The 72089-nt window shown below is 40.3% G+C and overlaps 1 protein-coding gene across 1 annotated transcript; it reads right to left on the bottom strand.

Moving 5' to 3' along the window:
- Positions 1 to 32940: 32940 nt before the first annotated feature.
- Positions 32941 to 56744, bottom strand: NAPG (NSF attachment protein gamma). The gene is made up of 12 exons (XM_019712604.2): positions 56565 to 56744; positions 49186 to 49253; positions 46833 to 46917; positions 46083 to 46100; positions 45413 to 45443; positions 41441 to 41550; positions 41259 to 41325; positions 40893 to 40963; positions 39069 to 39147; positions 37101 to 37180; positions 36397 to 36526; positions 32941 to 35292 (listed from the first exon to the last, which is right to left on the bottom strand). The coding sequence occupies exons 1-12, from the start codon at positions 56618 to 56620 to the stop codon at positions 35149 to 35151; spliced, it is 939 nt and encodes a 312-aa protein (XP_019568163.1). The 5' UTR covers positions 56621 to 56744; the 3' UTR covers positions 32941 to 35148.
- Positions 56745 to 72089: the final 15345 nt, after the last annotated feature.

Raw genomic sequence — 72089 nt, 5'->3', positions numbered from 1 at the left:
CCTTTCCATGTTAGGCCGAGAGCCTGGAAACTGGTCTCTGGGACTCTGTCCCCATACTCCACCCCTACAGGGTCTCGCCTCACAATCTACGCGACAAGCGTCTTCCACGAGGGTCCCTGTGCCATATTAGCGTATCGGCACCTACGGACGAAAAGAAACAGTAGTCTTAGGAACCAACAATGGCAAATCCCTTCCATCTGGGAGGATAAACGCTAGCATTTTGTCCTGGGAAAGGAGGGTCGCTGCCACTGGCACCTTTCTCGGTTTGTGGTACCAGACTTTTATGGCAGTCCTTGGGGTCCCTTGCATAGTTTCAACATGTAACAGAACAGGGGACCCCATAATAGGTCATAGTGAGAGCACATAGGTTCCCCGCAAAATCATCCTGATGTCGGGACCTCCGTGTACTACAGTCACTTGCAGTGGCCACTCAGCCACCACCCCTGGCGTCACTTGCAAATCATGAGTCAAACCGGCCCTCCGTGGGGCTACCAGGCCCAACCATCGACAGCAGGGGCTTTTGACCTGCCAAGGCCAAGTCCATTGCTGTCGTTCCCCTGCTTTCAAGCATGTGGGTGCTGGCAGCAAAATGTTCCCATTTCTGCCGTAGCCTGGCTTTTACAGAGTCGCACTGGTGGTAACTTGTAATTGAATGGGAGCGGCCGTTTGATGTAGCAGAGCTTCTGCTGGTGCAGGCCCTCACTTCTGTGGTCTCTCATTCAGGACTCTCAGGACGTCCCATTGACATGAGGCCCAGTCACGCATCGTGGGAGTGTGTTTTGACACCTAGAGACCTTGCTTCAAAAGGCCATTATAGCGTTCAATCATGCCAGCTGCTTGTGGGTTATACAGAGCATGAAACAACCATTGCATGTCCATCCTGGCAGCCCAGCGCTGCACTTCTTGCCCCGTAAAATGGGTACCCCTGTCACTTTCAATGACTTGGGGGCGCCCATAGAGGGTGCACAGCCATGTAAGAGCGACCACTGTATGCTGCTGATCCGCAGCCAGACACGACCAAGCAAACATCAACCCTGTAGCAGTGTCCACTGCTATAAACGCATATATCGCATTGCGGGCCTTAGGCAGAGGTCCAATGTAATCCACTTGCCAGCGAGTGAGGCGCACCCTCCCTCACGTAATCTGCTGTGTCTCCCAGGGGCGCCTCTGCCTTTGGGGGCTATCCTGGGCACAGACGGCGCAATCATAGCAGACATCTGCTATCTCCTGCCATTTCAAAGACAGATCCCAGCATCTGCTCACCTGCCGCATGGTTCGGCTTCCAGCGTGCTGCAATTTCCTATGCAGCCAGTGGGCCACATCAGTGGCAGGAGCCCGTTCTAACCATCGGACCCGTGCTAGGGCATCTGCTTCATCATTACCTGGGGACACTAAGGGGGAGTGACCTGTGACATGCATTAGGGTCACCTTCTTTCTCTGCCCTAGGTCCCAGAGGTCCTGCCACATGGCTTGACCCCACAGTGGATGGTGTCCTATCAACGAGTTTCGGTGTTTCTATGTAGGGAGCCACAATGTTAGGCCCCGGAACACCACCCAGCTGTCTGTACAAATAACTAGGGGCCCAGGCTCGTGACTGATCACCATCCACACAGCCCGTAATTCAGCCCACTGGCTACTCTGGCCCGTTCCAGTATCAAACCAAATGGTGTCTGTTTTGGGCTGCACACCAATACCATCCAAACACCTGCAGCCCCTCAGCTAGAACCATTGGTAAACCAGGCATCCTCAGGTACTGGGGACTGTCCTTCTTTGTATTCTTTGTAGGGCGAGGGCTCCAAGTCCTCCTCTCTAGGCAGAGTACTTGGCTCAGCCTGGGCTACAAGCTCCACAGGCCCCAGGACCTGTTGTAGCTCTGTGTTCAAAGGGTTTGAACTAAGGGTGCTACGTTTCTCCAAGTAGGCACCCCACTTCGCAAGGGTGGTGGTCTGTGCTACCCCCATTTTGGGTCCCTGGGTCCACATACGGACCCACCCCTGGACTGGATAGGTTGTTCGAACCAACATCCATGCCATTCCTGTGGTGGCTTCTGTGGCCACTAGGGCTGCATACACAGCAGCCAGCTGTTTCTCTATTAGAGAGTAGCGGACCTCTGCTCCTTTCCATAATTGCGACCAAAATTCCACTAGCAACCGGAGACGCTCCAGCCGTTTCCAGAGGCCCCATCGTACCCCTCTTGGATTACATGAACATCAAGTTCAAATGGGCGGCCGGGGTCCACTACTTGCAGAGCCTGTGCCTGCTGCAATGCCCATTTTGTGGCAACAAAGTCTTGCTCTATAGCCTCTGTCCAATCCCATGAGGCCCGCTTTTTTATCATATTATACAAGGGCCTTGCCATTTGTGCTAAATGGGGTACAAATGTCCGCCAATATCCTAGCAGACCCAAATACATCTGCAGTTGGGAGACCTTGGTCGGCCGGGGAAAGGCTTGTATCTGTAAATGATCGCCTCAGGTATGACCTTTGTCTTACCCGACCACACAACACCCAAAAACTTGACAGATAAGCCAGGGCGTAGGACCTTTTCCTCATTCACCGCCCAGCCACGTGACTTCAGGTGGCGGAGAAGAGAGGGAGCTGCTTGCTCTAAATCAGAAAGAGAATCTGAGGTTAACAGAATGTCATCAACATAATGGAACAAGGCCACAGAAGATGGGTGATCCCAATGTGCAAATCCAGGGCCACGAGCCCGTTGCAGATAGTGGGGCTGTGCAAGTATCCTTGCGGGAGGACTTGAAAAGTCCACTGACGCCCATCCCATGTAAAAGCAAACTGCTCTTGACACTCGGGTGCAATGTCAATGGAGAAAAAAGCATCGGCCAAGTCCACTACATAGTGATATGTTCCCAGGCGGACAGTCAGACGATCTATCAAATCGTGAATTGAAGGTATTGCCACGTGCAAGGGTGGCGTCAGCTTATTTAACTCCCTATAGTCCAGAGTCATTCGCCAGGTCCCATCTGGCTTCTTGACAGGCCATACTGGGGAGTTAAAGGGGCTGTGTGATGGCCTCACAATATGTGCCTTCTCCAACTCCAATATTGTACGACCAATCTCCTCCTGCCCTCCTGGCAGGCGGTACTGTCGCACTGCAACCACGCGCTGGGGCTGCGGTCACACTTGAGGAGGGTGGTGAATATGCCCATGTGTCACCACTTTCACCACCCGGATCCTGAGATGGAACTCTTTTACTGACGTCTGTAAGCTGAGGCCATGTAGCACGTCCACCCCTAGAATATACTCCAGAACGGGGGAGACACACACCTTGTAGGTACGAGGGGGAAGCCTTCCTATACGCAGTGGTAAGGAAACAGCTTTTACAGTCACAGTCTTTCCCCCATAGCTATCAATGAAAATTGCTGGCCCGGGGAACAGTTCTGGGTTCCCATAAATGAGACTGCAGTCTGCGCCAGTGTCAACTAGGGCCAAAACCCTCTGCACATTAGAAGGGGACCAATGTATGGACAATTCCACGTGGGGCCTCCAGTCCCTGCTGGTCCACTCTGATCAGGTACCTTGGTCCCACCCCTAATCAAGCTGAAAGGGGTCGGCCTCAAGCAGCTGCATGAAGTCCTGGAGGGACACGGGTCGCACTTTCCCAGACTTCTACTTTAGGCTTCTCCAGAATTGCTGTTCCGGACGCAACTGTTTCCAAAGTTCCAGGAGGAGTGCATTGGGTTGTAGGTCTATTTTCTTCCAATCGACCCTGCTGCCCCGAGATCACGCCACATCTGTGCGCGTGTTACTCTCTGAGGCCCGCGACTTCGCCCCTTTACTTTTGATTTGGGCTTCCAGGTCTCAACTGCGCGGACCTCCTGTCTTAACTTCCTTTGCCTCCGGCTTTCAACATCCCCTAGGGTGGCCATGGCAGTTGTAACTTCATGGATCCGTCGCCCCACATAGGGTGTAAGAATGGCAACCAATGATCTAAAAGCACTCTCAGGTGCAGTATCCAAAACCAGATCTCTCATGCTGGCTGTAAAAAACTTGTCATCCAGACCCTGCATATTAAGGTTGAAAATAGCATGTCTCATACCCATTTCACAGATGATTTGAGTAAGTTCCGTATATGACTGCCATTGACTCACAGTGTCTGGCAGCTCGCCAGCCAGTCCCCATACTGTGCGTACCGCAGCAGTGAGCAACTCCGTTAGAGTGTGGTTGCCCTGGTCATGGGCCAATATATGGCAGTTCTGTAACCTTTGTCGCAGGGACTGATACACTGTCACGAAGGCTAGCTTTTCCATCTCGCCTGGGGAGCAGAGAATGTTGTCTGCTCCCTCATCCCATAAACGTAGTAGCCAAGCCGAGACTGGCTCTCCAGGTCACTGTTGGTACTGCCTCCCCAGCTCCTGCAACTCAGTGGGAGTGTATGGTGTGTAGGCTGTGAACTCAGTCACAGCTGGGTTGCAGGCAGCAACGCCCCTGGGGCCCAAAGATTGCTCACGTTTTATCCTTTGCTTCAAGATTGGCTGGGCTTGTGGGTTGGGAGCTACATTGTCTCCACTTGCTTCCTCTGCGTCTGCCTCAGAGTCTCCACTGTGGGGCCCCTGTTCTAACAGGCAGACCCGGGCTTCCAACACTTCCAACCGGGACACCTGGTCCGGCACCTGGGCCATTACATTAAGCGCATTTTAAGTGTTGAGACTCAAGGCTGTGAGGAGCATCCAGCCCACGCGGCCAGCTGTAGCCTTTTCCTCCTCTGGCAACCTCTCGGCCAGAGCCTGCAGGGCCCTCTCCACGCTGGCCGGAGAGCCGTCCATGTCCTCCCACCCCTCCTTGGGGGTCCAACTCCTGAGAGCAGTTGCCACTGGACACCACATACTGTATGGGGGCCACACATCCTCCTGCCAGACTCCATTCCTACCTGGTTGGAATCTCGCTCACCGTGCCAGGTGTCTGAGTGGGTGGTGACCTCCATGTAAGATGTCCACAACCTTCAGAGCTTAAGGCCGCAGCAGATCACCAAACTGAAGGCAACGCCCTCCATGGCCAAGAGGAAGGTGTGGCAGATGGATGCTTGAGTCTCCCAGGCAGACCGCCCCTCCCGTTCCCAGTGTCGCTCCTCATGGTCCTCCCGAAGCTGGGCTCTCACACGTACAAACCGCTCCACCATGCTTCGGTAGGTTTTGCCGGCACCATACCCTGCTTACGAGACTGAGCTTTTATACATATAAACTGCTCCAGTACATTCCAGAGAGTTTCGGCCGACACCACACCCTGCTCGCTGCGCCATATGTCACACAGGGTGGCCTGCGGGGTCTCTGCTCCTGCTCCTACATAAGAATGAAGGATGTGTCTAGGCCAAAAAGGAACACCCACGGAGCCATAGGTAGGGGAGTCATACAACTATAGTCTCACTGGAGGCTGGATTCACACGACGTGAGACCTGCTGTCCGCTTTTCGCCCAACTGACCGACGACTCTCCTGGACTCAACTCCCCAACGTAACCGTGGTAGTTATATTAGTGGCCAATGGCTCAAGGGTTACAGCTAACGGCCGACTAGCCACAGATGACGGCCAACTACTACCCGAGCCAGTACCTTTCCACGTGAGGCCAAGAGCCTGGAAACTGCTCTCTGGGGCTCTGTCCCCACAACATAATTGAAATTTATAGAGTACTTCATCCTAGAACATCAGATTATACATTTTTTCCCACTGCACATGGAACATTCTCAAGGATAGACCATATATTGGGACATAAAATCAGCCTCAGCAAATTTAAGAAGATTGAAATTATACCAAGCATATTGTCTGATCACAAGGCTTTGAAATTGGATATCAACTTTAGAAAGAAAGCAGGAAAAACCACAAATATGTGGAGATTAAACAACATACTTTTAAAGAACAACTGGGTCCAAGAAGAAATAAGAGAAGAGATCCAAAGATACATAGAAACAAATGAGAATGAGAACAAATCCTACCAAAATGTTTTGAATACAGCAAAAGCAGTTTTTATATCATTACAGGCTTATCTCAAGAAAGAAGAAAAATCCCAGATAAATAACCTCATGTTACACCTTGAAGAACTAGAAAAAGAAGAACAAATGAAACCCAAAGTCAGCAGAAAGAAGGAAATAATAGAGCCGAACTAAATGAAATAGAGAACAAAAGACAATAGAAAAAATTAATGTGACAAAGAGCTGGTTCTTTGAAAAGATTAACAAAATTGACAAACCTTTGGCTAAACTCACTAAAATAAAAAGAGAAAAGACACAAATAAACAAAATCAGAAATAAAAGAGGAGAAGTTATCACAGATGCCCCAGAAATACAAAGGATCATCCAAGAATACTATGAAGGACTATATGCTACCAACTTCAATAACCTAGAAGAAATCAACAAGTTCTTAGAAACATATAGCCTTCCAAGGCTGAACCATGACGAACTGGAAAATCTAAACAGACCGATCACCAGTAACAAAATTGAATCAGTCATCCAAAACCTTCCCAAAAGCAAAAGTCCTGGAACAGATGGCTTCACTAGTAAATTCTACCAAACATTCAAAGAGGACCAAATGCCTGTCCTACTCAAATTATTCCAAGAAATTGAAGAAGAGACAATACTCCCAAAGTCATTTTATGAGGCCAACATTACCCTGATACCAAAATCTGGTAAGGATAACACAAAAACAGAAAATTACAGACCAATATCTCTGATGAATACAGATGCAAAATTCCTAAACAAAATTCTAGCAAATCGAATGCAACAATGCATTAAAAAAAGTATACATCACGACCAAGTACAGAAGGATGGTTCAACATATGCAAATCGGTCAATGTGATATACCACATAAACATAATAAAGGACAAAACTCATATGATTATATCAATAGATGCAGAAAAAGTATTTGACAAGATAAAACGTTGATTTATTATTAAAACAATTGATAAAATATGTATAGAAGAAAAATACCTTAACATAATGAAGGCTATATATGACAAATCCTCAGGTAATATCATAATTAGCACTGAAAAACTGAAACCCTTTGCTCTACGTTAAGGAAAACGACAGGGCTGTCACCTATCACCTCTGCTTTTCAACATAGTATTGGAAGTCCTAACCAGAGCAATGAGGCAAGAGAAAGAAATAAAAGGCATCCAAATTGGGAATGAAGATGTTAAATTGTCACTTTTTGCAGATGACATGATGCCATATAGAGAAAACCCTAAAGACTCCACCAAAAAGCTATTAGAAACAAACAACAAATACAGTAAAGTTGCCGGCTACAAAATCAATATACAAAAGTCCATTGCATTCCTATATACTAACAATAAAATATCAGAAAAAGAAATAAATAAAATAATTCCTTTTGCAATTGCAACAAAAAGAATAAAATACTTAGGAATATTCTTAACCAAGACTGTGGAAGACCTATATACAGAAAACTATAAGATAATTTTCAAAGAAAGTGAAGACGATGCAAAGAAATGGAAAGATTCCATAGATTGGACGAATCAACATAGTTAAAATGGCCGTATTACTAAAAGCAACATACAGATTTAATGCAATCCCCATCAAAATCCCAATGGCATTTTTTTATGAAATAGAACAAAAAATCATCAGATTTGTATGAAACAACAAAAGACCTGGAACAGGCAAAGCAGTCCTAAGAAAAAAAAACAGTGCTGGAAGTATCACACTATCTGATTTCATCTTGTACTACAGGGAAACAGTAATCAAAAAAGTATGCTATTGGCAGAAAAACAGGTGCACAGACCAATGGAATAGAATCAAGAACCCAGAAATAAACACACAAAAATATGGACAGATAATTTTTGACAAAGAAGTAAGAAATATACAGTGGAGAAAATACAGCCTCTTCAAGAAATGGTGCTGGGAGAATAGGAAAGCCACGTGCAAAAGAATGAAACTGGACTGCTATCTGTCACCATGTACCAAAATTAATTCAAAATGGATCAAAGACCTAAACATAAGACATGAAACAATAAACTGCATAGAAGAAAATATAGGTACTAAACTTATGGACCTTGGGTTCAAAGAGCATTTTATGAATTTGACTCCAAAGGCAAGGGAAGTAAAAGCTAAAATTAATGAATGGGACTATATGAAACTTAAAAGCTTCTGCACAGAAAAAGAAACCATTGACAAAGTAAAGAGGCAACTGACCAAATGGGAGAAGAGTTTTGCAAACAATGCCTCTGATAAGGGGCTAATGTCCAAAATACATAAGGAACTCTACAACAAAAACAAACAAACAATCCAGTTAAAAAATGGGCAGAGGACCTGAAGAGACATTTCTCCAAAGAGGACATACAAATGGCAATAGACAAATGAAAAAATGCTCAACATCACTAATCATCAGAGAAATGCAAATAAAAACCAAAATGAGATATCACTTCACACCAGTTAGAATGGCTATCATCAACAAGACAAATAGTAACAAGTGTTGGAGAGGCTGTGGAGAAAAAGGAACCCTCATACACTGTTGGTGGGAATGCAGATTGGTGCAGCTGCTATGGAAGGCAGCAAGGAGTTTCCTCAAAAAAATCAGGAATAGAATTACCATGTGACCCAGCAATCCCTTTCCTGGGTTTCTACCCAAAAATATGAAAATATTTATCCATAAAGACATATGTGCTCCAATGTTCATTGAAGCTTTATTTATGGTGGCCAAGACATGGAAACAACCAAAGTATCGTTCAACAGATGAATGGATAAAGAAGTTGTGGTATGTATACAAAATGGAATACTATTCTACCATATGAAAAGATGAAATTTGTGGCAACATGTATGGATCCTGAGATTATAATACTAAGCAAAATAAGTCAGACAGCAAAAGTAGAGAACAATATGATTTCACTGATATATGGTATATAAAACTGAAAACAACAAAAAAACAAGACAAACAATTGAAGAAACAAAAACAATAGTTTAGTGGTTACCAAAGGGGAAGGGGGGAAGAGGGTGGTAGATGAGGGTAAAGGGGATCAACTATATGGTGATGGAAGGGGAACTGATTCTGGATAGTGAACACACAATGTGATATATAGATGATGTATTACAGAATTGTACACGTGAAATCTATGTAACTTTACTAACAATTGTCACCCCAATAAACTTTAAAGAAAAAATTATCATGTTACGGATGGACCTTGTGGGGACAGAGTCCCAGAATGCAGTTTCCAGGCTCTCGGCCTCACGTGGAAAGGTGCTGGCTCAGGTAGTAGATGGCCATCAGCTGTGACTAGCTGGCCATCAGCTGTAACCAGTTAGCCATTAGTTATTAATATAACTGCTGTGGCTAAGCTAGCTAGAGCGGACTGCAGTTAGCGAGTGGGGTCAGTTTGCAGAGAAGAGGACGGCAGGTTGCGGATAGTGTGGCTCCTGCTTCCTGTGTCTCCAACCCAGCTGTCAGCAAGAATATAGTGGTATGACTCCCCTATATACGGCTTCCTTGGTGTTCCTTTTTGGCCTTCCCGTATCCTGCATTCTTATGCGGAGAGCAGGACCAGAGACCGTACATGACACCCCTCATGACAGACCTGAAAGAAAATCCAGCATGCTCACATTGGCATTCCCAAAGAAACAAGCAAAGCCAACGGAATAGAAAAGACACAGAATTATAAAAGAACTGATGATAAAATATGGTGGGGGTCCATGCTTGCTTATAGCATTACTTCCTTGCAAAAATGTACTAAAAGAAGAGTGAAAGAATAAAGCAGTTAAAACTCGAAACAAAGGAGAACGCTAAATAAATCGTTGAGTGAGGAATGTTAAGGAAGTTTGCAATTTAGAAAATAAGTAGAAGAGAAGCACAGAGAAGGCTGAACCTTAAGAGCCTATGGAAAGTGATAGCCACAAGAGAGCAAGTCCACCCCCACAAGCTCCCAGAAAGTCTTGAGAGCTAGATGCTCTCAAGGAATCACAGCATTGAGGTAACAAGTGGAAAACAAGGAAATGGATCCAAATTCTGGCTAAGGAGCAATTGACCCCAAAATTCCCTGGCCTGGTGTGCTCCACTGGGTGAAACTCTCTCCCTCTCAAGATGGGCTCAGGATTCATGGAGGCAGTTGTGAAAGGTTATCTTGGAAGGCCAAGCGGAAGTCCACAAGCTTCTGTGAGACTCTGGCCCCTTCTTCCATCCTTTCACAGAACACAGGGCTGTCTTCTCTGGGAAGACTGACAGACTCAGAGAAAAACTCCTAAGTTCCTGAACATCTAGGGATTCCGGAAGAAACTTCTGGATACCTGTTTGAAACACCCTCCAGCACAGCCCCTTCATCAATAAGAACCACCCACAAAGACCTCCTCCCATTCACTTTTACTGCCTTCCTCACAAATTTAGCGTTGCAAAGTTATCATCAGATATTAGGGGAGTGCCTTCAACATGCAAGACAGGCCAAAGTGTATGCAAAAATTGAACTCAGGCAGAATTAGAAAAGTATAATAATTAACATCTTCCAAAAGATAATATATAATAGTGCATTCAAGAAGTAAAAAGAGTTTATGTTAGGAGGGTAAAAAGGAACACTAGAAATTGAGGTATGAAGAAAGGGCTCAGTGGAAATTAAAAACATGAGAGTTTAAATTAAAAAATGCATGAAAAGTTTGAAAGATAAAATTGAAAAAATCCTCAATTATGTAAAACAGTAAGACGAAAATAGAAGAAAAAAGATAATAAAATTAGAGGATTAAATCAAACAGTACAAGACCCTACTAATATGAAATCTAAAGGAGGAAAAAGAGTGGAAATTATTTTTTAAAATAGAAGAAAATATTGCACAAATGAAGTTTGCTTTTCCCAGAATGATCAATGGAAAGAACCACTTCAGGGCACAGCACTGGGAAATTTAAGAACAATAGATTAAAGATAATATCTTCAATAATATCAGAGGGAGGGAGAGAGAGGAAAAAATATCAGAATTATCATTCTGGACTTCTCAGCAGCAACATAGGATGACTTCAGATTTCTGAGGGAAGAGGATTTCCAGCCTAGAACTCTAGTCCCAGCCAAATCACAAATATTAAAATAAAAACCGTTCAGACATGCAATAGCTCAAAACAGTACATCTCCCCTCATTTCTCAAGAAATTACTGGAAGATGTGTTCCACTAAAAAGAGAAAATAAACTAAGATGAAGAAGATTGGGAATCAGGAAGAAAGGACCCAGTAGGGAGGGGCACAAAAAGCCTCCATGAGAAGGGGGCTCCTGCACACAGCTGTTCTCAGTTCCAGACACCAGGGAGGCTGTGGGATGAAGGCAGGATTGCCTGATATATTCCAACATAGAGAAACAATATTTAGAGGGGTTACCACTCCTTTGGAAATTTGGGAAAGGATCAATTTAATGATAAATTAAAAGAAACATAAGCATATAAAAAAGTGAGGTGATGATTACTTTCAGGCAATTATTAATTTTGAGAAAGACAGAAAGTTGCACAAGAAAGAATATATTATTATAACCCTCTATTTTCTCAGCATTTATTCATTTAGCAAGGATTTAAGGACCAACAGTTTCAAGACAGGCATTGTTCTAGGCTCTGAAAATGAAGCAGGAACAAAATAGATTAAGTTCCTGTATTGTATTCTTGAGGAGAGGAAAGACAAGAGAAGGTTATGAAGAAGAAAAATCAGAGTAAGGAAGATGGGGAAAGCCTTTGAGTGTTCAGGGAAAACCTCTAAGTTAGTTATGACAACAACTAATAGGCAATAAACACTAATTACATATGTAAAATAATGAAAACACAAGGCACTAATCAATCAAAATTTTGTTACCTGAAGGGAGGTACGAAGAATAAAAGGAAAAATCTCAACTTTCATCACAGGAAGTTTTTCAATAGTTTCTAAAATCTAAAAATGAAGAAACAGCATTATAAGCATCTTATTTAGAAATATGGAAGTAAATATAAAAAGAAACAGAAAACTTGAATTTTGTTGTTTCTGGAAAAAGAATTGGGCTTTGAGGAAGTGTGGGCAGACTATATTTGACACTTAAATTATGTTCATATATGACTTTGGTGAAAATAAAAAACTCATTTAGTAGAATTAAATATTACTGAAATGACATACTCGAGTCTACAACTTAAAAGAATACAACAAGCACCATTCACACACACACACACACACGTGCATATACACACACACACACACACACACACACACACACACACACACATATATATATATATATATATATATATCAACATCAAACTTAGTCCAGAACAGTTACTAAACTCCAAGACACAGAAAGATTCATATGTTCATCCAGGCAGAAAATCTACATTACATACAAGGGGAAAGACTGGGTTGGGCTCAGATTTCTCCAATGCAATATACAATGCCAGAAGTCAATAAAGCAATATTTTACAATGTTCTGAGTAGGGACAGTGTCACCAGAATTTTCCTATTTAGCCAAGTTGTACATAAAGTAAAAATACAAAAGGCAGATGCTGTCATGTAGGAATAATTCAAGAAATTCATGACTTTTTCTTGGAAAAAGAAAAACTTGATGAAATCCAGCCAACCAAAGGATAAATCAAAATACTTTTTTTTTAAAAAATGGAAAAACTCTTTAAAAACTGGTGGTGAGCTCTAAACCTATTTAATATAAAACTAAAATACTGAGGCAATCGTGGTTAAACAACAGAATGTAAATGTTATAAACTTTGAAAATGAAACATTAATAACTAAAAAAATCAAGACATATTAGGAAAAATGATGCAAGGACCCAAGGTTGTGCTAATTTCCCCATATCTCGGAGCAGGGAATCAACAGAAAATGCCTCAAGTTGAAGTTTGGTGTAAATGCATGAACAATCCAATCAGTTTTAAATTTGAGAGAAATCTTACAGAAATGAATCTCTCTTGTGAGAAATATTTATCAAAATTTCAACAACTATAGTTTTTATTCTCTTTCACTGAATTCCATGAAGATTGAGTGTTACAATTTTATTTTAAAACAGTAAGTAGGAGGAGGGAATGGGGAAATTAGATGAAATGGTCAAAAGATACAAACTTCAAGTTATAAGATAAACAAGAACTAGGGGTGTCATGTACAACATGATGACTATACTTAACATTGCTGTATAGTATATTTGAAATTTATTAAGAGAGTAAATCCTAAGAGTTCTCATGCAAGGAAAAAAACATTAAAAATTTTTTTTTTTATGTCTATATGACATATGTTAACCAAACCTACTGTGATACTCATTTCAAAGTATATGTAAGTCAAACCATTGTGCTGTACACCTTAAACTTATGTCAATTAGATCTCAATAAAACTGGACAAAAATGATGTCTTGAAGGTACTTCAAAATTTTTTAAATAAAAAAACTTATTTTGAAAATAAAATAGTAGATAGAATCCCATCCTATAAAATAATATGTATATTGATTGATCGTTTTACCATCATATGAGGTCAGACAATTAAGTTCGCGAACTCATCCTAGAAGAAGTGTTACACACCTCGTTGCTGAATATCATTGTTACGGTCACCTTCAAAGTACTCCCCTTGAGAAGCTATGCACCTATGTCAGTGCCTAGTCCACTCTTCAAAGCAATTTTGGAACTCTTTTTTTGGAATGGCTGTCAGAGCTGTCATAGCATTACACTTGATGTCCTGAATGTCATCAAAATCTGTTCCTTTCCATATTTCCTTTATTTTCAGGTAAAGAAAGAAGTAATTGGGGGCCAGCTCACGTGAGTTGGGAGGGTGTTCCAATACAGTTATTTGTTTACTGACTAAAAACTCCCTCAACAGACAGTGCTGTGTGAGCTGGTGCATTGTCGTGATGCAAGAGCCATGAATTGTTGGAGAAACATTCAGGTCATCTAACACTTTCACGCAACCTTTTCAGCACTTCCAAATAGTAAACTTGGTTAACTGTTTGTCCAATTGGTACAAATGCATAATGAAGACTCCCTCTGATATCAAAAAAAGTTTAGGAACATCGGTCAACAAGTTGGTGAACTTAATTGTCAGACCTCGTATATGCGTATATAGAGGACTAGAGTGATAGTCACAAAGGAAATGTTTATTTCCGAATGATGACATTTAAAAACATTTTGTTGCTGTTTTTTTCTTTGTACCTTTTAGGTTGCTTGGTGTGTTTTGTTTTTTAAACAAAAATTATATATTTTTCATAAAACACAAACCAAAAAGAAGTATTTAGTGACTGGTAGTTATTTTATGTATGACATCAACTGTGCTTAAGCATTCATGGGCGCTTTCTGTGCAGTCTAACCAAAAAGACAAAATTGGTGGTGATGACGGTGATAGAATTATTATATAGAGATAAATAGATGATAAATAATATAGACACATGATGGCAAGAAAGATAGCCAAATAGATACAGAAATATATAATAGCACAGCAACACATAACCAGAACACCTTGCATTTGTTTTGCATCTGAGTTTACATGACCATCATTTGTTCAGCAAGGAAACTAAATGCAGAAAGATTTCCTGGACGTTACGATTGTCTCAGTCAGGAAAAGATAAAATAGCTCTACACAAATGCTGTTATTTATTAAGATATTTTTCTAATTCCTCATTCATAGTAGTATGTTGTATTTGAATAAAATGTTATGCTAATGTTCCAATTGGATATGCCAGATTATTTTGATAAAGATTTTTTAAAGATTGTAATATCTACAAATTGAAGGGAAAATGGCCATTGTTCTTTTTAGCTTAGTTACACACACATAAAGAAAGCCTAGATTTTCAGACCAAGAAGCTCCTTCATCCAATCATCACCATTCTCCTGAAACAGGAAGACAGAGCCAGGGAGAGGGGGGCTGCATGCAAGTGACAAGGATTCTGCCCTTGCAAAGTTCCCATCAACACACCCAGCTGCTCTTTCTCAGTCCGTTTGGTGTACCATGCTCAGAGAGCCACCAGAAGCTACACCAAAGCAGGGAAGGCATCTTCTTCCCTAGAGGTTTCAGAGAGAGCATGGCCCTGCTCTCTCACCTTGATCACAGACTTCTAGCCTCCAGAGCTGTGAGAGAGTAAATTTCCACTGTTTCAAGCTATCCAGCTGTGGTCCTTTGTTATGGCAGCCCTAGGAAACTAGGAAACACTGCCCTTGTCTGGACCCCATAATTGTCCCAGCCACTCACTTCCCACATAGGGGCTTGTGATGGGGAAGAGAGGTCAGAATGGGAAAAGACAGTCTTACCAATTGTATTTAAAAAGTATTACATTTGAACATTTTACAAGAACTTATATGAACATATTATTGAGGACCCTCCCCTAGTTCGAGAAGGCCCAAAACATAAACTTCTTCGGGAAACAAGCCTTGTATAGGACCCGCTGCCTGGGAACCAAGCACTGGCCTCTAAAGAATATCTGTGTAAAGTTCAGATTACAGATTAGCCATCAGGGGTTGTCAGGGTTCACACGACCATTCCTCAAATTCAGTCCACAAACACAGACTGTCAGAGTGAGTGAATGAACGAAAAGAAAGTCTGAATGCAAAACGTAGTCCCTGTCCTTAAGTAGCTGACAGTCCAGAAGAGTCTGACTGTGCCATGCAGCAGAATTAGATAAATGCCACAAAGGGCTCATGTGCAAATGCTCTAGGGAAGGTGGGGTGGGGGTGTGAAGTAGATGCTGGACGTTTCATGGAAGAAGGGCAGAAGGCAAAGACCTTAAAAAATGGAAAGTTGTAACCAAAGGTGTTGAGACCCTTCCTCCAGCCTGACCCAGAGTGTTTCCAATACCCACGTTGGCCGAGTCACTGCTCAGAAGACCTGTCACTCTGCAGAAGGAGCCTGGAGCTGCTTTGGGGGCAATGGACTTTATAGCAGGATTCTTGTAGCCATAAACTTTGGGAAGTTTGGCATGGTGCCTGATGCCAACCTTAATTTCCCTTAGCAGGGTTTACGGGTGCAATAAGTGTGTATGAGACCTAAGATGGAATTTTTATACATGTGAAAGCAGAAGGAAAATAAATTAAAGCTAACCTGAAGGAAATAGTATTAGGTAATTTTTTTCCTGAGTTTTCAACATTTAGGGACCTTAAAGTGCACCTGGTCCCAGCCCCTCTTTTCACAGAAGAGGAAAATGAAACCCCGGGTCCAATGGCCTATCCACAGTCACACCTGGAGACGCAGTCACTCTGCTCCAAGTCCCCCTTTGCTTTCGCATCAGACGAGGCTAACCCTGCAACACTAAATAATGCCTCTCACTGCTATAGATTAACCAGAGGAAAAACAATACATCTTGAGCTTAGTTTACCCCTGTATGAAGTAGTTTTAAAGGTGACACCGAAAGTAAGGTTTTTATAGCTACGTAACATGGCAGTTGAATCCACACAAGTACCTTTAAAATAAAATAAAAATAAGGTGGGAAATCAATCAGTTATTTCAAACCAGTGTATTTGAATTATCCTCATTTAAAATAATTATTTTGGCACCCCCAAAACATACTTGAATGTTCTGTTTGTTTCACTGATTAAGCTAAAATCTGAATATATTCACGAAGTTGTGCATTGATTTGACTAAACTAATTGCCTTTACTCTGTTGTTTGACATCAGAACTGTTCCACTCTACTTCCCAAGTGACGACTGGAGGGGCACATTTTCCGTAATACAAGCCCCACCGATGCTGAATTCTAATTTCTTTGCATATCTGGTGCTGTCAGAAGCCACATGCCAAAACGAGGTGACCAATTACGCCGTTTGCACAGGGATGCCTGGGTTTTAGAACTGACACTCCCATGTCCCAGGAATCTCTCAATCCTGGGCAAATCAGCATGCTTGGTCACCCTGACTCTCGAGATAATTTCACCATTATGTTGCTCCCTACCTTTATTTTCCTTTGTTAAGTTGATCGTTGAACTCGTTCCCCATGACATATAAGATTACACGTGTAAATACAATTAAAAACAATGAGAACAATCTTAAATTATTCTAACTGCTGAATCAAAGTACAATTTGCTTCTTAATGGAAATTAAGACATTAACGAAACTGCCACAGACCTTATCAACTCTTTACCCAGGAAAATCAATGAGGTTGTCTTGATAACTTATCCTAGGGAAGCTCAGCCTGTGTTCCTTTCTGTTTGGGGGTAAATAGAACGAGGATCAAGACAAGTCAAAATGTTTTTCTAAAACAATGACCAAGCAATAAATAATGAATTAGGTAACAGAAAATGTACTGTGACTCTGCTTCCCCATCTCTAAACTAGAGCAGTAATAGCATCTACTTCATAACATTGTTCTGAAGGTTAAATGCCGTTATATTTGCGAAGCACTTAAACAGTGTCCAGCTTAGGAAGAACTATGTGAGTGTTTGTAACATAAATAAATCAGTTAAAACTGCACCGGCTAACTTTTGTTACTATTCTCTTCGGGATATATGATATATATTCTCTTCGGGATATGTGATATATATATCCCGAAGAATATACGTTGAGTTTGCAAACTCATCTTAGAAAAAGTGCTACATGCCTCATTGCGGAATATCATTATGGTCACCTTTGAAGTACTCCCCTTGGGAAGCTATGCACTCATACCAGCACCTAGTCCACCCTTCAAAGCAATTCTGGAACATTTTTTTTTTGTTTGGAATGGCCATCAGAGCTGTCATTGTATTACACTTGATGTCTTGAATGTCATCAAAATGTCTTCCTTTCAATATTTCCTTTATCTTCGGGTGAAGAAAGAAGTCATTGGGGGCCAGATCAGGTGAGTAGGGAGGGTGTTTCATTACAGTTATTTGTTTACTGGCTAAAAACTCCCTCACAGACAGTGCCCTGTGAGTTGGTGCATTGTCGTGATGCAAGAGCCATGAATTGTTGGCAAAAAGTTAGGTCATTTCATCTAACTTTTTCACGTAGCCTTTCAGCTCTTCCAAATAGTAAACTTAGTTAACTGTTTGTCCAGTTGGCACAAATTCATAATGAATAATCCCTCTGATATCAAAAAAGGTCAGCAACATCATTGCAACAAGTTCGCGAACTTAATTGTCAGAGCTTCGTAGATCATAGATCTATAAATATGCATATACACATATATGCACCTATACATCCATGCACACAAACTTGTGTAAGGAAAATTTTTACAGGAATGAATACAGTATTTGATGTTAATGTAAGGTTAAAGTTTACACCAAAGACAAATAAGGTTGGTTCTTCTCTTTATCAAAAATTTCTTTAAAGGATGAGGTTCTCCCATCAATAAAACTTTTGATTCATAAACATTTGATGCTCACACCACTTTCAGGAAGAAGTGTAGATATCGTGTAAAGTGAGGTGTGTCGGCGGCATCTCTTTTGAGTTCTGACCTCCACTGCTCAAGTGCCCTGAGAACTTGAAGGAACCTACAATTTCCTTTGTTTATCTATAACTGGGATCAAAGTCATTTTACTCAAAGTGTTTTCTAGGTCACATGGGGTGTTATAATTTAGGAGAGGAGATAATATAAGCACCAAAATACAGGCACAGTCAAGACAAAAGTCAGACAGGTGGGTCCTCCTTTGCCTGTATCTGAGTCTCCCCTCCATGCCTGACCCACAGTGTGTGGGTGAAATAGACATGTGCCCAGGGAGGGGCCTGGGCAGTGTGGGAGGAAGAGAAGCAGGAAGGGTTCCTGATTAGGCCAGGCCTTCCAGATTAGGAAGGGAAATAAGGTGGGAAATCAATCAGATTAGGTCCAGGCCTTCCAGATTAGGAAGGTTTGAATATGCGGAACTGGAGGGGGAAGGGCAAGGGAGCCCAGATTGAAGGCACAGCAGAGAGCAAAGGGGGCAGAGCCAGCAGTACGATCAAAGCTCACAGTATAGTGTGGAAAAGATAGTGTGGAAACTGGAACAGGAGAACTAACTGGGGACGGGGACCACTTTGTGGACAGCCAATGCCCACTTGGCCAGGAGGCTGGATTCTAGCACCTAGTCTGGTTCCTAAAAAGATCTCCGTACACATTAGCTGTACCTATGGAACAATGACTTTCACAACATCAATGGTGACAATTATCAGCATTTGATAAACAGGACAAGGAAAGAATGGAAAAACCAAACATGGAATGAAGGAAATAAGTAGCTTTGAGAGGAAATAGGAGGGAAAGAGCTTGGTTTTACGGAGTCTCATGTCAGTGGGAATACAGACAGACAACTTGGGCTGAAGTTTTGGAGAAAAGTCATGGCTGAAGATGGAGATTTTAGAAGTCACCAACCTAGAGGTGAAAATTAAAGCCAGGAAACTGGAGTTACAAGAAGCTATATAGTGTAACAGAGCTGGAAGCTAGAAACTCATGGGAAGAAAGTTAGGTCAGGGCCTCTGAAATTGGTGTCCAGACCTCTGATGGCCGTCACTCTAATTCCCATCTCTCCAGTACAGGCACGCGGTGACCCCGGGTGGCGAAACTTCAGTATCTCTGACCTTAATTCTGATCCATGCCCAGGGCTCACCTAGGTTATATGCCCAGCCAGCACTTCTGGGCAGAGATGGGCTGGACGCAGGGCTGCCATTGGTGAAAATTTGTGAAAGATCTTGCCACCCAGTGCCCAACCCAACCCCCTCCAAGACCATCCCCAAATTAAAATAAAACCCCTACCTGGAAGAGGGTTGTCAGGGATGAGGAAACTTTCCTCTTTCCCTCTTAGTTCTTCTGAATCTCTGAATAATTTCAACTGTAACAGCACACTGGTTTTGCTCCCTTAAAGCAAACTGGTGCTTAATACAATCTTTGAATTATTTTACAGAGACTGCACTGTACAGTGCCACCCCATCTTTAAGATGATACTGGAACCAAGAATCTTCAGTGTATGGAACTCAAGTAACGGAAATGTGGCCACCAAAGCCCTTTCTTATTGAAACAAAAGTTCCTTCAGTAAGAAATATCCTGTGCCTAGATCACACATGGACAAATATAGAACTGACTAATCAAACCCTGCCAGATTGGAATTGCTTTGTGCTCTCTCTTGGCCCTGGACCCTATACCATAGTTGGCCAGGTTCCAAACCTTCCAATCCAAACTTGCCCCACCACATTATCTCATGCCACCCCATTCTCCCTAAGCCTTAACACTTGTCCAGACCCCAAATCTGGGAGACAGATTTGAGTGGGTCTTCCTGTCTCCTGCGAGTCAACTCAGCAATAAATAAACATCTCTTTCTTTTCTCAAAGTCCTATGTCATAGTTTTGGCTCCTATGTACATTGGGCTGTAGGCCTTTGCTTGGTAACAAAATGACATGCAACAGATTAATAGGAGAAAATCAAATTTTAATATGTGTGCACAGGGAATTCACATAAACATGAAAATTCCAAGGACAATGAGGCAAAATGAGGGATATTTGTCATTCAGAACTAAGGAGGAGGAAGTAAGGCAATTCACAGGGAGATGAAAAGAGTTATTGCTTAGTAAACAAATATACTCTGGGAGAGGACTTTGATCAAAGGGGCCTTGCTGTTCCCCATCTATCACACCTATTTCAGATTAAACTACAGTTATCTATCTCCCTTCCTGGAGCAATTCCTTTGTCTAAATTCTTTCAAGCAGTAAGGAGAAAGTTCTGAGTTTCTTTCTGAGCCTTCTGGGCCTTCTTTGTTTTCAGTTCAAAGTAATCTGCATGTCAGGGTGGCACAGTTTGGGCAACTGGTCCTGAACCCCTATAGAGTAATAGGGGGGTTAGTGATAGAGGGTATGGAACTACACTGCCTATATCTTGCCCACCCCTTTCCAAACTGGGTGGAAAGAGAAGAGAGTTTCCCAGGTATGATGGAGGATGTTACAGCCCAGTGGACCCTGGACCCTGACCTTGCATGGCCTGTACTGAGCCCTGGAGTTGACAGCCTTGCTACTAAGGTAAGATCATTGTGAGAAGTTTAGGAGTAGAGCAAGTGCCTGAAGAGAACCTCCAGTTTCCTGGGGCCTCAGAGCAGAGAAACAGCAATCCTGAAGGTCAGGGCCATGCAGAGACCTGTGAGTTTGACTCCAGGGGCTCAGGCAAGATCATGGATGGCTCTCTGAATGCTGCAGGACAGAGGGCAAGAAGCTGAATCAAGCCATGGAGTTCAGGGTGAACCACAGACACACTCTAGGACCAACGAGAGCAAGTTATATCTGGAGCAACATATACTGTGCTAAAGAAAACATTTTATTAAAATTAATTCTGCCTGTTTCTTTACTTTTTAGTGTAACTGCTGGAACACTTAAAATTACTTATGTGACTCACATTATATTTTTTATCAGACAGTGCTTGTCTAGACTGTTTTCTTCATCAGACTGATGGAACATCAAAGTTAGAAATTAATGCATGTTCTATAAAATACAGGAAATGTCTGTGCTGCACCCTGGAAGTAAGGTCTGTGAAATTTTTATTCACAACACATAAACTATTCTACCCGCCTGGCAAAGCCTGACCTCGCTCAAGTCTAGGTGGACTTGATTTCTGAAAGCATTTGGCACAAAATGAGGCTTAAACCATATTAAAAGGTTGAATTTTTTCTAAGTGCAAAGAGAGGCTCTCAAAAGGCGTTAAGGAAGAACATGATCTGACTTATACTTCCATAAATCCGTTTTTGCTACTGGGTAAAAAATGGATTGGAGTTGGAAGTCAAAAGGCCATTGCATTAGTATAGGTAAAAAGATGGAAGCTGCCTCGGTAGTATAATGGTAAATGTTTAACATTAGCTCTTTGAAGGAGAAAGAGAGAGAGAGAGAGAGAGAGAGAGAGAGAGAGAGAGAGAGAGAGAGACCCTGATTGAGCCTTTGTCAATTTCCATGGTAGACATACTCCCCCTGTGGCTGATTGCAAGCTACCAAGGTGAAATTTTTAATGACAAAGTTGGGGAGAGTTGTTAATAATCAGCTCTCAGGAGTGAGAACTATCCATCTTCACCACACCACAGCCTGGACTAAGATGGTAGCTGTGAAAACAGAAGCGAGTGGATGGATGGATTTTGAAGACAGAGTCGATCGGACTTGCTGATGACCTGGACATGAGGAAAGGAGCAGTAGAGGATAAATCCTTGGTGTGTGACTTGGGTGGCACAGCTATTTGTCAAATGGAGCAATAGGGGAATGATGTGAAGGTGGGACTGCAGATTTCTCTGAACAGACACGGTAAGTTTGAAACATGGAAATATGAGGGATCAGGTACGCAATTAGGGCATGAGAGACTAGAACTCAGAAGACAGGTCCGGCCTAGAGACTGAAATTCAGGAATCATCAGAAAAATAAGGCCTTTTAATCCACAGGAAAAGATGTGCTCACAAAGAGAGAAAAGAAAGAGAAGGGAAGAGCCTGCCCCCTGTAGAGAGAGAGGTCAAGCGAGAGGGTGAGGAAGGCTGGGAGCACCTGAAGGGGGTTCGTGTCCTCCTCTTGAAAAATACCCTCCAAGGGAAGGTGGGCAACACTTCCCATCCCTGACCAGTTCCTCATCTGCTCTCAGAAGTCACCATCCAGCTCCCTAAGCAAAGCACAGCTCCTTCCTGGATGTGGAAATTCAATTACTCTCTGTGACCCAGGGCCAGGGTACTTTGGAGGCCGCTCAGTATAGGCAAATGCTTGGCCTGAGAGGGCAAAATTTCTGCCCAGGAAACACTAAGTTGGGTCCAGCAGGAAAAAATTAAGATTCCTGGGCAGAAGACAGGCCTTCCAAGTCAGCACAGAGTTAGACCTCAGACTTTCACTCTGGCCACCATCATTTGGGATAGACATCTGCACCAGCTGTTTCTTCATCCTCTGTTCTTTTGAGGGACCATCAAATGGTTTCCTTTGGAAATCAGGAATTGGAAACACGAAACTCAAAAGAGTAGTCTTAGCCTGTCCAGCAACTTTCTGGATCCTGCTGTGCCTGCCAAACCACCACCCCAAGCTCCACCTCACCAACTGATTTGAAAATGTCAAGGTTTGATTCACAGTCTGTGTCTTTCCCAAAATTGCCTCCTCAACCTACTAATTCAACTCACCAAAATGTGCCGGGCATCATTCTAAGTTGTTTACACACATTACCTCCCTCAGGCCTCCCAACAACTCTTGGATGAGGGTACTCATATAAGCCCCATTTACAGACAAGAAACAGAGGCTCAGGAAGGTTGAGTTGCTTGCCCAACAGAGCTGGGATTTCAACCCCAGCAGAGTGGCTCTAGTCTCACCAGTAGTCACTGTACATTGCTTCCTGAGTGTGTATCAGTCTCATTCCCTGTGGGCTTTTAAGCTCCTTGAAGTGTGGATTGGGTCATATACCTTCTTCAATTTTAGCTCATCCTTAAAACAACCATCCAAAGCAGGAAGTAGTATCTATAAGAAAGTTGAGGCTCAAAGGGTTTTAGTAACTATTCCAAGACCACATAACTATAAGTGATGAATCTGGAATTTAAATCCTCATCTCTTTAATTCTGAAGCCTCTGCTTTTAGCCACAGTAATGGAAATAGGTTTTTACCCTATAAATCTAGAGAGCAGAACTAGAACATATGAATAGAAGAAATAAGAGCAAATGCCATCTCTGTATAAGAAATTGGTAAAGAGGAAAGTGCCAAGGACTTAAAAACACAAGATTTGGGTTTGAATTTCTACCCCACCAGCTCATTTATCTAGAGCAACTTGCTTAACTTTTTGGACTCCCTTTTCCCTAATTATAAAATGTCCTTCCTACCCCTCAAGATAGTTAGATTATAAAGTGCTATATAGTTTTGTTGTGCTGGTGAGTGGTCTCACCAGCGAGCTCCTAAAATGGCTCTTTCTCACTCTGGTAAAACCTGTTTCTAGAGGTTTCTCTCAGGCAGGCGCCAGGTCAGTGTTGTCATCCAGAAGGGGAAGCTTGAGCTCAGGAATACATGACAGAGTTTTCTTCATGGGCTGGACAAGCTGTGGATAACCTCGCACATAATAGCTTGTCTTCCAGGGACCTAGATTTTAGGATATGGGTGAGGTTCTATGAAAGAAGGTCATTAGGGTCAAATGCAGCAGGGAAAAGTTGAGTTACACAATTCACAACTATTTTCTTGTCTAGAACTTCTCAGAATCTTTAAGATGCTATAATGCATTGTGTAACTCGATAAAATATTATATAGAATTTCTTAAACATTGTGATTTGTTTTGGGGAACTGTTTTTTTCAAAGAGCATCTCGTGAAAACAATAGCCTGTGACACACCCAGGAAAATGCTACACGCTGGAAAGATTTAAGAAATAAATAGTTAAGATGGAAAAGTATTGGGTGGGCCCTCATTTCCTCAGGAGCCTCATATCTTCAACAGCATTCTGCTTAGAACTCCTGGTTCCTTTTGGGTGTGAGATGTTTATCTTACTTAAAGCATGCCTCTCTCTCTGCTAATAGTTCACATATTGTTATCACTCTTACTTGTTGAAGCAACTTAGAAAGCTCACCTGTACAGGCAGTGTCAGGTGGTAGATTATTCTGAAAGCCATCCCACAGTGTCTCATTGAACAGTGTCCATGCTTCCCAGTCCCCAAGCCCCCCACCTGAGGCAGTCTGTGTAACTGAGTCCCTGTGTTACATCTTAGGGATGAGGGGATACCTACCAGAAACATTTGAATGTCTCTGGGTTGCTAAACTAGGAAACCTTCCTCTAATTGAATAATCCAGTCTGAAGGGAGAAAGAGAAAGCGCCAACAATTTTGCATTTAAGTGAACTCTCAGGAGAGAGAATAAATCCAGTGAGGTCAGACAGAGAAAAGAGAAACTTCTTGGGGACCCAGAAAATATGTACTCTGCACCAGGCAGACATTAGACTCAAAGGGTCAGACAGAGGGAGCCAAGTGAAGGACAGTAAGACATGATTCCAGAGCTGCAGAAAAGGACACTTTGAACTACTCTACCTGTACCTGTATCAATCCAGGTGGGAGGGTGGTAGTGGCCTCAGCTGTCATCTCACAGATCACCAGGGTTGATTAGCGGATGCGCTACCTGCATTGTGTCCTCTAATACAGGGTTCTGTGGCATGGGGCTAAAACAGTGCTCAGCTGCGCGTCAGAAGAATGATCCAGACCAGCACTGTCCCACAGCACTTTCTGGAATGCTAGAAATGCTCTGTGTGCACTGCCCAGTATGGTAGTCACTAGACACATAGGGCTATCGAGTGCTTGAGATGTGATTAGTGTGACCAAATAAGTGGATTTTACTTTTGTTTCATTTTATTTAAATTTTAATAGCTCCATGTGGCTATTGTATAGGACAGCATAGTCTAGAGCTATGTTGCTGTTGTGACATTACATAAGTGTTTATAAGGTAGGGCGGAGGGGTGCTGTATTCTCAAAGCTATCTTGGTTCCCAACAAGGAACAATACTCCAACCCTGGTGGGGCACCCACAAACGAGGTCTAACAATTAAGTTCACAAACTCATCCTAGAAGAAGTGCTACATACCTCCTTGCTGAATATCACTATGCTCACCTTCGAAGTACTCCCCTTGGGAAGCTATGCACTGATGCCAGTGCCTAGTCCACTCTTCAAAGCACTTGTGGAACTATTTTCCTGGAATAGTCATCAGAGCTGTCATATTACCCTTGATGTCCTGAATGTCATCAAAATGTCTTCCTTTCAATATTTCCTTTATCTTCAGGTAAAGAAGGAAGCCACTGGAGGCCAGATAAGGTGAGCAGGGAGGGTGTTCCAATACAGTTATTTGTTTACTGGCTAAAAACTCCCTCACAGACAGTGCCCTGTGAGCTGGTGCATTGTCGTGATGCAAGAGCCATGAATTGTTGGCAAAAAGTTCAGGTCATCTAACTTTTTCATGCAACCTTTTCAGCACATTCAAATAGTAAACTTGGTTAACTGTTCACTTGATACAAATTCGTAATGAATAATCCCTCTGATATCAAAAAAGGTTAGTAACATCATTGCAACAAGTTCGTGAACTTGTCAGACCTCGAATGTGTGAGGACACTGTCAGTTTCTCACAATGTTTTGGGGACACTACTAGCATTTACTGGACCAGAACCAGGGAAGTTAAATGACCTGCAATGAATGGAGCAGATCCATACAAAGAATCGCCCTAACCAAATGCTAACACCCCACCCCCACCCAAGCAGCCCAGGACAGAGGCTTGGCAAAGGCCAGGCCAGTTCTTGTTCACTACATAATATTACGTCATGGCTTGGGGTTAGGATAGTAACAACAGGAAAGTATAACCCAGTGTTTGCATAAAGTGTGTGTGTGTGCATGTGTACGCTAGCAAAGGTACATGATTCAGAGAAACACACCATAGTGGCAAGTTTCCAGCTGATAGGTCATTTTAAATCCTATTCACCTACCCTATACTTTGTTCGCAGTCTCTATCAACAATAACTTCGGAGCTGGCCTCTGTAAAGTAACCACTGCTCTAGGCGGACTCAGGCTCTCCTCAACAGCGGTCCCCGGCTGGGCAATCTCTAAACTTGCTCTGCAGCGCCACCTGGTGACTGCAAAAATTCTGTCACTGGATCCATGAAGAAGCTGAGTCTCTGCTTAACAAACCTAAAATATTAGGCAAAAAAATAAAAAAAGAGGCGGGGGAAGTGTGAAGAGAGGAATAAACAACAGATAAAGGTCTTCCCATTCCAAAAATGTTTTCTGGTGGAGAACAGCATGAGGTGGGTCTTCAGATATCTGTTACAAGGTGAGATCTGGAGAAGGTCACAGAAGGGTCCCCATAACAGTTAACCCTGTGGTCAGTGCTTCCCGGGAGGGCACTCCGAGTCTCTAGCTTGCCTGGGGAAAGCCTATGGCAAGACTGGTGCACAGTCTGACTTGGTTCCACCAGCTTCCTGTCTCCTATGTGGGCTGGTGGCTTCCCTGTGCCTTGCTCTGTGGCCTTCTTCACTCTCTGCTTTTCCATCCATACTCCGAGTTCCTACTCTTTCACCATGGTGTCGCCTTCCAGATGGACTTGCAATGTGCTCTCTGCCTTGCTCTCCTTCAGTGATCTCTAAAGCGGGGCAGCTTATGGGCCTGTGTGGGTTGTTAGACAGTATGTGAGCACAGACCTAGGTCTGGGGCAGGACGGGCTGGGGGACACCTCCAGAGGGCCAAATGGGCCCTGTACTTGAGAAAGCAAAGGAGAAACAAAACATACACAAAGAAACCTGTGGACACAGGCAAGCCAAAATCATAGCTGCTGAGAGAGGTGCTCGAGGATCTGTTGATAAACACAAGAATCTTATTTTCAGCAGCCTTTCTTCTGCATTTCTATTGGGTCTAGGACTTTGCTACTGTAGTCTGATACAAGTCTAGGTTTCTTTAAACGTTTCTGCTCTCCTCATATGTAGCTATATTCTCCCTTCACCTCCAAGGGTGTCGCTTAGTTTAATAATTCCAGAAAGCTGGTTTTGAGAAGGGATCAGTGTTAGCATGAGAAATGCTATTTGGGTTTATTTACTCTGCAGCCAAACGAGAGCCTGGAAGGCCTCGACCCACTCCTACTTATGACTGTGAGGGTGTCTGGACTGTAAAGACCCATCTTCACCCTCCTGTGATGGACCCAGAATGAAGATCTCCAGGGCCCACGGGGATCTCCTCCAGGATGGAAGAACATCGAAGCTGGGAAGTCAAAGGGACTCCCAGGTGCACAGCCAAATGTGGAAATGGCATGCCAGAAGGGGACATTTATACCTGACCCAAAGTCCTGCTTCCCAGCGGCTTTGGCTTTCGGTAGGGGACATGTGCAGTTGCACAGGGCGCACACTCAGAGGGGCCTGAATCATCTTGAATTTCTCAATGATTTCATCTTTGGATTTGTGTTTTGTAAACAAAGTCTGTTGGACAGTGGAGGGTGTGCCAGGGGCTTGGAGCCTCAGTTACTGCTGGCCTGCCTCCCCATTTCCCCAGGTCGGGTTCTTGGTAGCCTACTCCCTGCCCTGCCTTCCAGCCTGCTGCTGCCCTCTGGCCCGGTGACCTGGGCATGGGGAAGGTGTCAGGCATGCAACCCTGTGCCAAATTGCATGGCAGGGCCCAAGCCCCCATGAGGGTCTGCTCCCAAAGGACTGACATTGAATAAGTAGCAAATGCAAAACAGTATGACTGGCAGACATAGAGAAGAGGAACAAGCCTTGTTGATGTTTTAACAAAAGGGCCTGCATTTTCATTTTGCACTGGGCCCCAAAAATCATGTAGCCAGTGATGTCTGGAGAGCATCTCCAAACTCAACTCAGGGTTGGCCAGAGCTGGGTGTGAGTCATGGGGACCAGGATGGGACTTCAGGCAGCTGTGTGGCAACTGTTGGGAGCCCTAAAGTTCTAGGTCACCCAGAGAACGACATCTATGCATACCTTGGCGCAGGATGCTCTGTAGCTCGGAGATGATATACAACTTCCCCCAAGTGCTCAGGTCAGTCTGACTTCCACTAGGTCATCCTGTCCCTATCCTCACTTGAATTCGTGGTGACCATCAGAACAATCTGTGCACATACATTTTGTTTCTTCTGCAGCTGTCCACAGGCACCCAGCTGATGCAAGGGCATCAGGAAATGGGAGCAGGACCAGTCTGCTAGACAGTGAGCACAGGTGACAGCTCACTGTTCTCTTTAGCCACACGGCAACATCTCAATCCACGTTTACTGGGTGAGTAATGACCAGTAGTGTAAGGCGTCTCCAGGGTTGCTAAGTCAATTAGGCCTTGATAAACCATAACACTTTGTCCCATTCCTTGCCTCTTCTTGTGCTTTCTACACTCTTATCTGATAACACAGTCATATGAACTTGCTGTTTTTGCCAAGAGAATCAGGATTATAGCATTCAATTATTCAAGCCAATGTTCAGCTCTGGAAAGCCAATGTTCAACCCTTAAATATACCTGCAAGATGACAGGATCGTCTGGCTTCCCATGGAGTGTTCTTCTGTTTATATACACACCTATGCCATGGACATGGACCTTACCTAAGCGGCTTGTGTGGAGGTGAGGGTGGGGCAGCCAACGATACGAAGAGGAAATATTCTGGGACTGAGGAAGCTGTTGAATATGTGAGATAATCCAACTCAGCAACAAAACCACCCCCAAATCCAGGAATGTATCAAAACATGTTGCTAATTCTACAATGTTCTAAACATCACAGTTTTTAAGTTCACTTAATATACTTGACTTTGGCCCTGAAGTTAAAAATATTTATCCACATGGTTCTGTGAGTATATTACCCTGCCCAGTGACATTTATAAAGCCCTTAATTAAAAAAAAAAAATCACATTCAATTAAATCCCAAGTAACATTTGCTAAAACCCCAGTTATAAGGAGCTATTGGCAGCAGGATTGAATTTAACCACACTAAAAAGGTGAAACATGACTTTAATTTTGAACAGAAATGTTCTGAAAGGAGAAGCTGTCTATACAACAAGCTATTGCCATGTTGATTGTCCTCACTATTGAGGTCCTCAGTGCAAACAATGTAATCCGCAAAATATCCGCTTCGTGAACTGGAAAGCCGAAATTCAAGGAACGGCCCCAGAAGTACTTTAAGTGAAGAGGAAAGGCAAGTTTTTTGTACAAGTTCTATTAGTCAACAGGGCAGTTCAAATCAACTTTGTTTCAGATTTTTCTCTCCCAATCACCATCCCTCCAATATATCACCCCTATGAAATCACAGCCAAATTGCATCTTAGCTTCAAGTAACAAAATTTGTGGTTTGGCTCTGATATTTGGTAAACCTGGAACCCAAGTCACCCAAGATACCCTTGTTGGACCCTGCGAAGCAGGTAGCTGAACACATGTTGACGTGCTCACGTATTTCTCAGAGCACACCTTTAAATCTTAAATGTGCCTTGGACTAGGACCTAGTAGGGTATGTTCAGTCTCTCTAAATCAGGCATGGAGGTCAGGGAGAAACAAAGAATCTCATACATTAAAGAATATTTTTCTGACCTTAGCAATATTACATCTATTTGATTTGAAAAGTATTGGATAAATATTGGTTAATAAAAATTGACAGTGAGCGCATGACTAGAGACCAGCCAATTTCAATAAAAACAGACTAATATTTGAATGCTTTTGTTCATGTATTTATTAATATTTATTCAATGCCTACTATGTGCCATGCACTGTTCTAGAAGATTCACTGGTGAGGAAGAGAATCAAGGCCCTCCTCTCATAGAGGTCACATTTTAATTTAATTGAGTTCACATTTGATTCACATTTACAGAAGTTTGAGCCAGGTCTCTAATGTTTTTAACAACTGATTATTCACATTCCTACTTAAAAATTGTATTAAAAGTTCAAACTCCAAGTTGGCCTGCTAAAGTTGTTTTTCTTTCCAAATAAAGGATAGAAAACCAAGAAACCAGTGCAAGCAACACCTCCTATTATGTATTTTAACACCCAAAACATTCAGAGTATAAATTAATTCCTCCCAGTTTGCTTACTCACCTGAAAATGGGATAACAGAGAACGCTTGTCATGGCTAAATGTGATGGTGTATGTGAAATCACTCTGTATGTGTGTAACAGGGTAATAGTGACTGCTTTAGGAGTGAACTGTTTTCTATTAAAATCCTAAGAGAATTAAGAAAAATTATAAAAAATAACATAATTGACCGCAAATGCTTTAAGGCCTAAGTACCGTGTTTCCCCGAAAATAAGACCTAGCCGGACAATCAGCTCTAATGCGTCTTTCCCTTATAGTAAAATAAGACCGGGTCTTATATAATATAATGTAAGACTAGGTCTTACATTAATTTTTGCTCCAAAACACACATTAGAGCTGATTGTCAGGCTAGGTCTTATTTGCAGGGAAACACGGTAGGTTTGGTAGTCCACAGGGTGGCAGGTTCTGCTGTCCTTCTAGGCCTCTGGGAGACTGAAGCTTCCAGCCTCTTTGCGACGTAGGTGAGTGGAAGTCAAGTGAGTCACTTCTGGGATGGACTGCTTACTGCTAGCAGGACACTCTCTAGAGTTCCCTTTCCCTTGTCCTGCCAAGAGTGGAAGACATGGAACAGAGCCCTCAGCTGACTTGAGATGCACATGGAGCCTGAATGAAAATGACCTTTGCTGCTTGAATGCACTGAGATTCTGGGGCTGGTTGCTGCTACAGCATAACCCGGCCCTTCCTGACTCATCCACATGCCTCCCCTATAATCCAGACCACATTACCTGTAGTGGTTGTTTCATTAAGTTTATCAAAATAATGCCTACTGAATTATGAGTTTATCAATAACATGACTACTAACTCATGACCTAAAATCCATGAAATATGGAAAGACACAGAAGCCAACTGGGCAATAAATACTTGAAATCAAGTAAGGAAGTAAATGATCTTCAAATTAGTTATAGGTACAGAATTCTATCTATCCAAATCAGACTACAAAACGTTGAAAGAGGTTATTTAAAAAACAAACAAACAAAAAATTACACAGGCTGATGTTTTAAAAACACCCAGAGGGTGCGTGGTCGGTCCACCGTGATGTGAAACTAAAACCTGAGCTAAACGTACAGGCTTACTGTCCTCCATTGACACAGTACAAGAACAAAAGAAAGGGTCAAGTTTGCTCTTCTTGGTATGTGGAGAACCATCCTGCAAGTAGTTAGCACCCAGCGCCCTTAGTCTCTGAACTCTAGCTGTATTGTGGTCCCAATAGCATTTTGGCCTAACCAAGATGGCAAATTTATTCCCTTTAATGGCGTAAGTTACATGACTTACCTGGGTAAATGTAGAAATAAGTATTTCATATTGACAAAGTAAGTGAACCCTATGGTGATAATACTTCCTGTTAGGTTAGGAATGAGTCTTATAATTACTGTGGTAATCTGTATATTTTTATATTAAAGGTTCTTGAAACATTTAACAGAATCTGACATATTAACCTTCTGATTTTCGTTTTAAATATTTGTGATTAATTTGAGAATTTAAGTTCACAAACAGCACTTGAAAATTTGGAAACTTGATTTACTACAAGTGTAAGTTGGATTTATTGGCGTACAAGTTAGTTAAGTGCTTGCAAAGATTTTGAAAGTTAACTTTCAAGACTGCTCTAACTTAGGTTGCTTGAAAGCTCTGGTGGAATCAGATGTAAAAAAGATTGTAAATGTAACTTAAAACATTTAAGCCTTAAACTCTAAGGGGATTTAATTAACCTGTTTGTAGGTGGGGCTAATTATTGAGGGGAATCTTATTCAGTGCTCTTGAATGCTAATTAAAAGCCCTGTAACTCCCTCTTATGCTCAAAGAGCTCTTGGCCATTTAAAAGAAAACACTAGAATGGAAGAGGTTTGCTCTCCATTTTCAATTGTTATTTGCCTCAATCCTTTTTTCAAGACATTTTTAATGTCCTTAAATTCAGTATCAAATCAAAGTTAATATTGAGCCTCTTACTGGTCCTAGCCTAATGAAAACAATGAGGAGGGTAGAAGGAGATGGATTTTGTTTATCCTTCCTAGCTGGCCATCTTAATGCTACAAAATACCAGGGTGACCACAAAGCACAGTCAGAACACTCCAAAGTGTTCTGAAAGAAATGCAAAAATCACATTATGTCCAAGATCCACTCCTTCCCCTGCACTACTTCTACCTCTTGCTCCAACTTCTATTAAGTTCAGGTATCAAATAAGATTGACTCCCATTCTAGTCAAGACACGGACAATATTACATAGTAGACACTCAAAAAATATCTCATTAATTGTAAGTAAATTCACTGGTAATTAAGGTGCTAACTATATATAAATGCAAAACAATGCCATTTCACATTAGTTTTCTTAGCCTCCTAATAATGTATTTTTACCTCACTTAACTCAATGAAAGAAGTATTCTCTTGGAAGATGCATTCAAGTCTTCCATCTCACCAAATAGCAGACAGTACAGTATTATAGTAACTGGATGATCAGTTTCTTAAAAAGCCCAAGTAGCTTAATGTAACTCCCAAAAGTTCTTAACTAACTCCCAAATACCAGACTATACAACTTAAAATAACAGATAAAATACTGTTGTTATATAATATAGCTGGAATCATGTAAATAATTGAGAACATGTTCTTGGAAAAAAGGAAATAAACAAGTAAAACAAAATGAATAATAATAATAAAAAGAACGATACTCACAGTTTCAGATTTTATTTTCATAATTTCATAATTTATTTTCATAGAAGCAATAATCTGCATTTCCATAACAACACATTTAATATTCTACTCATCAAAGAGCTGGAAAAAATAGGCATAAAGCAGATTCCATACACAAATACCACACTCTGCATATGTACAAATAAATTCAATATATTACATATACGTATTTTGTAGGCTGACTGCACTTGCAATATAATATAACATTGAACATTACATTCTGAACATATTCATGCAGACTTCCACTTTGGTAAAAGTAATGACATGAGTTGTAGAAAACAATCTTTCCTGTTGTAAACACCAAATTTTCCACTCTGACTATACTCTGAGGATAAAGATTTATGTAAGTGGAAAAACTAAATGCTTAAGGTGGAACCAGTGCTCTTTACTGGAATAACCCTGACATAAGAGAAACCCACAAGTGCCACGTATCAGTTCTTCAATGCGGGCAGGGAAGGTGGAGAGAGGCTGCACTCCTGTAAAGCCCTTTATGCTGTTTAAGACTCACTTGCTGCCCCAGAATGCACTGAATCATTCTTCATTTTTGTTTAATATGTAAGAAAAGAGTAAAAGTGAAAAAAAAATTTCCAAGGCTGTAATGGATAATATGGTCTATCAATAAATGATGTAAAGTATCTTTTAAGTGCTACCAAATCTGTTTAAATAGATAAGCAGCTCAAATTACATTAATATAAGACTCCTGAAGTTTCTCACTGGATCTAAAGGGAACAGCAGCAATGAAAAGTCTTTGAAATATCAATATGTCATTAAATATAACTGCCTAAATAAAGTTTTATTGAAATTGGTCAAAGTTAATCTTCACACAATTATTGAAAATTAGCAGCTACCCGCTGAGCTATGCAAGTAACTTATGGAATCAAAACATCAAATTTACTAGTGTTTTGAATCAGACCTTCAGTAAAGATTTCTATCCTAATATCCACCCACCCCAAGCATACTTGCCAAATGAGGAAGTTATTCTAAGCTCTCCCACCTAACCAACTGTGATTAAAACTATTTATGATAATCTACCTTAGTGTTTTCAGGAAGTCTGGCAAAACTGAACACACTGTGCCTGCATCAGGTAGGAATGAGGAGACGGAGCAAATAAACAGGAAACCACTCTGGGTAGCATCTGCCTGCAGAATGCCCAGTGCTGGTGTTTGGAGCCTCTTTCCAATTGGGAAAAGGGTCTAAGCCACATACGGTGAAAAAGGAATGCTTCAAAACAATCTTTTAGGAAATATCTATAAAGGATCAAAATAGTGGCAGCACAGGACTTTAAATATAAGTACTTCAAAAACAATTTTCCATTTCAGCAAAATTTTTGTGGTCTACAGCATTTCCCATGTCAAGTTACTGTTCTGTTGCAACTCTAAATCAACCAAATTATTTTGGAGGAAAAAAATGTGTATGTAGATTGATGGAACGTTAACTCTTTGTTAGAATACATATAAATATCCACATCAGTTCCCACTTAGTCAAGAACCAAGTGGGTTTGGAGACAGTAACTATGTGGGGATATTTTTAGGTGGAAAAAATACCTGTATTTCACAGAGAACTAAAGACATTTACAGAATAAGTTTCACGTGCTACCTACTTTCAAACTTACATATAAGACTTTAAATGTATCTTTTATTGGGCTAAATAATATTGTAAGGCTCAAAACTGTTTCCTGTCCCAATCTCACCTCTGAAAAGACTTAATAATTTAAATGTATCTGATATCATAGGGGATAAATTTCATTTTCAAAACAAATGTTTAAAATACTATTTTGTTTAACTAGTAAACTTCAATTTTAGCAGCAATTATTAAATAAAATGCAAAGAAAATTTGCTAACAATAAATTACAAGACCCCAAGAGAAAAGAGTATCTATGCCTACTGTCTCTTTTGTTTAGAACATAAAGTATTTAGAATTTGGCTTTCAAACTTTAAAATCAACTGTATTAAAATATGACAGTACTTTTCCCTGTTCATTCCTGCTGCTGTCTTAGAAAAGCTCTTCTGGAAAGAAAAAAATGCTTCATAGATAGTGGGTACAACGGGTGGTTTGGGGAAATAGTAACTAAAGAATGAGTCTTTATTAGCATTCAAAACCATGCCTGAATGAAGTGTGGGCACCCTTAGGTAAGTTCCCAGTCCATGAGAGGCTTGTCAGGATTCTTCCCATGCTTTCAGCGAAGTCTAGCACAGCCCTCCTGCATACTCATCTTCGTCTTCCTCCACAGCAGTGGTAGTGGCGCCTTCAGGTTTGGCCTGTGGTGTTGCTGCCGCTTTCTTCTTGATCCCCCCACCTGGAACTACCAGACTCAGGCCCAGCTTAGCATACTGTCAATGACAAAGCATGTTCTCAAAAACTAGAAAACTAGAATCTCCACATGTGATGTCTCAATAACAGCTATCTGTAAAAGGCAGCTCTCTAACTCATGAAAACCAATAATGTAATACCCTTTAGATGGAAAAACAATCACAAAAACCCTACATTGCTCTGCCATCAGACAGCTCATGATCATGACTTGAGAAGTACACAACTAACAAAAATGTCAATTATACACCACACTTAGGAATTTGAGATAATCGGGGCATAGTGAGTTAGTAATACTTGCATGCAGTTCCTATGAAATAAAGATCTGTGAGTACATGAAGAGTGTAAGCTAGGGACAAATTCTTTAAAAATATATACAAATTTATAAAAGCCTATTAGGAATTTTTCTAGAAAAAAATTGGTTTCTCTATATACACCGTGATAAAATAATTGAAGGTATTAAACTGATCTGACACCATAATAAGACTAAAGTTGCAAGACAAAATCAAATGACCAGGTGCTCACAAATCTACTGAAAAGGGAAATTTGAAAGAAGAGAAACTCATTATCATGGCTCACTTTCTACGTACAGCATCGTGTGAAGCTATTCTGTAAACGCGGCTAAATCGACTCTTCACACAGGCCTGCGAGACCAGGACCATTTATTTCTCCAGACGAGTTAACTGAGGCTATGGTTAGTTAATTAATACCCTGCATCACACAGCTACTTGTCCAGAACAGTGGGATTCCAAGAAGTCTAATGAATTACAAAGGCCACTGTATGATGGGCCTCTTTCGGACAGTAAGCCTAAAAGAAACTTAATAAACTAAGCAACCTATAGAAGCCAACAGATGGAGGAAGCTGAAAAATGGGGCTGAATTAAAAAATACACACATGGTCAACACAGTTCAATGGATAAATAACTGGCTGTAAACGCACATGGTTGACATTCAAATATTTTAAACCTATACTCAAATTCAGTGCAAATGCCAAGTTTCCTTTTGAGAGGTATTTTGAAGTAAAAAGTAGAGAGAGAAAAACCTCACAAGTCCACGGGAGAAAACTATCTCACTAGAAGCCTCTTGCGTTCAAGAGGAAAGAAGAAAGCTAAGCGAAGGCCACTTACGTCATTGTCCATGTACTTGAAAAGCGGCGAGTTGCAGACCTCTGACACCTGGTCTTGGTCCTGCTGGTCGTACCCTTCGAGAAGCTGTTCCAGGGCGGCACAGTCTTCACTCCCATTGAACCCTGGGATGCTAAAGCCAGCACGAGTCACACATCCCTACCTGTTCCTTCTCAACCAAGGCTGAATCTGCCCCCCAGCAAAGGTTTGGCAATGTCTGGAGACAATCGTTACAAGTGGGCAGAGGTCTGGCATGTGGCTTGATATCCTACCATGCACAGGACACACCCGACAACAAAGTCACACTGCCCAAAATGTCAATACAGTTACACAGCCCCGATTGGGACTGCTCATTTTAAACCCCTCTAACCGGAAAACCCCTTATTCTGACCTTCCTGTACCATATACTCGGAGAACTTTTTATTTTGGTTCTTTTTTTCTTAGAAGGCAAATGTAACAAAATTATTGAAGTCATTCACTCTGATGGAAGTCCCCAGGAGAAAAACACAGAAAAGAACACCTATAAAATCCTGCTGTAAAAGCTGAAATAGTAAAATGGTAGTCAAGCACTCATATCACTATGAAATTTATTAAAAAAAAAAAAAAAAAAAAAACCGGCTTCATGGCCAGGAATATTTGTCTAAACCGTAATCATGGCTTAACAGAAATGGTAACACTGCAAATCAAAACAGTGCTGTCAGTCTTACCTGTAGCTTTCCCTGACACATCTTTCCGCAGCCACGTAGTCATTTCTGTGGAGATGAACTAAGACTTGAGCAATTGTTTTCTAAAACGAAAGAAGTGATTATAATCCAGATTTGTATCTATTTAATAAAGTCAATTTCTTCACATTTGGAATTTAACTTTCAGAGTTTTAGTTTTATAGAGATTTATAAATGCTACAGTAACTTCCACAGGACATCTGAGGGGAAATATCCTGAAATGCAGTACATCTCAAACTCTAAGGTGCACACAAACCACCCAAGGGTCTTGTTAAAAGGAAGACTTTGATTCAGTGGGCCCACAACAAGCCTGAGATTCTGCTGCTACTGCCAGTTTGAGGATCACACTTGGAGAAACAAAGCCTTAGAACACGACCACACATTTTAAAGAAAATTTCTTTTAAATATCTATATAGGTTTAACCTTGAAAAGGGAATAAAAAAAGGGGGGACACAACTCTATAACTATACTTTGGAATTCTTAAAGAGATACTAGGAAAAAGCAGAATGAATGAAAACTTTAGGTAACAGAAACAATGATACTATTTATTAGGCAACCAAAGCATTAATAACATGTGACTGATAAGATCTTACGGACAAAATAACTCTTCATAATGTATTTTTCAGTCCTTTTTATCTTTATTTTTCAGGTAACTTTCATTGATCTATCACTCAAGTTCACTGAATCCTTGTCATCTCCATTATCACATTAAGTCCATCCAGTATTTTATTTCAGATACTGCTTTTTTCAGTTTTAATATTCTCATTTAGTTCATTTTTTAAAAAATCAGTCCTTTTGTCCATTCATCCATCTGTGTTTACCTCTGCCTCATACAGCAGTGATGATAGCTGCTTCAAAGTCCTGATGTGATAATGCCAGCAGCTGGGTCATCTCTGGGTTGGCATCAATTGTCTTTTCTGTTGAAAATTGGCCATATTTTTCCTGGTTCTTCCCATGTTGAGTAATTTGGGACTGTATCGTGGGCACTGTGAATCTTATGCCGCATGGACTCTCCTATAATTCTCAGGAGACTTGGGTGTTTCCAGCAGGCAATCGCCTGATAGGCTCAGACTGCATGTTCTGTCTGCTGTGGGTGGGCAGCAGCTCTAGTCTTAGTTCAGTCCCTCTGCTCTGCTCCTTGGGTTCTACTCCCCGCATGAGCCCTGCAAGGGTGCTGTGAGCCCTGGAGAGTGGTTTCATCTTATTGCAGCTCTCAAAGCCTATACTCTGCTGCTCTAGGTCTGGCCCGCACATGCATACCTGGACAGTAAAACCACACACACACACACCCCCCTCAGGGGATTCCCTATTCCAGCTCCCCTTTCTGAGGTTTTCTCCTTGCTCTCTTAACTCATCTTCCCACTTCCTCTGGCCAGACACTAGGTTTCTTTTGGCGTTCTGTCTGCCTGTGCCACCAACCACAGCTGTACTGACTAGAGCTACATGACCAGCTCCGGAGTCATTTCTGTGGAGCAAAGCCAAGGGAGCAAACAGAGGAAAATGCGGGCCTCTTTTCCCAGTTCCTCTGGTTAGAAAGACGGTATAGATGGGCTCTTTAAGATTTTTAGCTATTGGATCCTCTGCTGCCCAGCTCCACGATTGGGGCTTCTCTTAAGTCAATGCCACAAGAAGAAACATGGAAAAACCCTGAAACCCACTCCTGTACTGGTTGCTTCTCCAAATGCTTGCTCCCCTCCATAGTCCTCCTGCTCTTATTTATTTTTCCGAGTCTGAGGGTAATTGCTTTTTGTATTTTGTCTGGAAGTCTTAGTTTTAATCAGCGGGAGAGGGGCACTACAGTTGGCGTACTCCATCTTGGCCAAAAATAGAGGCCCATAAAGTATTATTTTAAACAATACATATATATCCATGAATCTGGTCATAAGTATATAGTTACACAAATACAAAAAATTATCTAATGGAAAGTCAAAAATAAGCACTTTTAAAACATACCTTAAAACAAGTTGGATAATTCTCAATTTCCTTATAAATATTCTTTTCTTTCTGAATAGAAAGAGCTGCCTCATCGAACCTAAAGACAAAGAAATATAAATCAAGGCAGGTCTAAATGGTCTATAGCAGAGGTCATTCTTATAATGTATAGTACAGATTTTAGAGAGATGAAGAAGATTATCAGGCATTTTAGCAACTGCTCCATAACCCATGTTTCCATGCGCTCTGCTTATATGGCTTGTCTTTTAAATGCTAGACTCGCCCTTTTACACATCAGACAGACAGACAAAGCAAAGGAACTTACGGATCGGTTACTTCAAATGGAGTTTTAAGTCTGGTAAAGATTATTCATTAATCAGTATCTATCATGTTCAACAAACTGCTTTGTGGACGTTTGTGAAACGTCTTAGAGAGACAACTCTCATTTTGATCATCCCAGCTTTCTTTCCTTCCACTGAAAGGCCATCTGGATACCTCGAGAGCACTGGCCCCCACTGAAAACCTCCTTGTCCCTCGTCCTCGCTGTGGCGTGTTCCACTGCTGCCTTAGTGAGCTCTCCCAGCAGCTGGTGTCCAAAAGGGCAGCAGTGGCGGGCAGACAGAGGCTAGACAAAGTCCTTCCTGCCACCTTTGATCCTCAACACTCATCTCTTTCTGTCTGGTTTCACATATTTTCCTTTTCCTCCATCTCACTCAGAGGGCAGAATGAAGAAACAGGATAACCGAAACTCTCCCTCTGATCCTCCAAGGCCTTACCCTTTTCTTACCTCCCCAGCCCTAATCCCATCAAATTCTAATCAGATCCTCATCTCCCTGTTAAGTTTGTTGTGTTATACTCCAAATTCCACGACTCCCTTACTACCATCTAACTTGTGACTAGATGAATTTTTAAGTCTTCACCCATTTCTCTCACCCCAACAGCCAAAAATGGCAAACAGTCTGTACCATTAGGATACAGAAGGAGAGGTACGGCTATGAGCCAAATTAAAAATATAAAAATGTTATACTATATTTTTAGGTGTTAACTATGATCTTTTAATATATTTGCATATAAATACACACACTGGCTTGCTTTAACGCACATCATGAATTACACTGGATTTTTGTGGGCTGCGCTGTGGCAACTTACTGCCTCATAAAATAAGACTCATTGTAGTAATGCATTCTGAATTTCGAAATATCAACTTGCTAAACTGTAGAAACAAAGTCGATGGCTAAGTTGGGCATGGTAGCAGACTTGAAGGGTGTTTATCTTAAATGTTATTAAACAGAATTTTATTCAGGACAGAAATTGTTTACTAAGCTTAAATTGAGATGAAGTAAAAAACAAAAGAAACACCCAATAGGGATTCCAGGTTTCTGGGGTCCAGCTATTTGTACATTAGGTTATATGTTTAAAGGATAAAGTTAATACCCTATTTAGTGACATTATTTGGCTGTCAAGAAGCTGTCCATTTTCATAGGTGAGCATTTACGACGTCTTGTTACTTACGCCTATATAGATATTTCCTTAAGAAAGAAACATTATAATATAACCAAGTTAATAGGTCAAGAAAACTGCTCTCTCACATGCTGCTAAGTCAGTTCTTAGCCAATAAAAGCATCATGCATGATACATTTTGCGATTACACTTTAGAAAAACAGATCTTTTAATATTTAACTCAATGTGCCATCTCGTAGACATCAATTTTTCTACTGGGTTGCCTGGTGTGGCTATGGCTTAAACCAAAAAGATTAACAAGCCATTCCCAAAATTACTTAACAGTTCCAAACATGAACAAAAGGTATACAGAGACATACCTGAACACAATTTTGGAAAACTTACCTGCGCCCTCGTACTAGCAGTCTGGAGGTTTTTCCTAGTAATTCAACTGCTTGTCGTAAACGCTCCTCATTCTGAAGGAACCAAGGAAAAGAGTGTTGGCTACTTTAATGTAGGAATCTTTTTTTCCCTCCAATAATTATTTGATAAAAGAGTAATGGCACTCGATATGGGGGCAGGTGTGGGTGGAGGGGATGACACCAAAGCTGCCTAGTCCAAGTCATTACCGTCTAACAGAAAAAAACAGAGTTCAGTTGTGAGCACAGAAAAGTTTTAAAACACAGCTGCTGCATTTCTCTGTTTCCCTACGGATCATGAATCTAAACATTCTAAGTATATTTTGAGAAAACAATTAAAATTCAAACTTACTTCAAACACATTAGCTGTTTGTTGATATAATTGTACAGCCTTTTCTGGATCCACATTTTCTATAAGCCTAAATTAGACAAGAAATTTTGACTTATGTGAGAAATAGAAAACTTGTTTTCAAAGGACTTTATTAAAACAGAAAACAACAACTTCCGTGCAGGGACTGTGTCCCACACACTCACTTGCCGGCTCGTTCCAAGGCCATGGCCGCTGTGTCAGGGGTGCCGTTTTCTAGATACATCATGCTGGCTTTCTCAATCAGTTGAACAGCCTCTGGCAGTTTTTGCATCTCCTTTAGGCAAAGGATATAGCATGGATCAGCACATGAGTCAGCTTAAGAAATACAGAGTTAACAATCTGCAATTCAATTATTTTATCCCTGATTCATGAAAGTAAATGACTCAAAATGTCATACAATAAATATACTTAAAATGAAATGTCTTCATATGGTTACTCTCCCCATCAAGCTTCATTTAGCCAAACCAAAAATGTATCAGTTAATTTCTACACACAGTTTATCATCACTTCAGTTTCAGGGAAACTATACAAACAGTAGAAACCAAAACATTTGCTCTTTACTGTTTTCTAAGCATTCACAATTCTTTGAACACTTACTGAGTCCCTACTACACACAAGACCTATGCCAAAGGTTGCAAACTGGTAGCCCAAGGGCTGCATCTCATTTCTAAGTGCATCTTACTTGAACCATCTAGTATTTTTAAATCAGATACTTTCATAAAAGTTGTTTTTAACTTTCTATTTTAAAATATGTATTTATCAAAAGCTATGGTATCAGCAGGCTTGCATTCCCACGTGGCAATAATGCGCCAGGACTGAGCAACAGCTGCCCAGGTACCACCTCCTGGAAGCAGCTGCATTTCGCTCTACTGCCCTACACACCCAGGCCTGCCTCGTGTGTCACTCCCCTGAGTTCATCTGAGCTTGCAACCCTTTTCCGTGCATGCTGAGTGCCATCAACAGAATAACTCTGTATCTTACCATTAAACCACAAGTCTCAGCATCTTGTGGACCTCATATCTAAGATCTCTAAATCAAACTGTTTAAAAATTCACTTAAGAGCTAGATATAAAGTATACAGGCACGATTTATTTAGGGTTGACATGTTGTATCTTAAAGGAGGCTCCACACTGACATCGCCAGTTGTTTTCAAATCTGCCTATTCGGTCCCTCACTAAGTTGATACATTTTTTAGGCCATAAATCTTGCTGGTCTCAGTCACACTGACTTCAAAATATATATATACATTTAAAATTATTTAGCTATGGAGCTAAATAACAATAAAACAGACTGAAAGATATTACACGAAGTTGCTATCAAACTCAAGTAGAATATTAGTTAATATATCCTCAAACCTCGGTGAAAAAAATCTTTTTTTTTTGTTATAGAAACCAAAGATCAAGGAAAGAATCAAGTGTCTATGGTACATGTTGAAGGATATTTGGTAGGAAGGGGAGGTTCAGTCTAACAAAATCTATTTCACCCACTTTAATCCTAAGGGTCCCTTTGGCTTTTACAGAGTATTTCTTCCCCCAACTCACTTATCCATTAATTAAATAAACATACTGAGCATCTACAATATGCAAAACATAGGAGGGGATAAAAAGAATATAAGGATATAACAAATGGTACTATCTTCCATGAGTCTTACTCTCATAGATAAGACATACTGAGCAATAGCTGCCTGATAAGGAAATATGAAATAAGTACCATCTAAGTCATGTGTCAAAAACAGTAAGTATAGAGGCGGCCCGATGGCTCAGTTGGTTGAAGTGGGAGCACGTAGCAACAAGGTTGCCGGTTCAATTCCCGCATGAGATGGTGGGCTGTGCCCTCTGCAACTAAGACTGAAAACAGCCACTGGACTTGGAGCTGAGCTGTGCCCTCCATAACTAGACTGAAGGAAAATGACTTGAATTGGAGCTGATGGACCCTGGAGAAACACGTTTCCCAATATTCCCCAATAAAATTTAAAAAAAAAAAAAAAAAAAAAAGACTAAAAAAATGTTAAGTATGTCGTACTGCTTTTGCATCAAATCAAACATGACTATGAATAACAGAGGCCCAACCACAACACTGGCACCTCTCCCTAAAATGGTGGGTTGCCTAATGAAAAGTTACACTATTTTATACTCTTAACCATGCATGGCAAAACCATGAGAAGAAAATTTTAGAATGCCTACTTCCAGTGGCTTGTGTACCTGAGTCACCTATCACTTCTGTGGAGCAAACAGGACATAAAATCATAACAGTTGTAAAATGACAAAACCAGAAGTTGATTCAACAAATCCGTGTGTCTTCTCTTGTGCCTCCATTTACAAACTGTCACTTCCTAAGCCTCGTTGGGAGATGGATATGAAGGTTTGTATGACAAATGACGGAAATTTTAGCCCACAGAACTAACTGTGGCCCATGTAGCTCCGGGCTCCTAATGATGCCCAGGACTGTCCAAAGGCATTTAATTTAAACACAAGAGCGTGCCAGAAGGTATTTTCTTTTGTCTTTTCCCCTATCCATTAGGTTTATTTTTCCTTCATTCAAAGCAGTGCCTTTCAAATCCTCAAATTAAACAGATATTAGAGGAACGGAAATGATTTCTGCATAATAACTTTTGATGAAAACTAAAGCCTCAGCACTGCGCTAAAATATAAGCTGAGGCAGAGGATGATATATTATCAGTGCTCTAGCATTGCTGTACTAAGACAGTGTATACCAATAATAGGCAAAAAGTACACTGAGACGACAGGAGGCCCCCTGGTGCTTCCCAGTCTCGGGAAACCTAGACATGAGGTCAGGGCAGACACCTGGCTCCTTTGGCTATGGGAGTAATTTTATTTGCTAAGGAACTGAGGCCAATAACCTGACTTGTATCACCAAGTATCAATTTGATTGCATGTTTCAGCCAGAAAAGCTTTATTACAATGGTTATATAACAGGTTATCATAAGGAAGCATCATAAGGTTATTTCTTATCATTTATTATTAAAAATTTTATTAAAAATTTAGATAATTGCTGTTTTTTCTTAAACAATGTAGCAATAAACATCCTTATACATAAATCTTTGCTATCTCTCTATTTCTTTATGATAGATTCACAGAATTGAAATTCCTGGACCAAAGGCTATGAAACTCTTAAAATCATTGATAATATATTATGAAAGTATTTTTTAAATGACATTAGAAAATCTTCATGAAAAGGTTAAATATAAACAGTAAGATATAAAATGCTGTGTAGAGCATTATCTCAGTTTCCTGCATACCTATGAAAATGTATGTAATAGAACAATAACTAGAAGAAACTAAACATCTTAACAGCTATTACTAACATTCTTTAAATGTTTCACTGTTTCTAAGTATTCCATAATGAGCATGTATTCACTTAAAAAATCAGTAAGTTAAGATTATAAAAGTTGTAGGAATTAAAAAAAAACAAGAGTAAGTTCATAAAACAAAGCTGTATAATAATTCAAAACATATTAGAGAACCGTGCTAGAGAACATAAAAATGGAAAGGAAAATATTCTATTTCACTTGCCACTGGCATACTTTGAGATTCAGTGTCATAAAGTAATATGTTCTGTCTCACCATTACAGAATATTAATTCTCAACCTGTTTTTAAGAAGCAGAAGTAGGAAAAGCGGCATAGGAACATTAGCCAAAATATTCCATTCCAAAAGAATCAGAGTTAAGTAGCAACAGATTAAGTCTATGGTTCTCCTCAATGCTAACTGATATTTATATAAAACAAGCAAAACCTCTCCTTTCTATAATCCATGGGTAGTAAAAAAGATATACTTGTAAATTTTCACTACATTAAGAAGTACTGAAGTTCTCAAAACTAGGGAAACCTCCCACATAGCTCTTTGTTTAGCAATTCACTCTCTCCTGGTTACAAAGCTTAGAACCTTGATGTCCCCGGTTCCCTCCAATACATACTCTCTAAATTTCACTTTTAACACTCCCTATCTTATGACACACACAGTGTGCCCTATGAGTCCAATTAGCATTGCTTTGGACAAGAAATCTTAACATCTCTCGTTTTACAGGAAGAACACTTTCCATCTTCTACATAAATTTACTTCTGCACTTTACAGTTAACTCATTTTACCTATAGAACAATTATGACACATTACTGACCTTCAACATCATGCCAGCTTGCTCATAAGCTCTGCAAAGAGAATATAATTTCTTGGATGAGATCTTAAAGAAACAAGGGGGAGGAGAAACTTCCTACTACAGATAAGAAAAGTAATTTCACTGAGGCACTACATATTACTTTAGGTTTATATTAGCCCACAACATATTTTTTTCTTTTTCTTTTCAGAGGCAATAATGGCTTAGAAACAGCAGATGTCTCAGTTGAAGGCATTTTATTTTGCAGATGCAAAATAAAGTTTGACTCAGAAAGGTTAAATGACTTTCTAGATTACAAACCTAAGTCCACATTTTGAAAACAAATAAGTAGTCTCCACAAAAGCAAGAGAAAGCTTCCCACTTTTCTCCATAGACACTATTAACTATCAAGAAAGAAAGAAAAAAGATTCTAACTTGTTTTTTCATAAATATTTCATAAAAATATTAGGATGAATTTAATTTAAACACTGTATATTTTAGGAGAGAGTTTAGTTTTTAAGGTTCAGGTGAAGACTGAAACAAATGGAAATGACTTTTATTTAAATCAATAGAAAAGAATTCACTATCTACAAATTTATAATTTAGGAAAAATTTACCGACCTATGAAAAAACAGCAACATTTAAAACATTATAATCTGCAAACACATGGAAACTTAGGAGAATATTTACTTACTTGGCAGCATGAAAAAGACTGAACGGATGTAACAAAGTCAAAATTAAGGAAAAAAAGCAAATCAAGCACTTCTAAAGATTTACTATTTAAAAGACAAAGATAACTAAATCACTGCCCCAGTTGTGATCCAAAAGGCAAATCATACAAACAGATAAAGAAGAAATAATTTAATGCCTGCTGATGTCTCTTAAAAATACATAATTCACAAGAACAACGCACAGATTTTAAACTATTTCCATTATACAATAATCTGAAGAGTTTTACTAAAATGCAAGGTTATTATAACCATAATTAGCAAGTGAGACACAAAATAAACATTTTTCAGTGTAAGTTTTAAAATACCTCAGGAAAAATCTATTGTTTTAAACTACCCATAAATCTTATTTCAGATACCTGAGGAAGACTATATTTTTAAAATATTTATATAGCAGTTTATACATCTCCCATACCTGTGCTAATCTTCATTCCTCAGTGACTGTCTCCAGATTTCCTTCACTCCATCCCAAGTAAAACCATCACCAAACAAATTCAGAAACAACAGAAATAAACTCTCAAATGTAGCTCCACAAAGCAGTATGGACCTTATAATCAGAAGTCTCTATAAAGGCTCCTTCAGAGTTTAAGTATGCAGAATTTTTCTAATTTAATACCATAAACTCCGTATTTAGCAAATTTATAACAAAAGAAAATCATGAGTTTCTGTCAAAATCATTGAATTGCTAAGTCCTTTTTAAAGGCTGAAAAAGATACGCCCTGTTATTTTCATGGGCAATAGCTTCTCTCAGGCAGGCATCTTTTGCTTGCTCAAACTGTCTGGCATTTTTAAAAGCAACAGCTGAAACAGAACAATAACAAAACAAGACTTTCTATGTCAATCATTTAAAAAAACTTCAAATGAATCATTACCAAAACATGTATTATGTGTGAAGTATTAGAAAATATACTTATTTTAATCAAATACTTAGGAAGTTTCAAAAAACTATAAAATACTACTTTTTTCTAAAGCAATTCTATTATCACTTTTTTAATTATCAATAACTTGGAAGTATTTTCAAAACTTTGGCTACTTTTTTAAATTGAAGACTATAAGCTACAAATCAGTGCTACTTCCACTAAAAACCAGAGTCTTTCAAGCATCAACATCTAAGCTTTGAGAAACTAAGATCTCATCACTCAAACTAATATTCCCAAATAAGAGGTACTGTCACAAAAGATAGTATTTTACTTCACTAGTTTTTTTATTTAATAAAAACAGTGCTTTAGTTATAGCTTATTCCATCTTTTAAATTATTTAGAAATAAAAACCAATAAATATATTAAATATTTTTCATAATAAGCCTTCTTTTTTGGCACAATCTTTAAATAAATGTCTAAAAAATTAATGCATTTTTTAAAATAAAGCTTTTGTACTGTTTAGGTCTCTGTGAAAAAGACAGTTCAGTGTCCAAAGAGTTAAAATACATTGCTCACTGTTGTAAAGTGTCATCATCAGAGCAAAACAATTAGAACTGGCCCTAATATATGATATTAGATATTTTGGCAAATTTACCAAAGGCTGCTTACAAATAAATAAAAAGGATATTGCTTTAACAAAAAGTTATTTGTTAAAAACACACTCTTAAAATTCTCTTCAATAAAATACTGAAAATAAACTACTGGAACTATTTCCCTCTCTGGATTTCCACATTTATTCTTCTGATTAAATGTATTTTGTATAACCCCTTAAAGAAAATAAACAAAGGATGCTTTAATGAGAACATCTGACCTGAAATTATTTATTTTTGAAAGCAGCTCATGGTCTCAGATGCATATACAACAAATCTGTGTCAAATTTCCCTCAGGGAAATTTGCAAATTGTGCCCTCCAGTTACAAAAGCATTCTTGTACAAAGTGTCCATAAAATCCATATAAAGTTTGAACTTTTAACAATTTTCCTTTTAAATACGATATAAAAATATTATCTTCTTTTTAAATATGATATACTGGGGTGCCAAAAAAATGTACACAAGTGAACACTTTGGTCAACGTTGCTCAAGCAGTAGTTTGCCATAATCAAAAGTGCCTGGATGTTGATGGTAACCACTTTGAGCACCTCTTGTAATTGCAGAAGTCAAATGTGACTTGTATTCATCATTTTTATCGGTATATATTGAGTATTACAATTTTAATAGCTTTTTCCTTTCTTAAAATGTGTATACATTTTTTTTGGCACCTTTGTATAAATACCATAGAGAATTTACTGAGGATTTAAATAAAAGTGCTAAAGACTCATTTGTTGTCATTTCTTTTATTATCTAGAAAGTAAAACCTTTATTATGCTGACTAGTTTCAACTTACCCAATTTCTTTTTTTTTTTTCTTTTTTTGGTGATGTACTAAAACTAAAGTTTGCCGAAAGCATATTACCTACTTGATGTCTATGCTGGGATAACAAACATGATCAGGGCTATCACTGTAACACAATTATAAACTATGTTCAGGGTACTGTGAATTGTATTACGCTTTACATCCAAAATAATCCTAGGTAAGCTGAAAGCTATTCTATAATTTAAAATGCTAAATTTTTAGTCCCTGTCTGTTGCATATTTCAGATAAGTTTTTTAACTTATATACAGATAAATTTATTCAAATATTTATGCTGCTGAAGACTTCATGAACGTTATCAGTGTATTGCAAAGTAAGGCTCGTAAAAAATTATGTGCCAAACAAACGTATGATTTCAGATCTGCTTAGAATAAGGCAAAACAAAAAGTTAACCAAAAAACCCTTTAGTCAATAATACTAAGTATAATAGAGGGATATGGCAAAATTCCTGGAAATAGCGTACAACTGACTGGAGTTCAAGAATATATAAACTATGCTATTATAAAAACCTGCAGCTGAGTACTGCCCATCTCTGCAGAGGTAGCCAGATCTCTGACTCAGACCTTACTTAAAACATCAGAAAAGAACAAGTGGAAAAAATGCAAGGGTTTGGGCAAATTGTTCAACGTTGTTTCTTAACTATTAGAATTCGTATCGGAAGCATTAAGAGTCGGCATTACGGTGAGACAAAGTTATCAGCCTACTTTAAGATTACACATGGGAGAGTTGCAGTCACATACCTGCTTTTCCATATTCAGAAGCGGCACTGTCATAATCTGGCTTCCACTTTAAAAAACCAGTTTTCAGGCTAAAATGAAAGGAAGACACATTTCACAGACATTACCAACCACATTCCTAAGTCAGAAGTCTGTTTATAAAGACTTTACGGGTCATTTAAAAAAAGGGGCAAGGAGCCATAATGTACCAAGTCCTCATCTTGCTTACCTTCATCTAACCTTACTTACAATTAAATACAAACTCACCATTTTCCCTCCCACTGCCATAGACATGGTTTTTCCTCCTTTTGAAATGCCTGTATAACATAGAAGTACAGCAGAGATTCTTAGTGCATGATCCCCAGCTCAGCATCACATGGAAATGTGCTAGAAGTGTAAATTGTTGAGCACCACCCCAGAACTACTGAACCAGAAATTCTAGGGTGGCAGCAAAAACTCAGGGTGTGACAAGCTCTGAAGCTTGAAGCCCTATGAAGCACTGTGTCAAGTAAACAGTTGGATTTGTGAGACTGAAGCTCAGGAGAGGCTAGAAATAATAACTGAGGAGTCACCAGCGTATGGCATACCAAGAGCCCAGTTAAGATCCCCTGGTGAGACCTTAGAGAGAGGGCAGAAAGACTATAGAAAACCAACAAAGACAGGAACAACAGAAGGAGCTACAAAAAAGTGCTGTGAATTAGCCACCAGTGAACAGGACAGATAACCAGAAAGACAGGGATGTTATGAGAGCAAGAGGAGCCGCTTTCCAGGATCACTCCTGGCTTCTCAGCTGCCAAACCAAATGACAATCGATCTTGAGTCTTTACCTTACTTGCCCTTTCTGCAATATCTTATTTTTTTATTTTAAAATAATTTCGTATTTCCAGTTTAAACTAACTCAGTGACTATCAAGCTTGGGTATGCATAAGAATTGCTAAATAAACACCATCTGAAAACTTTAATTTCAATTAGTGAAAGCCGACTAACATACAACATTGTCAGCTTCCCAGACATCAGGGGGGAACCTCAACTGAGAGATGGGGAGTCCCCAAGGGCCCTCAGAAGTAGTACACCTTCATTTTGTGGCAGCTGTGTGAATTCATCAGAGACCCTAACTTTTAAGGAATATTTTTTTGCCAATTACATTTATTTAAGATTTGTGTTTGAGTGTATATGGGTATAAGATTCAAATTTGTTATAGTTTTTCAAGTTTACCAACAAAAATCCTTAAATTGAAGCCTATCCACTATAATCCACAAAATGGAGGAAGTATGAAATAAAGCAAAAATTTAATCCTCCACTCCTACCCTAAATCACTCACTATATTCTGTACATTAACATAATTTAAAAAATCTCATCAAAAACAAGAGATAATCATTCAATTGTCTGATAGGATACACATGGAAAGAGATAAAGAGTTTAAAATATAGTGAATCATCCACAGTCAACTAAGCACCCCTAATTAGGAAGAGAGAAGGCACTCTCGTTAGTTTAATGCCTATTGTTAGTGCTTTTGACTACTTTTGTCAAAAGAGTCAGTAAGGAAATCCTGTTGAGGCCAACAATCTGATCAATTTCCATAGGACCAAAAAACGACAAAACCACCACCTGCTTAAGGAGATTAATTATAATTACAAAACTTCCTTTAACACCCCACTGGCACAAATGGACAGATCCTCCAGATAGAAAATCAACAAGGAAACAGCGGCCTTAAATGACACACCAAGCCAGATGAATTTAATTGATATTTTTAGAGCATTTCACCCCAAAGCAGCAGCATATACATTTCCAAGTGCACATGGAACATTTTCCAAGATAGACCACATGTTAGGCCACAAAACAAATCTCAATAAATTTAAGAACACTGGAATCGTATCAAGCATCTTCTCTGACCACAGTGGTGTGAAACTAGAAATCAATTATAAGAAAAATACTGAAAAACACACAAATGTGGAGACTAAGCAACATACTACGACATAATGAATGGGTCAACAATAAGATCAAGGAAGAAATCAAAAGATAACTTGAGAAAATGAAAACACGACCCAAAATCTATGGGACACACTGAAAGCAATCCTAAGAGGGAAATTCATAGCAATGAATGCCTACCTAAAGAAAGAGGAAAAACATCAAATCAACAGTCTATCTTTACACCTAAGGCAACCAGGAAAAGAACAGGAAAATAGCCCAAAGTGAGTACAAGGAAGGAAATAATAAAGATTAAAGTGGAAATAAACAAAATAGGGACCAAAAAAACAACAACACAAAAGATTAATGAAACCAAGAGCTGATTTTTTTGAAAAGATAAACAAAATTGACAAACCTTTAACCAGATTCACCAAGAAAAAAACAGAAAGGACCCAAATAAATAAAATCAGAAATGAAAGAAGTGACAACAGACACCATAGAAATACAAAATAATTTAAGAAAATACTATGAGCCACTATATGCCAACAAATTAGACACTCTGGGAGAAATGGATAAATTCCTAGAAGCATACAATCTTCCAAGGCTGAATCAAGAAGAAACAGAAAGTCTGAGCAGACCAATTATTACCAACGAAATTGAATCAGTAATCAACAAGCTCCAAAGAAACAACAGTTCTGGACCAGAAGGCTTCACTGGTGAATTTTACCAAACATTCAAAAAAGAATTAACGCACAGTCTCTGCAAACTATTCCAAAAAATCCAGAAGGAAAGAAGGCTCCCAAGCTCATTTTACGAGGCCACCATACCATTCCCCTGATCCCAAAACCCAGAGATACTACCAAAAAAGAAAATTATAGGCCAATATCCCTAATGAACATAGATATAAAAATCTTCAACAAAATATTAGCAAACCAAATTCAGCAATAGATTGAAAAGATCATGATCAAGTGGGATTCATCCCTGGTATGCAAGGTTGGTTCAGTATCTGCAAATCAGCTAATGTGATACACCACATTAATAAAATGAAAAATAAAAATCATATGATCATATCAATAGATGCAGAAAAAGCATTTGACAAAATCCAGCATCCATTTATGACAAAAACTCTCAGCAAAGTGGGAACAGAGGGAATATATCTCAAGATGATAGAGGCCATATATGACAAACCCACAACTAACATCATAGTCAATAGGGAAAAGCTAAAAGCATTCCCCTTAATATCAGGAACAAGACAAGGATGCCCAGTTTCACCACTGTAATTCAACACAGTAGTGGAAGTTCTAGCCACAGCAATCAGACAAGAAAAAGAAACAAAAGGCATACAAACTGGTTAGGAAAAAGTAAAATTGCCATTATTTGCAGATGACATGATACTATATATAGAGAACCCCAAAGATTCTACCAAAAAACGATTAGAATTTACATATGCCATGCTCATGGATAGGAAGAATACAGTTAACATGGCCATACTACCCAAAGCAATATGTAGATTCAATGCAATACCTATTGAAATACCAATGGCATTTTTTACAGCACTAAAACAAATAATGCTAAAATTTATATGGGACAATAAAAGACACCAAATAGCCATGGCAATCCTGAGAAATACGAACAAAGATGGAGGTATCATGTCACCTGATACCAAATCATATTACAAGGCTAAAGTAATCAAAACAGCATGGTACTGGCCTTAAAACAGACACATAGATCAATGGAACAGAATAGAGAGCCCAGAACTAAACCCATGCCTGTACGGTCATTGATCTATAACAAAGGAAGCAAGAATATATAGTGGGGTAAAGACTGTCTATTTAATAAATGGTGCTGCAAAAGCTGGACAGATACATGCAAAAAAATGAAACTGAACCACCTTCTTATGCCATATACAAGAATAAACTCAAAATGGATTAAAGACTTAAATGTAAGACCTGAAACCATAAAACTTCTAGAAGAAAATATAGAAAGTAAACTCTCAGACATTACTCTTAGTAATATTTTACTTATATATCTCCTCCAGCAAGGGAAACAAAAGAAAAAAATAAAACAAATGGGACTACATAAAACTAAAAAGTTTCTTCACAGCAAAGGAAACTATCAACAAAATAAAAAGACACCCTACTGAATGGGGGAAGATATTTTTCAATGATACATCTGATAAGAGGTTAACATCCAAAATTTATTTAAAAACTCATACAACTCAACACCAAAAAAACAAACAATCCAATTAAAAAACGGGCAGAGAACAAGAAGAGACATTTCTCCAAAGAGGACATACACATGGCCAACAGACAAATGAAAAGATGCTTAATGCCACTAATCATCAGAGAAATGCAAATAGGAACCACAATGGTACCACCTCACTGGCTGCCATCAATAAATCAACAAACAACGAGTGCTTGTGAGGATGTGGAGAAAAGGGAACCCACCGGCACTGTTGGTAGGATTTTGAATTGTTGCAGCCACTATGGAAAAACAGTATGGAGGATCTACCTTATTGCTGGGAGGACCCAGCAATTATACTTCTGGGTATTTGTCCAAAGAAATCCAAAACACTAATTCAAAAAATATATGCACCCCTATGTTTACTGCAGCGCTGTTCACAATAGCCAAGATATGGAAACAGAAACGCCCATCAGCAGACAATTGGATAAATAAATGTGGTACATTTATACAATGGAGTATTGCTCTGCTATGAAAAAAGAATGAAATGCTACCATTTGCAACAACATGGATGGACATAAAGGATACTATGCTAGGTGAAATAAGTCAGACTGAGAAAGACAAATACCATATGTTCTCATTTTTATGTGAAATCTAAAGAACAGAATAAACGAGCAAAGAAAACAGAAATAGACTCATAGATACAGAGAAAAAAACTGATGGTTGCTAGATGGGAGGAGTTTGGAGGCTGCGGGAGAAGGTGAAGGGATTAGAAAGTACAAATTGGCAATCACAAAATAGTCTCAAGGATGTGAAATACAGTAAGGGGAACATAATCAATAATGTTGTAAAGACTATGTATGATATCAGATGGGTACTGGACTTATCAGGGGGATCACATCATAGATTATAAAAATGCTTAACCACTGTGCTGTAGACCTAAAACTAATATAAAATAATAATGAAAGTCAAAAATAATAATTACAAAACTACCTGACAATATTGAATCACATTATCATTTGAAGACAGGGAAATATCAAATCTTCTCTCCAAAACTCCAAGCCAATTTTTCCTGCCCATTTACCTACTGAGTAACTGTCTACAGGCACTTCAACATAACACATTCAAGCCTAAATCCACACCTCCCTGTCCCAGCCCTACCCACCCATCATGTTCATTCATCTCTGGTCCGTTTTGACTGAAGGTCTGTCCTACACTCCACCTATGGGTCAAGCCTTTCCCTCAACACCCAGTCAAGTCATTAAAGCCTGTCAATTCATGTCACCCAATCCTGCCCCTTGTACTGTTGCTTTAATTCGGGCCCTCATCATGACAGCCTGCTAACCTGTAATGGGGAAGTCACCTTTCACAAGTCACCTTTCATGCTCTGCCCTCCTCTTTCATTCCCCCACCCTTGGGATAGCAACTTTTCCTTACATTGTATCTCCATTGAAACCACTGTATACTTCTGTTCTAGCATTTAATACCGTATTTTTACTCGTCAGTTCACTTGTGTGCTCTCCTGTGAATTCTAAGCTCTTGAGGAAGAAACCACTTTTTACCTCAGTAACCCCAGTAGCTGGTGTACAGATAGAAGGCAAGAACTTTCTATCTGTACATGTTTTCTTACTGAATATGCCAAAGTTCTCACTCTCCTTTCCCCCCAGTCCATTCGGACATTGCCACCACATTTCTTTTGTCAAAAAATAAATATAACCAGGTCCCATGCTTATTCAAGCCCTAGGAAAGCTAAGGTTCAGGGCCATCATAGGGGCAGCCCCTTCACAGTCTGGCCCCAAGTCTTCTCCTCTCTATCTACTGTGTTTCCCTGAAAATAAGACCTAGCCGGACAATCAGCTCTAATGCATCTTTTGGAGCAAAAACTAATATAAGACCCGGTCTTATTTTACTATAAGACCGGGTCTTATATAATAGTACAATATAATATAATAAACATAATATAACATAATGTAATATAATACTGGGTCTTATATTAGTTTTTGCTCCAAAAGACGCATTAGAGCTGATTGCCCGGCTAGGTCTTATTTTCAGGGAAACAGGATAGTTCATGCCCTGGCACTGCAACTACTCTATTACATAATATATTAACTTTCAAGCCTGTGCTCATTACTACATCCTGTGCATAGACTCTCTCATTGGATTTTCCCTAGTCTAAAAATTTATTTTTCAGGCCCTGCTCAGAAATCACCTCTGTGAAGTCTTCCTAAGTTTCCCCAGGCAGAAAAAAATTTCTCCCTCTGTGTTACTAAAGCACAGTTAACACTACTTTAGTATGGTCCTTACTCTACACCCTATCCTAATAATGTTTGTGTTTTCTCTCAACAGAAAGACCCTTGTGGCACCTGCACCAAAAGAGCCCCAGTACCATCCACACTGCCTGGAAATACGTAATGTGGTATAGCAGAAAGAGCTGGAGTTTTTCCACTGTTCGAAATCTGGCTCTGTCACCTTTCCACTGGGCAGCCTTGGGTAAGTCATTATGAGACTTCTCCAAGTCTCATTTCCTCTTCTGTAAAATGAGAATCTCTATTTGGTAAATTGCTGAGATGTCAGATTAGGTATTTGAAGCATCTAACACGGAGCACAATATGGACTTTTCATTATCTCTAACCGCCAGATAAAAAATTCACTGGAGTAATGCAACCGAGAACAGGAGTTTCAAAAGGCTTGATGAGGCAGAATTCAGTTCCGCAAATTTTGTTCGGTGGCTGCTACACACCGTACCAGAAGCTGGCCGAACATACACGAAAGTACTAAGACAGCGCAGTTCTTGCCCTCATTAACAGTATAATGGGACATGACAAGGGGTCACCCAGTAATTTTCCGGTTAAATTTATAAACCACTCCCCAACACAAGGTAGTCTTTTAGAGCAGCGGCTCTTCACAGGCCGATGTTGTCCCCCAGGGACAGTTCTGGTTGTCACAAACAGGGGGGGAACAGAGAGGTGCTACTGGCATCCAATAGGTTGAGACTAGGGATCCTGCCAAACGTGCTACAATGGGAGGCGGCCCCCATTACAGGGAATCATACAGTCCAACATGCCAAGGCTGTGAAACCCTGTGTACAGCGAAAGCAGCGGAGCCTAATGCCCATCGACACCCCCACAAGAAGCACCGAGGGCTTCGGGCGGGGCGGACCAACTACGCTTCCGCAGGCGCAGTGAGCCGGCCGCAGAAGGCCGCTACCCACCCTCGCGTCCCCGCGCCGTCCCTCCAACCCCCTGGTGTTAAGACCGGCCACGGAGAGGCATGGCCCCAGCACCTGTACAGAGGCCCATGTTAGAGTATCTCACTATTTCTCAGCTTTGGCGACGTGCTCCAGCCCTTCATTTATCTTCTGAGCCGCCATCTCCACGGTCCGGCCCCTGACGTGGAAGAAGATAGCCCGGCGAGGAGACGTGGGAACGCCAAGGAGCAAGTCCGCACAGCGCGACAGCGAAACAGCGGAGCGGCTACAGGAGCCAGCAGGGCTCAAACCTAATATGCAAAGCAGGGACGGGAGGCGGCGAGGGGGCCGCGCAGGCAGACGCCGCGCAGGCGCAGAGCTCCCGGGCTCGTCAGAAACGTGGGCTCCTCACGCAGGCGCGGTGGGTTACATACGTTCATTCAACAAATATTTCTTCAACACCTAATATGTGTCAAGCACTGTTCTAAGCACCGGAAAAACAAGAGGGAGTACAACAGACCTAAAAACAACGCCAAACCCGCACTGATGGAGACTTGCCTTGCCTTCCCAATCATGTAAAAATGCCTTGTCGCTTTATAATTTATTACATTTGTTCAACAGCTATAATGGAATTCATTTTTTTTCATTTTGCCTTTGAGCGCCAACTATATGTCACTCAGTAAGCAAAACAGACTGTTAGTCCTGATTGCTGTCAAACTATCGCTCCACCAATGCGAACTGTGGAGTTAAGATCGCTTCTGATCTTCTAGCAGAAATTATAGCCAGTAATATAATTGGTCAATTAATAATTCATGGTAATTTCAATATCTACATGGATAATTCCTGCAATGTCGATGCAGCCTCTCAGTTTTTAACCTCACCAATTACTAACAACTGTGTGTCCTTCATAAGATCAGTTTCAAGAAGCCCATTTTACCTCCTGTCATTCCAGCTCACCTTCACTAGTGCCAATAATTCTTCACCTTCAATAGAACTCTCACCTTTTTTCTATTCCTCTGCTCTCATTCACACTCCCTCTATACACAGCATAAATTCCCTGCTTCATCATTTTAGCTACTCTTTTGCATAGATCCTCAATCTCCTTGCCCCTCTCTCCTTCCTTTCTCTTTGTCTGGAAAAACCCCAACTCTCCATCTACTCTGGAACTGCTCTTGGGCAAGAATGTGACTGCAGAAAAACAAACAAGCATGCTAACATTACTCATTTTAATGATAATAAACATCAAGGAGAACTTTGGTGTTGCTGGGCAAATGTACAATATTTCCCTGGTAAAATCACCCACTCATTTGGATGGCTGTTGACACCCTCCTTCTCAAAACTCCAATACAGTCTCCCTGCCAGCCTGCCTGCCAACTTCTATTTCTTGTTTAATAAAAAGTAGTAATTAGAAGAGATCTTCCATTTGCCTCACCACCCTATCAATCAATTACCTGCATCTGTTCCCAAATATTCTGTTTTTTTTTTTGTTTTTTTTTCCTCTGGTGTCAATGGGTGAACTGGCCTTGGTCCTTTCCCTATTTATCCTCCCTCCCTTATTTAATCCCATGGATATAAGTACCACCCAGGCATGAGGTCTCCCATCATCCCATTGTCTAGCTTGAGCTTCTTTATATGCAGGCTACAGCATCCCAAGAGGGTGAAAGTGGAAGCTACAGGCTCATAAGGCCTAGGTTCCTAGGACCATCTCACATCACTTGTGCCACATTTTATTGGTCAAAGCAAGTCACAATGCACATCCAGATTCAAGAGTTGGGGAAACAGAATAATTGCAAAACACTATGGCTGTGACTTCCAGTTCACCATAGCTCTGGGATGACCGATTAAGTACAAGAGTACTCTTGCTGGTGGCTTTATCAGGAAACAGGAAAGCTTTGCCTTTTAAAGTGAAATTAGACTTACAGTAATAACTACCCAGTGCCATCAACCTCTCAAACCACTGAAAGTGCCCAGATGTTTTTCTAAGGGATCGCCACCAAAAGTCTATAGCCTCTTCCTCATTCTCACTTGTTCACACATTCATTTATTAAGAATTTCCTGAGCAACCACTCGACACAAGACACTGCTCCTACACACCCAGGACATAATTGTGAGCAAGGGAATGCAGGGGAGGAAAATAATCTTTCTCTATCCATCTTAGGTTCTCAGCTGGGGCCCTGTAAATTAGACTGGCAAAGACAGAGCAACAGGTGAAAAAGCATACACATTTGTTTAATATAAATTTTATGTGAGAATAGCCTTCATAAGGAAATGAAGACCCACAAAAGCTGTTAAGCCTGAATGTTTTTATACTAGGTCTGATGAAGGGTGGAAAGCCATAGAAAAGCGTGACAGGACAGAGGGTATGAGCTAAGTGCAGCAAATGGGGAAACTGAGCAAAGCCTTCATTCAGATTTCCTCAACATTCCTCTGTCTTCAGAGATACGGATGTTCCTTTCCTTCTGGTCTAGGGAGAGCAACTCTCACATAGGGTTGATGGAATTCAGGACATGCTACCCCAAAATATGGCGCCTTGGTATATTGAATATATTAAGCTGCCAGAGTTTGAAAAACAGCAGAAGCAAGGTCACTCTGACCTTCCCCCACCCTTCTCCCCTGAAACAGGTCATAATACCCTAATATGACAGGTGCCCTCCTTATACCCGGAGGAAAGAAGTCTACTTATCTCCAAAGACAAAGGGACAACAAGAAGCCTCTAAACAAACAGGCCTTCCTAAGTCTCCCCAGTTTACTACACTTATCTTATACTCCTTAACATGCCATGTTCCTCCACCACTGTCCACTTGCACTCTTCATCGAATCCAGCAGAAATGTACTCAGGTCTCACTGTTTCTTCAGGTCTTCATTTCCTTATGAGGGTACTGTGTCACCTAAAACTTATATTAAATCAACTTGCATACTTTTATCCTGTTAATTTTTATCAGTTTAATTTTCAGAACCAGCCAGGACTGAGGAAAACTTTCTCCTCCCCTACAGGGTCTTAGGACCTGCTTCAGGGAGATCTTCCTACACCTGCCATTTCTCAAATTCCTCAACTTAAAATGTTCTAGTTGTCAAGGTATCATATTTTAGGGTAGCCTGCTCTGAACTCCATCAGAATATAATGCCTGCCCTCATGGAAATTATGATCTATGAAGGGACACAAACATTAAACCTAATTTTATTTAAGCATCAACACAGAACAAATGAAAAAGAGGAATAACGTTACGATAGTCCTGTGACATTTGAGGGTTCTATGATCCCAAAGACCTATGACTGGGGAGCTGTGTAAGTACGAACTCACCTTTACAGAAAAGGGGGCAAGAAGAGGGTGAATAGAGACAATAAAGGGGTGACACAAATACCCCCACTTTCATCCTTCTCCCTTCCCTCCCTACAATAGATTCAGGTAGGGATTGAGTTAGGGAAATTTACACTGGGAAGCCAGCTTGGATGAGCTGGGAACAGAAAGCTTGGACCAAATAAGGAAAGATTGAAAAGTGTAGTTTTTCAAACTAGACCTGATAGCATAACTCAAGCATTGGTGACCCATGAAAATAAGTCTTGGTATCACAGCAGCTGCTACCAGAACCTAAACCAAAGTTGTCTTTGTGCCTTCAATCCATCTCCTGCTTCCCCCCCTTCTTCCAGGCCATCTCTCCCTTACTATCCTGGACCCTTTCAGACACTTAATGTCCCCCTTCTTCCTACTGGCTGTAGCCCAAGTGACCCTATTTGAATCCATACTTTCCTTTTTCTAAAAATGTCTTTCCTTTATCCTGCCTCAATAAAAATTTACATTCCCAAGTACTGTACTTATTTTGCATCTGACTAAAGTGGTTCCCACCCAAATATGAATGAGCCTTAAAACAGAGTTTGCTATCCCAAATCGCTTTCTACTGGTGGACTGCAGTCTGGGACAACTCTTTGTGCCTTGGTCCTCAGGTTCCTTGCATACGCAAATCTGCCTCCTGCCCTAGTCAGGTCTGCTACCAGGAAACAAGATTTTTAGACCCACCTCTCTCAGTTCAGTAAAATGAAAGGTCTTTGTCATCAGTTGGGGGGAGAATTTGGTCCATAAACTCTGACTACTTCAACACAAAAATCATAAAATGGGGAAGCACAAGAGCTCCCATATCTTTAAGTTTTGTGTGTTTGTTTAATTGCTAATACCTCGGTAGTGTTGCTTTCTTTTACTTGTGTTTTTTGTAAATATACTGCTACCTTCATAGATTAGATACATTTCTGAGGCTTGGCCCAAGAGTTTAACCATGAGTCATAAAATTATTTGTCTGGGAAAATATATTCTGAGTTTTAAAAAAACTTAAAAATAAACTCAGAACAAATCCTGCTATAATTTGACAGTTTCCTTTCCTTGGAATAGGATTTTAGAAAATTATCTTTGGCTTTTGTTGGGATAAAATTGATAGATGCCATTATGACGTATATTTATTTGGTGAGTAGTAATGAATCCACTAATAAAGAATTACCCTCAGATCTAGATGAGATCAATATGATAATTATTTCTCCAGATTCATATGTCTAATGTGTGCTCAACAGCTCCGCTCAGAAGTCTCAAGTCTCAAGCATAACCTGTCTGAATCTGAACTCCTGATGCTCTCCAACCTGCTCTTCCTTCATCTCACCCATGTTAGTTGATGGCAACTTCATCCTGCTTGTTGCCCAAACCTGTGGAGTCATCCTAGACTCTTCTCCCTTTGTCACACATCGCATGTAATCGCACCGAAATCTGTCCAGAAGGTGTCCCGACCCAACTGCTTCTCCCTCCTCATTGTCACCAGCATGGTCTAAGTCACCATACTCTGGAACTGTGGTAGCCTTTGGACCCAAGACCCTGCCTTGTCCAGAAAGGTGATGCTCAACACAGCAGCTAGAGGCTTCTTTCCAAACATATCAGATCTCCTCATTACCGGCTGAAAAACCTCCAATGGCTCCCATTTTTTCAGAGTAAAAGCCAAAGACCTAACAACACCCTGCAAGACCTACCAGAACCTGAGCACCTCCCACAGGTCTGCCATTGTCTTTGGCTTTTCCGTCCACACTGGCCACACAGGCCCTGCCACTTTATAAACACACAGGCACAGCCCACCTCAGGGCTTTGTTCTAATGATCCCTCGCCTGAAACACTTTCCCCCGAGAGCTCTGAGCAGATTCCTCAGCTGCTTCAAGTCTGCTCAAACCTCACTGCTCTGTGAGGCTGCCCGCCACGCTGCGAGCTGCCCTCGATACTGCGAACTGCTCACTCTCCTCCGCACTTTCAATACCCCAGTTTTGACCTACTTTCCCCCGAACCCTGGTATTGTTTGTCTTCTAACATGGCATAATTTACTTATTCTATTAAGTTTTTATTTATTATTTGTCTCTCCCCATGGTATTTAAGCTACATGAAGCCAGGCATCTTTGGATGTTTTGTTTGCTGGTGTTTGGAACAACGTCTCACATGTAACAAGCACACAATGTATGCATATGGGGTTAACGATGAATTGTTCCCTTGTACCTGCAGCTGCAGCGCCCTTTTATATTACCCTGGCGGTGCCTACTTCCGGCCTTGCCTGACAGTTTGCTGTGTCTGCCCTCCAATAAACTGAGTTATTATGGGAGAACAGAAAGACGAGTTAGAATGTTCAGAGGCTATTTCCCCAGGAGCCTTGGTGGGGCCCCTTTTCAAAGTGATTTCTTTAGCTCGTCAGCTGCTTCTATTTGCTGTGTTTTTCCACAGTTCCCTGGGTCTCTCTTAATTAACCTTTCACAGAATCATCATTTTTAAATTCTTAATATTTTCAAAAGAATTTCAAACACAGAGCAAGAAAGTGAGTGTGTGAAAATGGAGAAGGAGCAGCGGGGCCACCCACACATGCCAGCCTTCTTCCCTCAGCACAGGACAGCACAGACCAGCGTAACCTAAACCAAGGCTAAGTTTCCTGTGGAACCGTGGTCCCACCATACTGTCTGCTTCAGTAGGGAGGAGGTGGGTGATGGTGGTGCTGGGAGTGGACTCAGCACCGGTCAGCTTGCCTGACCATCCAGCCTCCTGGTGGAGGCCAGAAGCTAAGACCCTGATCCTGGGGACCCTGGCAGTTGTGAGACAAACAGCTATTGAGCAATTATCATTTGTCGGAAACTCTGCTAAGTGTATTATGAGTACCCCTTTAGATACACTATTATTATCACATTTCACATATAAGGAGACTGAGGCTCAAAAAGCTAGGTAACTTGCCTAAGTTCTCACAGCCAGTAAGCGGGAAGACAGGACTTGAACCCAGAACCATTTGACTCCAAAATCTATACTTGAGCCACTGCAATAGACAGAAAAATGGTCTCCGTTTTGTAGTAGTTTAATAACAACTCACACAACATCCCTGCTTAGCTTCATGAACCAATGATAGATTTTCAAATATTTTTAAAGAAAAAATGTCACAGTACACTTTACTATGCACAGTACATTATTGCCATTTTGAAATTTCACTAATAATGAAAAAATTAGACTTGGGAATTTATTATGTATGGCTTAAATAAGTTACCGAATGGTTGAGAAAGAAACATCCCTAACAGATAAGGATAAACATTTACTGAGAATGCATTAGCCACGAAGGCAGCTTTCTGGGGGTCATTTCTTTGTCTGTGGGCTTGTATTTCTCCCTAGCAAACACACAGTGGCACCACTTGCACGTGCTTTTACAGCCACAAGGGATCCAAACAGAAGTGATTGCTACTTTGGATTACAGTCAGATTCTGGAAACATTTTGCCTTCGTAACTGAATTTTCCACATCAAAGTGATACCTGTCACTATTTTGCACACAGAGATAAGCATTTTTTCCCAAGAGTTCAGAGTACAGTAAAGTTAAAAAGATCTGCAGTATTAATATGCTTAATAACAGGTCTCTCTTACATCCACTTTAACCAACACAATTGTTTTGATGAATACTACTTTTAAGAAGAGAGGAGATGTAGAACTTACTCTGCTAGTTATCTTTGAATAAAAGTTGTACCCAATGAACTGAATTGGCTTAGTGGTGTCCTACTGTATATTTTATTAGACAGCATGCAGATAACCTACTTCTATCCTATAAGTGTTCTCTTTTTAAAACTATATCCCACATATATACCTATGAAGAGGACATTAGTCTTAAATGGTAATAATTTAATTTTCTTGCCAGGAGAATATATTCATGTGATTACACTTTGTGCAAATATAAATTATATAAATTTGAAATAATACAACATAAACTATTCATAATACTTGAGTTTATCAATGAAAATTTAAAAATAACGTGTATTGCATATTAAAAATTCCTCAAGAATTGTACAATTTGAAGCTGTCAGGAATAATGACTTGTGAATTGGGCTTATTCACTCTTTACTATTCACTCTTTAGGCGTTTATTCAACAAATATTTATGGAGTGGCTTCTCCATAGAAGGCACTATTCCAGGCCCTAGGGATAGTGGAGCTCATGGAGCTTACATACTAGGACAGGGGATGGTGCGGTGCGGGAGTGAGAGACAAGCAGGAAATAAGTCAGTGCAGATGGAATGCTAGATTGTATCCATGCTTCAGGGAAAATAAAGCAGGAAAAGGAGCTGGGGCAGTGCATGTGTGAGGGTAGGGGTCATTACCTCACTGAGCAGGTGACAATTGAATGAAGACCTGCAGAAGTGATGGCCTGGGCCATGGGCTATCTGGACAGGGAGCATTGCAGATAAAGCGTAGCACATGGTGAGGCAGGGAGCACCTGGCCTATTCCAGGTTGCACTAGGGGGCCAGTAGGTCCACAGTGGAGCGAAAGAGACCAGCTCAGCAAGTGTGCCAAAATCTTCAGGAACACATCTCTTGCTTAAATACAACTTTGTTCTACTTCTGTGATTAGAAATTAATACATGTTAATAAAGAAGCTAGGAAAGTTCTTATAGTTCTGTAATACAGAGCTTACTCAAAAATGAAACCGTCAAGCCCACAAAGTACACTGGGATTGCAAAAGCAGCCACAGGACCCTTTTTGTCAAGATTCTCATGTAGCTGAGGAGATAGAATAACAAAACTATGGCAGGACACATGCTAGAAAAGAGATAGAGAAGATCCAGAGAGGAACTGTGATCACAGTAACCCAGTGGGGCCTCTGAAATCCCCAATGAAACACTGTGGCCAGCCCCAAGCCCCCCTTTGTCCTGGCCTTTCCCTTTCCCCCCACTGAGTGGAGTGCTTGGCCCATGGATATGCTGGAAGAGGGCGTGGATTCAGAATTGCAATCTCAGATAAGAATTCTAGAAGAGACTTTCCAGATTTGGAAAAAGGAAGAAAAAAACAAAACAAAACAAAACGAAAACCCAAAAATCTCTTTTCTCCTCAGCCCCCAACACAATCAGAGATGAAAGAAGACAGTTTTAGCCTGGCATACAAGAAAATAAACAAGTGCTTGAAATGGATAAGTTTTTCTTTTTTAAATTTGTTTTTGTAAAGGGTTTTTCTTCCCTGAAAAACAAAATACTAAAATAGCAAGTTATGTTTTCATTTATAACTCCTTCTCAAGAGGAAATCTAATAATAACAAGGGGTTCCCATTGGATTCCAGCTTATTTCATAAAGTAAATATATTTGTATCCTCTGGGGAAAGAAACCTACACTGAGCCAGGTAGTTCGCATTTAAATTGGTGATTTTATTCATTGGTATTTTTCCTCTTCTTTTGCCTTGAACAACCTCTCACACTGAAGAGAAGCTTTAGATTCTAGAGCTGTATGTTAGACTGGACCTCTTCAGCTAGTGATGCAAAGTATGGGAATATGTTGGCAAAATGATTTCCTATGCTTTATTCTAAATCCTGTCAGAAAAGCAGTGTGCCTCTCACCAAGTTTTATCTTACTTGTATTTATACTAAATGTTTATAAGTTGAGAGAGCAGGGTTGTGTACTGGAAAAAGAAAAAGCCTATAGTTACTCATACTTTCTAAACTCAGCTGTGCTTCTTATAGGACTTAAATTATTTGGCCTCAGTTTCCTCTTCTATAAAATAAAAGTAATAATAATGTGATGGATTAAAAATGACAGTTAAATCTCTGACTCTCCTTGCATTGAGAGGTGAAGTGTATGTTCCCTCTCTAGAACCCCCCAGGGTAGAGAAAGTTCAGTTTCTGTGACGACTTTGCTCCATAGAACATGAGGAAGCTGTGTTGTTCCAGGGACCAGGTGTTAGAGCTAGGAAGCTCCCACCTCCTGTCACTATTGGAGCCCTGAATAATCCAACCACCCTGAGGCTGCCATGATGTGAAGAAGCCTAAGTTTACCAGGAGAGGGTCCGCGTATGGAGAGAGAGATGCCCAGCCAGCCCCAGTGCTTCCAGCCCCCTGGAAAGACATCCCAGTTGAGGGTGCAGATATCATGAAGCAAATGTGAGCTCTTCTGACTGCACCTTATCACACTATTAGGAGACACAATAATAACAATTTGTTGTTTTAAGCCTTTGAACTGTGGAATAGTTTGTTACGCAGCAGTACAAAAGCGCAGTGAGTGCCTATCTTGTGGAGCTACTGTCAACTTTACAAATAACCCTCCAAAGCACTGGGCCCAGAACTGACACATAGTGAGGTGGTCAGTACATTGTGACCATCCTCATTACTGTCCTTTGTATTTTCTTTTGATAGGTCAGTTTTTTAGAAATGTGGGCAGAGAATCCTCTCCGAGCTCACAGAAGACATTGAAATCCCTCACACCTGACTCACGTGGGAGTCCACAGGCTTTGGGGATTACAAATCCTCCCTAGTCTAAGCAAGTCAGGTGCAGGGAGAGCCACTAAGTCCAGCCATTGCTGGCACTTCCATTAAACACGTACTCTCTCAGTGAGCAAAACATGCTTGTCCTGCATTCCAGAGACATCACAGGCACGTACAGGGTTGCTCCACACTTGCCTTTTTTTCCTTCTGTAAATCTCTTTGACTACTTAATCTCAATAGGCAGCTACACACAATTGAGTTTAAAGAAGAGAGCTTCTTTGGGTGTTGACACCCAGGCTTGATGGAGGAGTTGAGAACTCACTATCCAGGCTGAGAACCTCTCAAGCACTCATGGTCCCCATAGCCACCAAGGGACCTTATCTTTTGGTCACAGATATTTAGGGGACACTTACAATGATGACCTCTTGGGACCATCTAGGCACTGGTAATATTAGGAAATACAATATTCTTAAGGTAGTGAACTTATAGAACTCAGAATTTCAGAAAACGGTATGTGCTGATTCTTTAATTTATCCTATGTAGGTTCATTACTCTCCATCCCTGTTGCCAGTGGCACCATCTCTTGCCTGGAGTACTGGTCAACCTGCTCTTACTGATTAGTCATTTGCCACCACTCTGACCCCTGTAGACTCCATCATCCACTGTGCAGCATAGCCTTCTTAAATCACAAATGTCACTGTGTGATCACACCATTCCCTCTTTCAATAGCTTCAGTAGTTCCCATGGACATAAGAAAATGTAGCAACTCCAGAGAGTGGGGTGGGGGTGTCCAGTTTTCCTGGCCCAGAGCCTGTATCTGCCCCCATTTGTTGTACTGAGAGCTAGGGGCCAATGCTTTGCCCATCCCCAGAGAGTAGGGGAAATTGGGAAGAGTGGTGGATGAGGGTGAGGGTGATGTAGCCCAAAGGTGATGGAAGCAGACAAACCCAGCTTGGAGGTGAAGTGAGGATCTTTTGCTTAAGGACTTCATATTTCTCATAATTCACCTCTGGGAATCCTAACCTGGGAATCTCTAGATCAGTTAAAGTTACCAAGACTGGGACAAATAATGTTGGATGATATGCTTTCCCCATTGGTTCTTTGGAACTGCTTGGAGAAAGGAAATGACTAATGAAAAGCAAAATGTACAAAAGCAAAATCTAAGAGGGGAGAGGTTTCAGCCAACACTCATGTGTCCCCAACAAAGCTGGGACCTGTACTTTAATTCTTGTGCTGAGGCTTCCAGACACCTCTGTTTTCCAAGGACTGCAGCTCCGCCTTAGAGCTCCCACATAACCATTGCGGCCTACTCAATCCCCACTTAGAAACATAACTTCTATTCCTTGCTCTGCTCCACATGATTTTATTGTTTTGCATGGTTCAGTTTTTTCCTGTCACTCCAGCTCATGTTTTCAGTTCTTCCTTCAGAGTCGTAGCGCACATTTCCAACCCCACAGACCTGACCTGGCTTCTTTTCTTGACCTGGCATACAGGTACCAGCTCACTTCCATTCTGCCCACTTGCCTCATTACCTTTGGAAGGATACTTTGTATGGCTCCATGTTGTCCTTGGTTGGCTTTCTGCCACTCACCAAGTATTGCTCTGGGGACAGAAAGACAAGTGATCTGGAAATTTCCATCTAGTGGGCTACACATATAACACTGAGAGCTTCACAGACAGATGGGATGGTTATGAGGCTGTAATGTGTTTGTGGACAGTTCTAGGAAGGGTTTCTACATTAGCAATGATTTACTCTCTCTCTATGTCATAGGATTTCGCTGATCCCACAGACAGAGAGAGAAAGGTCCCATTCCTATGGTCAGTGTGACTAGATGGCAGCAATCCAGCTGAGCAAGTAGATCTCCTCAAAGTGCTTCTAGAGCATCAGTTTTAGAGCCACTCTTCAAAAGCTGTAGTATTTTCCTTTGAAGAACTTTAATTTTATGGTTCTGACTTGTAAACCCAAGACTGAATCTATAAGTTAGGAAAGCATCAACCAGCAGGTTACTTACACTTTAAAATAAAGTGTTAAGTCTTTGATATTCAAAATTGGCTCTCAAGTAAATTCTGAATTATAATCTCTTATATATTATTTTTTAATACAAATTTATAAAAATGAAAAAAACTTAGCAACATTAACTATCCCCGTATGAATTTATTAACTCTTTGGTTGTTGTTAGAAGTCCTACTGCAAGCATGGTTTCCCACCTTGGACTGGCTCTGTATCAAATTTGGCCAAGTTGATGCTCTTGGTTCCCAGAGACCAGCTTTGGCTGCCCTGCTCTTCAGGAAGTGAACAGAAAAGACAGAGATCATCTCACTTGTTGCTGGGACTATTTGTGTGTAATTTTTCCAGACAAGATTCTTTTTTCTGCCTCCAGAGTAAAGAATTCCCTTTCTGTTTCTTAAGCAAGCATTGAATATCTTTGCATAGAGGAGCACTGACAATTAATTTTGCTCTTGACAATAGTTTTGTTTTGAATAGAGAGTTAGAGTAACATAACCAAACATTCCTAATTGAATCAAAAGATAGTTGTTTTGTTTTGTTTTTTAAGCTGGACTTCTGCTGACTTTATTGCCAGAGCTATGATGAAATCTGTTTACTCTATTTTACATTTTGTAATATTCTATAACTTTGAATTCTGTTGGGGCTGTTTTTGTTTTTAATGAAACCAGGCTTTATGGTTGGTGGTGGAAATGAAATAGCACATTCAATGTTTACTTATTCATCCAGAAGATATTTGCAAAGTCCATGGTGTGCACAGAGCATGGGCAAGTTCTGCATGGCCCCTTCCTTTGAGGAGCTCACTCTGTAGCAAAAGTGACAGATATTAAATGACATTTTTAAAATTTACAAATATGGAAAGTGCTGCCAAGGAAGTGGAACCTGTCTAAGGGTGGGGATGGGTTGCTTAGGGAGGGATGAGCATGAGTGCAATCACAAACAGCTCAGGAAAAAGTTTGAGATATGAGCTTCTAAGGAAGAAGATACATGGATTGTTAAGCAAGCTACTGAGACTGGGATCCAGGTGTCCATGAGCTCTACTTATAGTTTAGGTATGAATGAGGACTAATGAATGACCAGGCACTCAACACTTACCAACTTAATTAAGTAATGCTTCATCAGCGTGTTACAGATTTCAGCTCAAATCCTGAAAAGTTCGCAGAAAAGTTTCAGGAATAATAATATAAGAATTGAGGCAAAAAATATCAGGTAAGCCTGGTATTTTTCACATTTGAAGGTTGTTCTTTAGAATGGTGTTTGAATGATCAGTGATTTGTATGTGGTTTTTGTAATTATATGAAGACAAACTGAGGAAACACTTTAATTGGGAGAAGGGAATGGAAGAAGAGAGATGGCTGGAAGTAGAAAAAGAGCCTAATTTGGGTTGACTCTTGACTTGTAAGCAATTCCAGAAAAGGGTTAAATGCTTCTTAATGCTACAGTAAAAAAAAAAAAAAAAAAAAAAAAAAGGTGCTTCCTTTCTGTGATGAAATCCACCCCAGCTCATGCTGGTGCGAAAGGTGAATAGGATGTGTAGGACTCTCTTTTTAAGTAATTTTGAACTCATTTAAGGGCCACTGCCTTTCCCTCCTGTTCAGGAGCAGGCTGTGACCCAGCCAAGAAGGAACTTTCCATTAAAGTCCAGGACATAGTTTGTAAAACAAACAAAAAGCTTTGTGATGCAAAACACACACAGGCACATACACATACAGACACACATGCATGTAAAAACATAACTCTCTTAGGGAGAGCAGGGAATTCCAAGAGAAGGAGTTGGCTTTGATTGAGGACTTAAAAAAAGAAAAGAAAAGAAAAAAGAAACCTTCTTGCAAGAAAATGGAGAAAGAAAGAGAAATCAGGAGAGACAGCATGCATCTGAGGGACTCAGCTCTGGAAGGCCCATCACCTATGGGATAGTACAAGGGGGTAATAATTTGTGATCTAGTAAAATAAGAATTCTATCCTCAGTATTTCTGATACTAGCCATGGATCTGAGATCCAGTTGACTCTTCATGAAAAGATACCATCAAATTCTGATATAATTGATCAGGAATAGACTATCAAGGCAGAGGGATATGGAGAAAAATAATTCTCTGATACCAACAATTTTGTGAGAGAGCTGGGATAAAGGAGTATGATACTTTCATCCTTCAGTTAAATCTAATTAATAAAATCAACTGAAGGAATGACCCATAAAAGTAAGATGTTATTATGTGTTAATGAAAGGCAGGTAGAGAAAGGGACCCATGAGGCTGGCCACATCAAGACCTGCCTATGGTGGGGACAGTAAGATGAACACTCTGATTGCCACCCCACTCCCACTCCTCCCTCCACAATAGTTTATCCAAGAACATCCTCGGATATATATATATATATATATATATATATATATATATATATATCCATCCACACACATACATGCAAGGGGTCTTCTACATGGAGGTTGCATAGTAAATGGTTTTACTATAAAGAAGTAGAGCAGTTTAGGGATTTAAACTTGGATAATCAATATTTAACAAAAACCATCATGTCAAATATTTGGTAGAACGTATTCTGCATGCAATCTGCATGTTTGGGAATTTATTGACACCTGAGAATAGTATATCATTACTATGTGAACACTCTGGGGACAGATAATTAAGACACTTTGATGGGAATGCAATCTTGTGTTTATGACTTACGTAACTGGGAGACAACATGCCTTTCATTAACACATAATAACGTCTTATTTTTATGGGATGTTCCTTCAGTTGATTTTCTTAATTAGATTTAACTGAAGGATGAAAGTCAATTTTTGCTACACAAAGCCCTGGAAAGGAAGACCACTGTGTTTAATTTAGTAATTGAACATGGAAGCCACATACATCAAAGGTACACACAAATAAGAGGATTGTATTTTCTAAAGATCCCTGGACCAGTGAAGGCTAGTTTCAGATGGACCCAGGGTTTTAAATTTAAGTGAAAACTTTCATACTGGGAGTAAATGTGGGGCAGAACTAAAATATGCACACAGGTATCGTTACTACATATTCTAAAAGAGGTAGGTAGCATGCAAAGATTATTTAGTTCCCTATGCCTGAATGAGAGTGTACTAGAATAAGAAATAAATAGGTGGGTTCTTCTTTATTAAATAATTCTCTCAAAGGAGAATCTCTCTCTGCTGTCAGAAATAGTTTTTGTTTTTTTCCTAAGCAAATAATTTGCTCAAGTCATGTGAAATTTTAAGTCATATTACAACTTTGGCTTCTACAAAACCTGACATTAAATATGGCTCCCCTCTAGCGAGGATCTAAGATTTGCCAGCACATCCAGGTCATGTCTGGATTGTTTTTATTTTTGTAGCCCTACATTCTGTTTGCCCAGATTCACTCAGGTATTTTTATAATCTACTTGATATTGCTGAATTGTAGGAATTTCCATAAGCTGCCTTGAATCATTTTTAGAATAAATTGGGATATAAATAAATAAATAAATAAACATTGATTGCAAACTAAAGAACTCAAACAATTTAGCCATATTAAACTAACGCAGGAAGATCTAAATTAATGCAGTAAGATCAAAAGCAAGCATATAGATCAACCATTCAAAAGCACAAACAATAAAGCACTAATACTGTGTTTCCCCAAAAATAAGACCGGGTCTTATATTAATTTTTGCTCCAAAAGACGCATTAGGGCTTATGTTCAGGGGATGTCATCCTGAAAAATCATGCTAGGGCTTATTTTACGGTTAGGTCTTATTTTCAGGGAAACATGGTGTAAGCAAAAGTAGAAATTAATAACCACTGCTGTACTCTAAATATAGCCCCTTCCTATCAGATCAAGGTAATGTTCCCTATTTTATCTTTCCCTGAAAAGACATCAGACTCTTAAAACTTTTTGGTCTTTTATGGAAATGAAACCCAGTTGTTGTGCCTCCAGTGATTCC

Source organism: Rhinolophus sinicus, linkage group LG09 (genome assembly GCF_036562045.2).
Source record: "Rhinolophus sinicus isolate RSC01 linkage group LG09, ASM3656204v1, whole genome shotgun sequence".
In the NCBI taxonomy this organism is placed as follows: domain Eukaryota; kingdom Metazoa; phylum Chordata; class Mammalia; order Chiroptera; family Rhinolophidae; genus Rhinolophus; species Rhinolophus sinicus.
Note: the sequence above shows the minus strand (reverse complement) of the source record. Positions and strands in the feature narration are given on the sequence as shown.

What these genes read in the sequence shown, in the direction of transcription:
- NAPG (XM_019712604.2), bottom strand. Translation starts at nt 56,620, where the DNA reads ATGGCGGCTCAGAAGATAAATGAAGGGCTGGAGCACGTCGCCAAAGCT. An exon ending in GCCTTGGAACGAGCCGGCAA is followed by an intron (nt 41,326 to 41,440) that starts GTGAGTGTGTGG and finishes TGTCTAATTTAG; the next exon opens with GCTTATAGAAAATGTGGATC. An exon ending in AAACAGCTAATGTGTTTGAA is followed by an intron (nt 40,964 to 41,258) that starts GTAAGTTTGAAT and finishes TGGTTCCTTCAG; the next exon opens with AATGAGGAGCGTTTACGACA.